At 36.3% G+C, this 72,089-nt stretch overlaps 1 protein-coding gene across 16 annotated transcripts; it reads right to left on the bottom strand.

Annotated features, from left to right (window-relative positions):
- Window positions 1–24,329: 24,329 nt before the first annotated feature.
- On the bottom strand, window positions 24,330–29,087 carry LOC108470641 (uncharacterized). Of its 16 annotated transcripts, none has more exons than XM_017772012.2 (9): window positions 28,713–29,087; window positions 28,459–28,558; window positions 28,330–28,394; window positions 27,716–27,797; window positions 27,539–27,597; window positions 27,267–27,428; window positions 26,608–26,729; window positions 24,715–24,771; window positions 24,330–24,580 (listed from the first exon to the last, which is right to left on the bottom strand). In XM_017772012.2, exons 2-6 carry the CDS (start codon window positions 28,503–28,505, stop codon window positions 27,289–27,291), a joined length of 393 nt encoding a protein of 130 aa, XP_017627501.1. In that variant the 5' UTR covers window positions 28,506–28,558; window positions 28,713–29,087; the 3' UTR covers window positions 24,330–24,580; window positions 24,715–24,771; window positions 26,608–26,729; window positions 27,267–27,288. The 16 variants fall into 16 exon arrangements, 4 of the variants coding, with proteins under 4 accessions (XP_017627501.1, XP_017627499.1, XP_017627500.1 ...); XM_017772010.2 differs by having other exon boundaries at window positions 27,233–27,428; XM_017772011.2 differs by having other exon boundaries at window positions 27,193–27,428.
- Between the last annotated feature and the right edge of the window lie 43,002 nt (window positions 29,088–72,089).

Here is a 72,089-nt window from a genome sequence, read left to right on the forward strand (position 1 = left end):
TCTCGTCTAGAAAAGCCCGAAGTGTCTCTAGATCGGCCTAAATCATCTCTAAATTTCTTCGATGACTGTTGAAAGGGCTTTCCCGAAGATCTCTTACGAAACTCCTTTGCTCCCATATCGCTTTTCTTTTCTCCTTCTTGAGCTCTTGGCTTTGCAAGCTCGCTCGACAAGTACCACAAATTCTCTGATTTCTAAAATGCCAACATACAGCTTTATATCATCGTTCAGTCCATCTTCGAAACGTTTACACATCACAGCTTCTGAAGAAATGCATTCTCGCGTGTACCGGCTAAGCCTTACAAACTTTCGTTCATAGTTAGTAACCGACATGGAACCTTGTTTAAGTTCAAGAAATTCCTTCTGTTTTTGATCGATGAATCTCTGGCTGATATACTTTTTTCGAAACTCGGTTTGGAAAAACTCCCAAGTTACTTGCTCTCTAGGCACAACAGAAACCAACGTATTCCACCAATAGTAGGCGGAATCACGTAGCAAGGAGATAGTACACTTTAGGCATTCATCGGGTGTGCAAGATAGTTCATCAAGTACCCGAATAGTGTTGTCCAACCAAAATTCAGTTTGCTCGGCATCGTCGCTGTCTGTAGCTTTAAATTCAGTAGCCCCGTGTTTTCGGATTCTATCAACTGGGGGCTTATTTAACCTTATCTCGTCGATTCGGAGGTATCGCAGTCTGAGGGTTGTATTAGTCGGGAATGGGGTTGTGGAACAGCCGTATTAGTTCGAATGTATTGGTTAAACCAATCATTCATCACGCTATAAAAAGCCTGTCTAGCTTCATCATTATGATTACTAGCAATAGGTTGAGAGTCCACCGCTATTTGTCCCTTGTCTTGAGGAACAGCGCTACACTCTCAAGATCATCAGCTACCGCTCGGTTGGGATCGGGATCCATTACTATAAATAAACACATTTTTAACTGTAAAAAATCTCCACACTATCAAATAAACACATAATGGCATGTATAGCTAGACCCGGACGTATTACGGTAGTCCTAGAATCGACTAAACCGTAGCTCTGATACCAATAAAATTGCAACACCCCGTACCCGAGACCGTTGCCGGAGTCGAACACGAGGTGTTAACGGACTTAATTCATTTACTTACACAGTTCATTTTAAAATTTCCATACAAGCTGGCTAACTGCATCATTGTCACCTTAAAAATCATATCTCGAGTTCCAAAACTCAAAAACTGATTCCGTAAATTTTCCCTGAAACTAAACACATACATCCATCTAAAAAAATTTTTCTAGAATTTTTGGTCATGCCAATTAGTACAGTTTATTAGTTAAAGTATCCCCTGTTTTAGGGTTCGACTACTCTAACCTTCATTCATTACAACTTAGATATCTCTCTGTACAGGGCTTCAATACTTATGCCATTTGTTTCTAATGAAACTAGACTCAAAAAGGAATCTATACATGTAAAGCATGACTTCTAATTGTCTCTGGTTAATTTATGTTAAATTTTAAAATCAGAACAGGGGATCCAGAAAATGCTCTGGCCCTATTTCACGAAAACTTAAACATCTCATAAAATACAGCTCATATGGTTGTTTCGTTTCTTTCATATGAAAATAGACTCATCAAGATTCGATTACATAATTTATTCACTATTTAATTCCATTACTACTATTTTTAGTGATTTTTCCAACCTACGTCACTGCTGCTGTCAGCATCTATTTTAAGGTAAATTTTTACCTATTTCATAATTTTCCATGAATCAAATAGCAAATTGACATACATTATTATCAAGGGTAATCCCGATTAGCCATAATGTGCGTAGCACCAATAGGACCATGATTGGCCATTCCAATGGCTAGTCATTACCAAACATTTCCACACCACTTAATAACCATATCACAAGACCATAATGTTATACTTCAAAATATACGAGCCATTTTCGCATGGCTATACGAATACACATTACCAAAGGGTACTAAATTACTTACCTGGTTGTCTTACAGTAAGTAGCGCATGTGATTAAAATTATTCCAGCATGTATTATATGATTTCTCTAAGAACACTTACGGGTTTTCACCCTCAAATATTATGCTGGTGCAACATCCTTCGGAATAAAGTCCGACTCTTAGTACCGGCTCAAAAGCCCTTCGAGACCAAGCTCGGATTAGACCACTGGCTCGAAGGCCCTTCAGAACTAAGTCTGGTTCTGACACTGGCTCTAAAAAGCCCTTCAAAACTAAGCTCGGCTATTAGCACTGGCTCCAAAGCCCTTCCAGACCAAGCTCAGATTTAGACCCCGATTAGCATTCACAAATATATGCATATAAATATATCATATCACATCTGGATATCATTCCTAATACTCGAATACAATTACAGCATGTTTACTAACCACACATCGTTCGATTCATTAATTCCACACAAATAACATAACCCCTTTTTGTTAATCCACAAGATTTCTATAACCATTCGGCTACAAGTAAATACCTTACTTATTTATTTTATCATGTAATTCGAGTAGAATCGTCAAGTCACGAGTTAATTATTATGCTCATAGACAAATAATTGCCTTATTAAATCGTAAGCTAAATTTCATTACTCAAAGACTTACCTCGGATGTTGTCGAACGATTTCAACGGCTATTCGATCACTTTTTCCTTTCCCTTATCCAACTTTGATCCCACTTGATCTTGAGCTATATAAGTATAAATAGAGATGTTTAATATTTTGATCAATAGTGTTTACCTATCATTCACGTTCGGTAATCAAATACCCATCTCATTTTAATATATTATCATTACCACGATTAGTCTTAAACCTACCGATTTCATAACTAATATATGTTCATGCACAAATGTTACTTCCACCAAATGTTCTTGTAATTAAAGTAATAACTTATCAATCGGCTATCAAAACCAAATGTCATTAGGTTACTAGATATACATGCACCCATATACTTAAGCTCAAAAATCATAATATAACATCATGTAATTATCTTATTTATGTGGCCGAATATACTTGGTCATACATACCCATAATCAAAAATAAATACCAAAATTTTCATATCCTTTATGCCCTAAGCCGAATACACTTGTCATGTTCACCTACATTTTTCAACAAATTCCTTCTTAATTAAACGCATATTTGGCTAGAAACATGGAAATTTTTTTTGAAATTTTTAATTTAGCACCTAATCGATTATAACACATTTAAGCATTCCTTTCATTTTATTAGCTCAAACCACATACATTACTCAAGTACAACATCTTCATATTCGGCATTAGCATCAAATATAATAGCCAATTCTTCCCACTTTGAATCCATGCATCCATTTAATCATAGTTTGTTCAAGCACTCATACAACAAGATTCATCCAACTTAATAAGAAACAAAAACCTTATTCCTCCATAGCTACAATGGCCGAAAGATCTAGACATCTCAATACCGAAATTTCTAACATGGGTTGCCTAAAGAATTTGGTAGGGAGTTCAAATTTATCTAACATTTCAAGTAACTTAACACATCCATGTAGCTAACATGCTAGTAGTATCAAGGCATCAACTAAAATTTTGAAGCCTCTTAGCCGAATCCTAACTCTCCAACAACCCCAATTTCATCCATGAGATAGATAGAATTAGGCTAATCATCCAAAGGATGTATAAACCTCCAAAAGCAACACTGAACATACCTTAATCTAAAGAACCACCTTGGCCAAACTTCCCTTCTTCTTCTTCCTCTAGTTATGGCAATGAAGGAGCAACCTAGCTAACTTTTTTTTTTGTTCTCCTCCTACTAACCACTATTATTTTATTATCCATGTTCTTTATTTTATTATTTCCCACACAAAAATGTTAACATAACATATTTATAATATGTTTTAACCCATAGCATGGCCGGCCACCATCTAGATTTTTGGCTAATTTGACATGCAAACCCATCATTTATACAACATGCATTAATAGGTCTTTATAGATTAACCTACCACATTTCAAAAGTGTCACACATAAGTCCTATTACTAAATTCACATGCAATCGACTAAATCGAAGCTTAAAACTTTCACACATTCATATTCACATATTTTAGACAATAAATATCATATTCAAATACTTTGGTGACTCGGTTTAGCGGTCTCGAAATCGCTTTTCGACTAGGGTCACTTTAGGGCTGTCACAGAAGTACTTCATAAGGAATCATTCTGTTAACTCTTGCCATGTGGTAATGGAATTTGGTGGCAATGAGTTCAAACAGGCTCGAGCTCCATCCTTAAGTGAATATGGGAATAACTTTAATCTTAATGCATCTTATGGTACGTTAGCTAATTTGAAAGAATCATCCACCTCCATAAATAATCTTAAGTGAAGGTGAGGATCTTCGGTAGGCATTCCACTGAATTGGCCCACTGTCTGAAGCATCTGAAACATGACTAGCTTTAGACCAAATTGTTGTGCCTCGATTTTGAGTCTTCGAATACTCGGATTAAGATCATGAAACACTGGCACGACATACTATCTTAGAGCTCTATTCCTATCATGTAACACCCCAAACTCGGCCCAGACATTATGGCCGAATCTGATGTGCCACATTGAAGTTAAAAACCCATGTTTCATTTTAGTACTTTAAAAACCGACTTTTGTTAAGCTAACAAAGTGAATGGGAGCTGGGCACCAGGTAGGAATCCGTAACAGAGGAGGTGAGCCATGAAGGCTGCTTAAGTACCAAGCTCTTCTAATGGATCCAATCCTAGACATGCCCACAACCATTGCCACACTTGGTTTAATCGAGTTGTAATTTATTTAAGTTGAAATATTTGATAAATCGGATAATCGTGGCGTGGTGTTATTTTGAAAACAATTATCATTTTGAAAACACGTCCTAAGTCTAGCCCATTTATTAACAAACAGATTAAAGTTATTAAAAATAAAATAATCCCAGAAAAATAATTAAAATGGCCTTATTACAACCCAAAACCAAAAATAATATTAATAAGATAAAACTTATAAAGAAATAAATCGGCTACTTATTGCAATTAAAAGAAAGTAAATGATGAGTGTGGCCATCTCCGAGTCCTCACACTCTAAACCATCTAAGCTTAGGGATTACATACACGAGTTAGAAAGCGGGTGAGTTTACGAAAACTCGATGTGTAATCCCAATAACAAACAAAGCAGTGAAAACACAAGATGTCGGTACAACGGGTCAAAGCCCTATTTAGTCTTGACATATACTGGGCCGAAGCCTTTCGTTTAATGGTTATTGGGCCGAAGCCTTTCGTTTAACGGCTACTGGGCCGAAGCCTTTTCATAAATCATATCACTGGGCCAAAGCCTTTTCATAAATCATTTCACTGGGCTGAAGCCTTTACTGTAAACGGTATGGCCTATAGGCCCATTTCAATATCACATGTAATGTCAATGGATGTATGCAAGCCCATTTCAATATCACATGAAATACCAATGAATGTATGCAAGCCCATTTGGGGAGACTACTCAACCCACCATCCGCTACTCTCCACCCGTACCAACCAACACACCATGTGGGGAATAACTCAACCCACCCAACCAACACACCACTGGCAGCATAGCTGCTTTATCATATATCTAGAGGCCTAGCCTCTTTAATAACTGGGGCAAAGCCCTTTTCGATAAACTAGTGCATAAGCCCTTTTGCACTTCCTCCATCCATATAAAAACCCAACCCAATGCAACATGTCATGTATGCAGAATGTCATGCCCATATTTGAATTAAACAATCACAGTCAAGTCATTCATATCACCAACATATATTCACAATCAAATCCGTCAACCACACAGTCCAAGTCAGTCACTTGCCCACAAGGGCACAATAGTCATTTTTCACATTATAAGGGTATTGTCGTAATTTACCAAATATCAGGGTTTTCCATGTTCATTACAATTATCAATATTTTCGAGTGTTTAAACAATGATCTTTAACCCAATTTATCAAATTCGGGCTTTTGGGCCCAAAACCCCTAATGGGCCCTACGAATGCTGATTTAGCCTACTTAACCCAAATTTTACAACAATAATAACCGTGTTAATGTACAACTTTTCCAAATTCCATTTTCTATCAATTCTACCCAAATGGGTCTGAAAGCCCATTGGGCCCAATTTCAGACCATTAAGGCACAACTTACCATCGTGCACAAAATTGAGTTCTTACCTGTTCCATCGATCCAAACACTGATCTTATCGTATTTATCGCATCTATACCCAAACGCAACATTACAAGTTCCCAAAATACTGGTATTTTAGCATTTAACTTCTCAAAGAAATATTAATCTAAGCTATTACGAGGGTTAGTACACACCTGTTACGGGTTGAAGTTGAAACGTTTCCAAAATCAATCGCCTACTATAACCACCACCTATCACTCAAACTTAACTAATCCAATATCAATATATGTAAATCCTAAGCACATCAGTAATACGAAACTTAAGGGCATATTCGTCATTTTACCATACAGGGGTATTACGGTCACTTTACCCTACAGGGGCTTTACGGTCACTTTACCTTACAGGGGCTTTACGGTCTTTTTACCTAATAGGGGTATTTTAGTCATTTCATCCTACAAGGGTGTTTTGGTAAATCTACAAACCAAGGGTATTTCAGTAATTTTGTAAACTAATGGTATTTCTATAATTTTTAGAAAGTCAAGGGTATTTCTGTAACTTTGTAAATCAGGGGTGTTTTGGTAATTTTACAAATTAAGGGTATTTCGATAATTTCACAAACCAAGGGTATTTTGGTAATTTTACAAACTAGGGGTATTTTGGTAATTTTACAAACCAAGGGTATTTTAGTAATTTTGTAAATCGAGGGTAAAACAGTAATTCTGTAAATCAAGGGTAAAATAGTAATTCTATAAATTGAGGGTAAAATGATAATTCTGTAAATCGAGGGTAAAACGATAATTCTGTAAATCGAGGGTAAAACGGTAATTATGTAAATCGGGGTTAAAACGGTAATTATGTAAATCGGGGGTAAAATGGTAATTCTATAAATCGGGGGTACTTTGGTAATTTTACAAGTCGAAGGTATTTCAGTAATTTTACAAATCGAGGTATTTCAAGATTTTTACAAACTAAGCGTATTTGGTAATTTTAGTAAACTAAAGTATTCTAAACAGGGATAACAATACGAATGGGCCTAAAGCCTATTCTCGCCCAAATGGGCCCATACGCTCGTGTGGCCCTTTTAGCCCAAATCTAGCCACGATATGAGATTCACCTAGCCTAGTCTAATATTTACTACACAATCAAACAACTTATCCAATTGGGCTGTAGGCCCATTGGGCCCACATAGCCCCTTTCTACCAAGTAGCCATCCTACTGACCGAGTAGTGAGAAATACACACGATAGGAGACTGGAGTTAATCCACGCCCGAGCACCCTTAGCCGACGCCCAACCCAAACGAGCACGCCATACAGCGAAAGGGATCAGCCAAGAAAGGTACATTTACTCTCACCATGGTTCCCTCTATTTAAAGCCAGCTTTGTATCCACTCTTATCTTAGCTTCCCGATGTGGGATCCCTCCAACATCAAATTTTAAATTCAGCACCAACTCTTGCCGCCCCCTGTTAGCAAAATAAATGCTCCTTGCTTGCCATGGGATTCAAACCCATGCCTCCCCTCAGATGCTCCACACGCTTCTTGCCACTAAGCCACAAGGCTTTTTGTGTCATATTTTATCCCCAATTAATTATAAGGCCTAAAGGCCAAAGTCCAGGTTCCCTAAAAAAAACAAAATAAATTGCAAGAGCCAAGACTTGAACCCAGGCTCCCATACAACCTTAATGATGCCACAACCACTAGACTACATGCTTCCTTGTGTCATTTATTTACCACAATAATTTAAAAGAACCTCATCCAAGCATCCAGGTTTTTTCGCTTAATACCAAAATTTTTGCTAAAGCCCAAGTTTGAACCCAAGATTTCTCCAACACTTCTCAAAGCCATTAACCACTAAAGCAAACATTTAATTGTTTGATTTCATTGCACAATTAAATACCTATATACGACCTCCTTACGGACCCCCACTCAAGGCCCAAATTAGGGGTGTTACATATCATCAACAATAAGGATAAGATTTTGAGCATGATTTGCTCCATTTCCTTGATTTCCAAAGTTCATCTCTTCAGTCCTTCTCTATTTTCTTATCTTCTTCTTTGTTGAAAAATCCTTTCAGTCTCAGGGTTTACGGGGAGTAAGTTGATAATTCTATCAGTACTCATAAACACCTGAAAGAATCATAGAAAAATAATGGAATTAAAATTAAACCAAAAAATAAACCAAAATGCAAAATTAAAAAATTCACAAATAATGACTTTTAAAGTAGTCCTTGACAACGACACCAAAAACTTGGAACGATGAAAAATGTGCAAATGCACACAATCACAACAATAATAAAGTTACAAGTAAATATTGAGTGTGTGTCACATGGTCGTGTGATAGCTCGTGTCCCAAGCCATGTGAACCCAAAATTAACCTAAAAATCAAACCGTTTCATACCTAATCATTGAAATCATTTAGGCATAGATTCAAGGGGTTCAAACACCATTCAAACATACATAAACATGCCATTTCAATCATCTTAATTTTCCTAACCAATATGCCATTCAAGACACGACAATTGCATCCAAGCATTATTTACCTAAACATGTCAAAAATTTCCATATTTCCAAGCACAATAGCATAGTTTAAGTAATTACCAAACATACCAAAAGTGACTATTATAAAGACATTTCAACCATACCAAAATAGCTTTATATGCATGCACATAAAAGACCAAAATGACATAGCTTGTAACTGCTCGTTTTTCAGTGGTGTTGGAAATAATGGCGTTGGAAACAGTGGTTTCGGGGCCACAAATCCGATTAGTAAGCTTGTAAATATTATTATTTAAGGTTTACAAGTCAAATATGGTTTTAAAAAGGTTTTGGATATGGTAATTTATGTTATATGAACGTTTAATTAGGTTTAAGTGGTATGACCCTAAAGTCAAGTGGTTTTAGAAAATAAGGTATCGAGATCTCGTTTCTATAAACCAAGCCATAAATATTTATAAAAAATTTATGGAGTATTATTAAGGTTGTATTAAGATTTTGTTAACAAATTTTATGTTTAGATGGTTAATTAAGCAAAAAGGACTAAATTGTAAAAAATGTCAAAGTTGAATTCTACTAACTAAAGGTGTTTAATAGCTATGAAAAAGTAAATTCATAGACTAATATGGTAAGTAAAGCATATTATAAATGAGTGGATGGTTGGTGATTATTATTATTTAGTTTATATTATATATATTAATATTAATAAATTTTATAATAAGTAATAAATAAAATAAAAGAAAGGTAAAAACATATATTGTTATTTTCTTCTTTTTGAACGATAGAAACTCCATTTTTGGAGTATGGGAGCTTTGGCCAAACAATATTTGATGCATGTGGGAGATTTTAAGGTTCGTTTCTAATAATTTTTATGTTTTTGAGATTGTTGCAATTACGTCAAGCTAGTCCGTGCCTTCGTTTTTTAAACTGTTAAAGATTTTGAATGTTTCCATGGGCATGTGTCTCAACTATGAGTGAAACACAGCCTTGCGACACGGTCGTGTTTCCCTTGTAGGTTTTAAAGGCATTCAAGTCAAGTAGTTACACGGCTTAGCATATGGCTTGGCACACGGGCGTGTGGCTTAGCCGTGTTGACCAACTCAGAGAGTTAGACGGGCATGAACACTAGGACATGGCTGTGCTTCCCTTTTCAATTATTACATGGCTTAAGACATGAGCGTGTGTCTCATCCATGTGAGTCATACGGCCATGTGACCCTTACAATTCAATTTTTCTAACATTTTCACAAATGTTTCAAATGTTTTTGATTTAGTCTCGAATTGTTTCTAAAGTGTTTCTAAGGCTTCGAGGACTTTTTTAAGGGACGATATGCATGTATTGAAAGGTTTATATCATGTTTATGTTTATATGTGAAATGTATGTTTTAAAGTTACGTTCTCATGGTAATGCTCTGTAACCCTATTCTGGAGATGTATATGGGCTAGGGGTGTTATATTAAGTGGTATCAATGTAACACCCCAAACCCGGCCTGGAAGTTTGGCTCGAACTTAGCGTGTCACTTTGAAGTGTTTTTCAAAAACCATGTTTCCATTAAAACCCTTCTTAATAATTAAAACTTATACCCTTTTAAAACCTTGTTAGAAAACCTCAATGAATAACATTCTTAACAACTTTGTAAAAATCTTGGTAGTTCGGAAACTTACTTTAAAAACAATTGCGGTTACGTGATGTTTTGAATAACGATGAGTTGCTTTGGAAAATCGTGTTCTAATACTAGCAATTATAAGAACAATAAATAAAATTCCAAATTTGAAATCCAGAAAATTACAACGGCTTTACTACAACCCACATAAAATAATTTAAAGGTAATAATCAAAGCGTAACATAACAAAGGTGTGTGGCTTCCTCCAAGCCCCTAGCAACCCCGATCCATCTAAGGTGGAAATTACCTAAAAGGTTAATAAGCGGGGTGAGTTTATGAAAACTCGATGTGAGATCCCTACTATAAAAAGGATCGGTCATCTAAAAGAATTAAAAGTCCTGCCCCACCTTACTTACAATTTCAGTACCAATCGGGTCTTAGCCCATTACAACAGACAGTACCAGATGGACCATAGCCCATTACAGAATAAGTAAAATTATCAGAATTGGAACCAAAATGAGAATCAGAATCAGAATCAATAATGTAATCGAACCGAATCAATATTAGTAATGTAATCGAATCGAATCGAATTAGGTGACGTAATCGTAATCGAATCGATAATAGAATCAAAATCAGAATCAGTATTACGTGACAGAATCAAAATCAGAATGTGAATACAATCCCAACCCAATCCAGCCGTATACACCCCAGTACCAACCTTTCACCATGTGGGGAGACAACTCGACCCACCCATCCGCTACACTCCACAGAATTTGTAGCATGGCTGCTAGAACAGATATCGTGACAGTCACTAGATACAGATATTGTGGTAAAGCCACCAGAATCAGATAATGTGGCAAACCCACCTAACAGAATACGTGGCACAAAGCCATAGATAACTGTAATAACTTCGGCACATAGCCATCAGTGACGGTAATATAACTGGCGACCACCTTCGGTAAATATGATCGACACAGGAGTCGTCAACAAATATGTTAGGCACATAGCTACAGGTAAATACGTTTGGCACGAAGCCATAGTCAAGATGGCACAAAGCCATATTTAGGTGGGCACAGAGCCATTAATAACGGGTCTATAATTGGCACGAAGCGCACAACAACGGCACACAGCCTTCGGTAGCGTGATCGGCACTTAGCCATTGATCGGTTAACAGATATTGTGACTGAGTCACCAACATGATATTGTGGCGAGCCACCGTATCAGATATTTGTGGCATAGCCACCGTAACGCTTCCTCTGCATACAAAATCCCAACCCATGCAACATGTCATGTATGCAGAATGTCATGCCCATATTTGAATCAAACAATCACAGTTAAGTCATTCATATCGCCAACATATATTCACAATCAAATCCGTCAAACACACAGTCCAAGTCAGTCACTTGCCCACAAGGGCAAAACAGTCATTTAACACTCTAGAGGCAAAATGGTAATTTTACCCCACAAGGGTATCTCGGTAATTCTACCCTACAGGGGTATTTCGGTATTTCTACCCTACAAGGCTATTTCGATAATTCTACCCTACAGGGGTATTTTGGTAATTCTATCCTATAAGGGTATTTCAGTTATTCTACCCTATAGGGGTATTTCGAAAATTCTACCCTATAGGGGTATTTCAGTAATTTCACAATCAAGGGTAAAACGGTAATTCTATAAATCGAGGGTAAAACGATAATTTTGTAAACTGAGGGTAAACCAGTAATTCTGTAAATCAAGGGTAAAACGGTAATTTTACAAATTGAGGGTAAAACGATAATTTTGTAAACTGAGGGTAAACCAGTAATTCTGTAAATCAAGGGTAAAACGGAAATTTTACAAATCAAGGGTAAAATGGTAATTCTGTAAATTGAGGGTAAAATAGTAATTCTGTAAACTGAGGGTAAAACGGTAATTCTATAAATCGAGGGTAAAACAGTAATTCTGTAAACTAAGGGTAAAACGGTAATTTTGTAAATCGAGGGTGAAACGGTAATTCTGTAAACTGAGGGTAAAACGATAATTCTGTAAACTGAGGGTAAAACGGTAATTTTGTAAATCGAGGGTAAAATGGTAATTACAGAACCGAGGGTAAAATGGTAATTCGTAAATCGAGGGTAAAACAAGAATTACGTAAACCGAGGGTAAAACAATAATTACGTAAATCGAGGGTAAAGCGGTAATTACGAACCGAGGGTAAAGCAGTAATTCAGAACCGAGGGTAAAAGCGGTAATTACGTAAATCGGAGTACTTTGGTAATTTTACAAGTCGAGGCATTTCGGTAATTGGTAAACTAAAGTATTCTAAACATGGATAACAATACGAATGGGCCTAAAGCCTATTCTCGGCCCAAATGGGCCCACACGCTCGTGTGGCCCTTTTAGCCCAAACCTAGCCACAGATATTCGATTCACCTAGCCTAGTCCAATATTTACTACACAATCAAACAACTTATCCAATTGGGCCCGTAGGCCCATTGGGCCCACATGGCCCTTTTCGGCCCATCGCGGCCCGAAGTAGCCATCTAACAACAAGAGTAGTGATAATTACACACCTGATTGGAGACTGGAGTTAATCCACGCTCCGAGCACTCTTAGCCGACGCCCAACCCAAACGAGCACGCCATAAAGCGAAAGGGATCAGCCAAGAAAGGTACCTTTACTCTCCTCATGGTTCTCTCTATTTAAAGCCAGCTTCCCATCCACTCTTATGTTAGATTCTCGATGTGGGATCCCTCCAACATTAGAGTTTAAATTCAACACCAACTCTTGCCGCCCCCTGTTAGCAAAATAAATGCTCTTTGCTTGCTATGGGATTCGAACCCATGCGTCCCCTCAAATGCTCCACACGCCACTTGCCACTAAGCCATAAGGTTTTTTCGTGTCACAATTTCTCCAACAATATTCTTAAGGCCTACCTACTACACCTAGGGTTTGATTCACCTTAAACCAAATTTTTTGCTAGAGTCCAGGTTTAAACCCAGGACTTCTCCAACACTTCTCAACACACTTAACCACTAAAACAAGCCTTCATTAACGAAATTTGCATGCACAACAGAATATTATAAGCTGCCTTCAACCGCTCCCATGCTCAAGGCCCAAAACTTCTAGGCCTAAATTCAGGGTGTTACAATCAAAGCTACAATTTAGTCAGTTCTCGTATTGAATGCAACATGTATGAAGTCTAGAAATATACGTCATTATATAACCTGTGATAGTGTGATGCGTCCTGACTCTGATGAAATTTGTTTCACTTATAGACAAAGATGTTTTCCAACTGAGCTAATTTTGATAATGCTAAAAGTGATACTCAAGTATCTAATTAAAAAGTTGCTATTGATGGGTAGTGTAATAGCCCCTTTTTGGGTCAAATTAGAATAGTGGTTTTGAGACCACAAATTTGAAGTAGAAATATTCATTTTATTACTATTTTAAGGTCTACAGCATGATAGAATAATTGTGTGAAAATTTCGTTAAGAAGTGCTCAATTTGACTAGAAGGGCCAAATTGCAATAGGTGTAAAACTTGAATTCTATAAGTTAAAGGTGTTTAATTGCTATGAGATTTTAATTAGAGGTCCTTAGATGGTAATTAGACCATTATACTTTAGGGTGGACAAAAATGGACATGGTTAGGTGAAATTTTAAAGTTATGCATTAAGGGTATTTTAGTAATTTAGTAAATAAAGACAAAATTTACTAACATAAAAGTGTCCATCTTATTCAATTTCATCCCCCATAGCCGAAATTTTCAAGGGAAACATAGCTAGAGTTTGGCCAACTTTCAACCTCGATTGTAAGTCTATTTTTGTCTCATTTTTAATGATTTCTATATTTTTGAGATCGTGGTAATTTGATCTAGCTATTTCAAGGACAAATTTGAGAGAAATTTAAAGTCTAAAATTTTACCCATGTTGAATATACATGCATTTTGATGTTTGATGATAGAAAATGCATGTTTGTTGTTAAATAATCAACATTTGTAAAGTGATTTTTGATGAAAATGTCAACTAGGGACTTATTTGTAAATTGTTGTAAAGTGTCTGGTCAAGTGTGAATAAATGAGAAATGTGGGCTGCTATGACTATGGGTAAGGTTCAGCTAGGCTTGGGTTGGGAAGAAATTAAAAGAAATTCATTTTACGAGCTTAGGGACTAAATTATAAAATGTTGAAATATTAAGGGTAAAAATGTAATTTTTGCCATAATGTGATTTTGGACTGAATTGAATAGCTTGATGATTAATTGAGTTAAATGTGGTATTATAGATCAAGAAAAACAAAGTTCGGATCTAGGTCGAGGGAAAAATAAAATAATTAACGAATAGATCATGTTCACCATTTTTGTAACTGAGGTAAGTTCGTATATGAATAAGCTTTATTATAACTTTATTTAAAATGCTTTAATTTTTGTATGAATTGTGTAAACGACTCTACGGACACATTCGATGACGTTTTGGCAAGTGAGAAATCCCAATTGAACTTTAGGAATAGATTAGGATACAAGTGACATGTCACTAGGGTATTAGGTTATGTGATACGGGTGCTAGTCTTGTATGTCTTACCGGTGGCTGAGGATACCGGCATATGTTGCGGTTACTTGAAGCTTGTGTGAGCAGCACCGTGTAGCTACGTCTTGACTGACAGCTTATATGAGCATGCTCGTTGATGGGTCGAGAGCGAGCATATATGTGTTATGAGATAGAGGTAGCAATAACTACATATGTGACTCTTTGTGTGCAAGATTTCCCAAGTATTTGATGTTATTATTTCGATTGGTTTATTAGGTATGTCAACGATGAGAATAAGTATGAAATTATTACGAGAAGGTACAGGTATGTACACAAAGTTAATGATTATTAAATTCACGAAATGATGATTTCAAGGTAAGTTTGTGATGGAATGAATTATAGTCATGAGATTATGGTAAATTACATTATCTTATATTACATTACTTGAATGTTAAATGTATGGTAAGATTTGCTTATTTCTTCATACGAGCTTACAAGCTATATAGCTTACTCCATTTTTTTTCCATGTTTTATAGTGTTACCAAGCTAGCTCGGGTTGGAAGTCGTCGGAGATCGCATCATACTATCAAACTATCATTTTGGGTTTCGATGATTTTAAACATTTTGAGTATATGGCATGTATAGGGACTTGGTCATTTTGTTATATGTGTCATTATGATTTTGGCCAAATGTATTGGCTTGTAATTGTCAAAGGCTTGATTTGGTATTTAGCCATGTAATTTGGCTCATTTGATTAAATTAATTGTAAGCTTCTACAGACATATGCATGTATGTACCAATGCCTCTTGGTGATATGGTTTATATTGGTTTGCTAAATGTTGATTGTGGCTTAATGACTTGTTGTGAAATGGATGAGTTTGGGTCATTGGTATGCTAGTGGATCTTGATAAGTTAATGCAACTTGAAAGTAGACTTAGTGGTGTTATTGAATGTGAAGTTGGTATATTTGATTTGCCATAATGAAATGTCATGAGCACGATAGATGATGGTATTGCATTGACATGTATTGGCCATGATCATGGATGTTTTGGTTGCCTAAGTATACCATGATTTAGGCCATTGAATTGGTGAATGAGGGTGGCAAATGGCTTGGTAAATAGCCTTTACTTTGTTCACACCGGTAGACACACGGCCTAACCCATGGGCATGTGTTTTGGCCGTGTGTCCCCTGCACCTTAATTTTTGCGAAATAAAATGCTTAGAATTGAGCACACGGGCAGAGACACGGGCGTGTGTCTCAGTCGTATGAGGGACATGACCCTAGACATGGGCGTGTATCCTGGCCGTGTGAAGTCTGCACCTATTTTATGAAAATTAATTAACTACACGACCTAGCACACAGGTGTGTGGCTTGGCCGTGTGACTTTAATTTGTTCATGCCTTAAAAAACAGAGAGTTACACAGGTTAGGGACACGAAGGTGTGTGACCACATTGGCGTGTCCCAAACCACACGGACTTGTGACCCCTGTTTATGCAAAAAAATTTCTAAGTTTTGTAAAAATTTCCAAGGTTCTTGGTTTATTCCAGAACCACTTCCAAAGCATGATTTGGGCCTCGTAGGTTCGTATTAGGGACTTTATGACTGAATGCAAATGGTTTTAAATCTGGTTGAAATTTATGACTTGGAAATGTATGTTTGTTTGCGATGTAAGTCTAGAAATGCCTCGTAACACTGTTTCAGCTTTGAATACAGGTGAAGGGTGTTACATTTAGTGGTATCAAAGCTACAATTTAGTCGATTCTCAAACTAACATAGCGTGTGTGTGAGTCTAGCTATACATGCCATATATATAATTTGTGATAGTGTGATGACTCCTAACAATTTAAATTGTATTTTCGTATAGTAAATGGATCCCGACAGAGATGTAGCTGATGATGTTGAAAGTAATACGTTGGTTTCCGCCCAAGGGACAGTACCATCTGAAAGTAGACCAGTAACAGTTAGCTAGGGAAGAGAGGCTAGAGAAGCCTTCTTCCAAAGGATGAATGAGTGGTTTACCGAGTTTGTTCGAACAAATCCGGTTACTCATCATCCTCCACCCCTACTTAAACCCTAACCATTTCTCGTAGCTCCTCATGGTGTGGAATTGTTAAGATTGAATAAGCCTCCAGTTGATAAAATTAGAAAACAAGGGGCTAAAGAATTTAGAGCTAATGTTGGCAACGATCCCGAGAGAGAAGAGTTTTGGCTTGAGAACTCTACCAGGGTATTTGATGAGCTTTCTTGCGCATTGGATGAGTGCTTGAAATGTGCTATATCACTTCTAAGGGACTCGGTATATCAGTGGAGGAATACTTTTGTGTCTGTGGTATCGAGAGAAAGAGTTACCTGGGAATTCTTTCAAGATGAGTTTAGAAAGAAATATATCAGTCAACAGTTCATTGATCAAAAATGCAAAGAGTTTCTAGAGCTTAAACAGGGCCATATGTCTGTGACTAAATATGAACGAGAGTTTGTTAGGCTTAGTAAGTATGCTTGGGAATGTGTTTCCACCGACGCTATCATGTGCAAAAGATTCGAAAGTGGGTTGAACGAGGATATCAGATTGCTAGTAGGGATTCTAGAGTTGAAAGAATTTGTTGTGCTCATCGACCGAGCTTACAAAGCTGAAGAGTTGAGCAAAGAAAAGAGAAAAGCTGAGTTTGAGGCTAAAGATTTGAGAAAAAGACAAATTAATAAGTCATTTCAATCTTCATCAAAGAAATCAAGGGATTTGTATACTTGTTTGAATGTTTTAGCTGGGTATCCCAACAGAGATTGCAAAAAGCAATATTCGGGTTTGAAGGCCCAAATTACGTCAATAGCGAACGTTGGTAATTCTAGGCTTGCTTTAAATGTGGCTTACTTTAAATGTGGCTCCCAAGATCACTTCATCCGAGATTGCCCTGAAATGGCTGAGAAAGATATGTTTCAGAATGCAAGACTAAGTAACACTGTCACTAGAGGGAGGCCACCAAGAAACACAGGAAATGGAACCAGCAGCAGAGGTGTAATGAAAGATTTAACTGCGAGATCAGAGGTCAGAGCACCTGCTAGAACCTACATTATTCACGCTTGTAACATACCAAATTAGGGCCTAGTTAGAATAGTGGTGTCGAGACCATAAATCTGAGATAGAAATAACTATTTTATGATTTTTTATGAGGTCTATAATATGAATGCACGCTTATGTGAAAGTTTCATAAAGAAATTCTATGCATAAAATGTCTAATTGAACTTTAGGGACCAAATTGAATAAGATGCAAAACTTGCATTCTAGAAGTTTTAAGCATGAAATTGCTTTAGATTATGAATTATAGGGTCCTAATTAGCAATTTGACCAATTTCTATAATTTTGGACAAAAATGGACATGCATAGGAAAAATTTGAAAGAAAAACCCTAAGGGTATTTTGGTCATTTGGTAATTAAAAGAATAAAAAGGGAAAACCAAAGAAAAAATGTGTCCATTTTCTTCAAGTGCTAGCCGAATTTCCCAATAGCCATAGCTAGGTTCTGTTTAACATTTCTTCAAGTGCTCCCTAGCCTTGTTTTTAATGTTCTTTGTATTTTTGAAGTTTTTGAAGCATGTTCTACCCATTTCTAGCTATATTTTGAGCTAGGGTTCATGTATGAAATTTGGTCCATGTGTAACATGCATGTATTTTGATGATTAATGGATGAATATAAATGCTTGATGCATGATAAACATCTTTTACTAGGTGATTTTTAGTGAAAACACCTAAAAGGGGGACTTGTTTGTAAAAGTGTAAAAGTGGGTAGTAAAAATGTGAAATAAAGGAAAATATGGGCTAATATAAGCATAGTAAAGGTTCAACTAGGCTTGGGCAACCAAGATAATGCATGCATTTAATTTTACGAGCCTAAGGACTAAATCATAAATAAGTGGAAAGATAGGGGTAAAAAGGTAATTTTACCAAAGCATGAATTATGGATCGATTTGAGTAATGTGATTAATAAAAAAGTTAAATTTGGCATTCTAGATTAAGAAAAACGTGAATTGGGCCTTGATCGAGGGAAGAATAAAGTATACGATGATTAGGATCGATTACCATCATTTTTGTACCGCTGTAAGTACATGTAAATAATGTGACAATGTGGTATGTTATGTTGTGTTAACATTACGTGATAATTATTTTATTCCTTATTATGTATGTTATACCTTATGGTAACTTTGAAAGTATGAATGATATTGGTCGTTATCCATGACATCACAAGCAAGTACGACAATGTATGCCTTGTGCAAGTGACGAAAATCCTGTTTGAACCTTAGGAATAGTCTAGGATACAAGTGACATGTTACTAGGAATTTAGAAATTTGAACTCATTGAGTTGGTCCGGGTTCGTGATATGTATGAGGCATCCAAGCTCGTTGAGTTGGCCCGAGTTCATTATAGATGCAAGCATCTAGGCTTGTTGAGTTGGTTTGAGTTCATTATGGATGTGATACATGTAATTGGGTTCCGAGAAATGGTCTTGTGTGTCCTACCGGTGGCTAGGTAATCTTTGAGTTGGTCGGATACCTGACAGCTTGTGTGAGCAGCCCATGTAGCTACACCTTGACTGATAGCTTTTATGAGCAAGCCCGTGAGTAGCTCCATTGCGAACGTTACATGTTATGAGGTAGCTTTGGCTACGTATGTATATGTGGCACTTATGTGCAAGTTTTCCGCATATCCAATAGTATTATGAGTGTTCAACGGGTAATGCAATGGATATGATAAAAGTCTCAAGGAGGGCATGTTAAAGAGGTATGGTTATATGATATACTACGATGAGTACAGGTATGTATGATAAACTTATGAATAAAGCCTTGATAAAGAATGATTTGTGATGAGAAAGTATATGTGTACATATGATAAGTAAGTGAAAAGGTTTATATGATGAATAATCTTTATATATATGGTATTATGTCTTTGCATGTTAATTGCTTACTATCATTGCATATTATTTGCAATGTATGGCATGTATAGGGGACTTGGTTATTTTGTGATAAGTGTCATGCTATTCGGCCAAATTGTAAAGGTCTATGATGTTGATGATTCATTTTGTAATAGCCATGTGATATGGCTCATAATTGATTATTGGGTTGTAATGTCTAATTGTTCATGCATGCATGTGTTAATGCCTTGATGATATGATATGTTGTTGCTTGGTGAATGTATGATAAAGTATGGACTAGATGCTAAAAGATAAGGGATGAATAAATGGCTTAAGATGACTATAGTCATGAATGTATAATTTGAAGTTATGGTAACAAATTTGATTATGCATGAAATTGGTGTGGAATGCTTCTAACTGGTGTAACTAAATGAATATGAAATAGGATGACATTATAAAAATGTGAGAGTGCCATGATGTTTAATCCTCAAGTGTCTAAATAGGTCACATTGCATGCTATGAAATATGTTTGAGTAAATGAATGATTTAGGGTGACAATTGGCTTCGAAAATAGCCATAAAATGGTCCACACGGGTAGACACACGGGCATGTGTCTAAACCATGTGTGACACACGGTCTGCCCCATGGGCGTGTTGAACTGCCATGTGTCCCCTGCACCCTATTTTTGTAAGTCAATATGTTCAGTAGTAAACACACGGGCTAAGACACGATGTGTGTCTTGGCCCTGTGAGAGACATGGCCTACCCTCATGGGTGTGTACTTTAGTCGTGTGAAATCTGCACCATTTTTCTATGAAAAATCATATAATTTTTATTGACCACACGGTCTGGCCACACGGGCGTGTGATACAATCGTGTGATCCTAAATTGGTGCTGACGTCATAGTCAGAAAGTTACACAGTTGAAGGACACAGGCGTGTTAAGAGCACATGAGTGTGTGGCTTTGTATTAGGGAAAGTTTCCCAAAATTTTCTAAAGTCCTAGATTTAGTCCTGAATCTTCTCCGATGGTTGTTTTGGGCCTCGTAGGCTCGTATTAAGGACAAATTGTGTATGTATGAATGAAGTTGTTTTGAAGAAAAATTTTTTAGTCTGTTTTTGCATGAACGACTGTGTGTGTGTTCGATAATGCCTCGTATCGTATCCCGACCTCGGGTACGGGTAAGGGGTGTTACAGCGCTTGAAAAGATGCGTCATCCCTTGATGTTATCATTGATACATTTTCTCTCTATGATACTAATGTAATTGCAGTGGTTGATCCTGGATCGACTCATTCTTATATTTGCATGAATTTGGTATCTAGTAAGAATTCACCTGTTGAGATTACTGAGTATGTGATTAAAGTGTCGAAACCCTTAGGCAAATATGTTTTAGTTGATAAAGTTTGCAAGAGTTATCCTTTAATGATTCGGGGTCACTGTTTTCCAGCTGACTTAATGCTTTTACCATTTGATGAGTTCGATGTAATTCTTGGAACGGATTGGTTGACTCTACATGATGTCATAGTGAATTGTAGACGAAAGATTATTGAATCGAAATGTCAAGATAATGAAATTCTTCGGATTGAATCAGATGAGTCGGGTGAGTTGCTTACTGTGATTTCGTCGATGTCAACTCATAGGTATGTAAGAAAAGGTTGTGAAGCTTATCTTGCTTATGTACTAAATACAAAAGTGTCTGAATTGCAGATTGAATCTGCGCCGGTAGTTTGTGAATACTCGGATGTGTTTTTGGAAGAGTTGCCTGGGTTGCCACCGATCAAAGAAGTCAAGTTTGATATTGATTTAATACCAGGGACTTCACCGATATCGATAGCTCCGTATAGAATTGCTCTGACCGAGTTGAAAGAATTGAAATCTCAGGTGCAAGAGTTGACAGATAAGGGTTTTGTGAGACTGAGTTTTTCGGCCTAGGGTGCACCAGTGTTATTTGTCAAGAAGAAAGACGGATCCATGAAACTGTGTATTGATTATCACCAACTTAACAAGGTTACGATAAAGAACAAGTATCCTTTACCAAGAATTGATGATCTGTTTGACCAGTTGAAAGGGGCAGTCGTGTTCTCGAAGATAGATTTGAGATCTTGTTATTATTAGCTGAGAGTTAAGGATTCAGATTCAGGACGAGTACAAGCATTATAAATTTCTTGTTGTGCCTTTTGGATTAGCTAATGCTCCTGCAGTTTTTATGGACATGATGAATCGAATCTTTAGACCGTATTTAGATAAATTTGTGGTTGTTTTTGTTGATGACATTTTGATTTATTCACAAGATGAGTCTGAACATGCTGGGCATTTAAGAATTGTATTGCAGACCTTGAGAGACAAACAATTGTTTGCTAAATTCAACAAAAGGAATTTTGGCTCCGAGAAGTCGAATTTTTGGGATACATTGTTTCAGCAGAAGGTATACGGGTTGATCCGAGTAAGATTTCAGCAGTTGTTGATTGGAAACCATCGAGAAATGTATCTGAAGTTAGAAGCTTTTTGGGTTTGGCTGGTTACTATTGGTGTTCTGTTAAAGGATTCTCGATGATTGCCACACCTGTGACCAGATTGTTACAAAAAGACGCGAAATTTGAGTGGTCCGAGAAATGTCAACAGAGTTTCGAGCAGCTAAAAACATTGTTAACTGAGGCACCGGTATTAGTACAACCTGAGTCGGGAAAAGAATTTTTAATTTTCAGTGATGCGTCATTGAATGGTTTAGGTCGTGTGTTGATGCAAGAGGGTAAAGTGATAGCTTATGCCTCGAGACAATTAAAACTGCATGAAAAGAATTATCCAATGCACGACTTGGAATTGGATGCTATTTTGTTCGCTTTAATAATTTGAAGACACCATTTATTCTATAAGAAGTGTCACGTCTTTACTGTTCACAAGAGTTTAAAGTATTTAATGACTCACAAAGATTTGAATTTGCGACAACGAAGATGGCTCAAGTTGTTGAAAGATTATGAATTATAGATCGACTATCACCAAGGGAAAGCGAACATAGTCGCAGAAGCCTTAAGTAGAAAGTCTATGTTTCCTTTGAGAACGATGAATATGCGACTAACCTTTTCTGATGATGGATCGATTTTGGCTTAGTTGAAAGCTAAACCAGTATTTCTTTAACAGATTTTTGAAGCTTAGAAATGTGATAATGAATTACAAGCTAAAAGATTTCTGTGAGAATCGAATAGCGATTCAGACTATAGGATTGGATCCGAGAATTGTCTGATTTTCCGAGGTAGGATTTGTGTACGAGGGATACTGAACTGATTCAGAAAATACTTCACGAAGCACACAGTGGTTGTTTATCTATTCATCTGGGGACTACAAAGATGTATAATGATTTGAAACAATTATATTAGTGGTCGGGCATGAAAGGAGACATTTTAGAGTTTGTATCGAGATGTTTGATTTGTCAACAAGTAAAAACAGGACATCAGGTGCCTTCAGGTTCACTTTAGCCTGCGATGATACCCGAGTGGAAATGGGATAGAGTTATGATGAACTTCGTATTGGGATTAACCCTGACTCTGAATAAGAAAGATGCTGTTTGGGTTGTTGTTGATAGGTTGATGAAATCAGCTCATTTCATTCCAGTACATACCGATTATTCACTTGATAAACTAGCTGAATTGTATATTGCTGAGATTGTTAGATTGCACGTGGTGTCTACTTTTATTATTTTGGATAGAGATCCGAGGTTCACGTCGCAATTTTGGAAGAAATTGCAAGAAGTGTTGGGTACAAAGTTGAATTTTAGTACGGCATTTCATCTACAAATCGACGGTCAATCTGAGAGAGTGATCCAAATTCTCAGAGATATGCTTCACTATTGTGTTTTAGAGTTCCAAGGTAGTTGGGAGAAATATCTTCCGTTGGTTGAATTTTCTTATAAAAATAGTTTTTAATCAAGTATAAAGATGGGACCGTATGAAGCATTGTATGGTCGCAAGTGCCAAACTCCGCTATACTGGATCGAGCTTAGTTAGAAATAGATTCACGGGGTTGATTTGGTCAGAGAAACCAAAGAGAAAGTGAAAGTAATTCATGATTGTTTGAAAATAGCTTCAAATTGATAGAAATCGTACGCAGATTTGAAACTGAAGGATATTGAATTTTAGGTTGGTGATAAAGTGTTTCTGAAAGTGTCACCGTGGAATAAAATTCTTTGATTTAGTCGCAAAAGCAAGTTGAGTCCGTACTTCATTGGGTCGTATGAGATTATTGAAAGAATAGGGTTAGTGGCATGTCGACACTACAGGAAAACAGACTTTTAGCGCGTTTTTTTTTATCAAGCGCCGCTAAAACTATTTGCGGCTTTTTCACAAGCGCCGCAAAAAATGCCGCTATAGCAAACGTCGCAAAAATTTGCGGCGTTTGTGTGAAACCGCCACTAAAAGTCGTGACATTTAGCAGCATTTGTGGGGAAATCGCCGCTATAAAATGGACCTTTAGCGGCGCTTTTCTCACAAACGCCGCTAAAGAAAATGACATTTAAAAAATATATTTTATTTTAATTAAATAATATTTATTTCTATGATAAATATTATATTATGTTTAATTTTTTGAACTTTAAACTATATACTTTTAAGGATAAATAAAAATATTAATTAAATTAAATTTTCTATTAAAATTTAAACTTCAAAACTAAATATAAAAATTAATGAATTTAAATCAACGAAACAAGAACATTGATCAAGTTAAAAAAAAAAAGACAATAAAGAAATTAAGCGTCAAACACTAGCTCCAATAATTGTTCAAAATTTAAGACAGCTACATTCAAATAGAAAATAAATAACAACTAAAGCATCCAATGGAACATAATTTCACTCTTCATCACTAAATGTTTCCTCATAAACATGGCTTCATCCAAAACAAAACCTCATACCATTACAATTTGACTTTTAAGCAAAAGCTGCTGCAACCTTCTTTCTTGGTGCTGCTTTAGTACCTATACATCACCCCCAATAAAAAATAAGAACATTTTGAAAGAAAAAAAAACCCAAAATTTCTTACAAGAACAGAAATACGCAATGGAACTAAAATCAGAAAGCATTGAGCCTAAGGACATTAGCATTTTCCTACCTTCCCTGAAACCTGTCTTGAACCTGTGAGGAACGTGGCGAAGATACCTCTATACACCTGTGATGGAGATGTTAGCCTAATCTAATTGAAACCAACAACTAGAAACACAAATAATCACACAAGTTAAAAAACCCAAAATAAGTACTTAAACACTTCAATTTACAGCATGTAAACACTTCAATTTACAGCATTCAAACACTTCAATTTGCAGCACTTTAACATCTCAATTAACAGCATTTATACACCTCAATTACAGCGATAAAACATCTCAATGTCCAGCAACTAAACACTTCAATTTGCAGTACTTAAGCAGTTCAATTTGCAACATTTAAGCACTTCAATTTACAGCATTGAAACACTTTAATTTACAGCATTCAAACACTTCAGTTTGCAGCACTTTAACACTTCAATTTACAGCATTTAAACACTTCAATTTGCAGCACTTTAACATCTCAATTAACAACATTTATACACCTCAATTACAGCAATAAAACATCTCAATGTCCAGCAACTAAACACTTCAATTTGCAGCACTTTAACACTTCAATTTACAACATTTAAACACTTCAATTTGCTGCACTTTAACATCTCAATTAACAACATTTATACACCTCAATTAACATCTCAATTTCCAGCAACTAAACACTTCATTAGTGATGCACTAGCAGGTTAATTAAAGCCTGAAATTGCTTCATTAAAAAATTATAAAATATACTTCAAACATTTTACTTTAGAAATTGAGGGTAGTAAGCAGTTTATTAAAAATAAAAAAAGTTATATAAGATTTTTATTATAAAATATTTAATAAAAAGTTAAAATTACAAATAATTATAATTAAAATTAAATGAATATAACGAAACTTAACCAAACCAAGATATTGATTCATTGAAGTTATCAAAACCTAAATAGTTTTTGTTTTTAATTTATGACAACATTAAACTGATTATTTTACGACAAGTAAGATACTGGTAATTGATTATGTTGACTAAATGCCATTTGAAACATGAGTATGATGACACAGTAGCAAAAATATGAATATAAACATGCAAACAGATGCATGTAAGCCTGCAAACAAACACATCAAGAACATGCACATGTCCATTAAAAGGTCGTATTTCTTTTTCTTTCTTATAATAAGGAAAAATGTCAAATCTATTTAAAAGGAACAAAATTAATAAGACGACAGTCAGAGATAAAGAGACCAGAAAATTTAAACAAGAGCAAAATCAATTATCAATCTAAATACAAAAGTAGAAGTTATCAATGCTTGCTTGGATCAAAGTCATCTATGAACTATGATTACCATTTGTCCTACAGCCACAGACAACACACACCAAAAAGGAAAAACAACTATGAAATACAATTTATGTCTTTCATGTGGGTGGAGAGACTCTTAATTTGTTTGTTTACGTCTGCAACAACAGAGAGAAAGAGCAGGGAAATTACCAATTGATACAGTCAACCTCTTGTGCCAAAGAGTGACAGATTAATTTGCCTAGGACAATATAGTGAAATCGTTATCAATGCCTTCAATTTCCTAGTGTGTTTTTTCAAATATTTTTTTCTGTTGGTTTGCCAAATCTCGTACTATGATTTGCAGCTGAAATTTGATGTTAAATTATTTGATTCATTTGGTTAGAATATAAAATTAATATGTTTGATTGGCGAAATTTAAGATTAAATAAAAGCACATTTTACTCAATTGTTCTTGTTATAAAATTTCTTTTTTTAACAAGTTTAGTTCCTTTGATATTTTAAAAATTATGATAAATTATTATAATTTTTATTTTTTTTGTATATACTATATGGCATTATAGTGTTCTAGCCTCTAAAACCCTCCACTATATAAACATAATAAGGACGAAAAAGAAAACACAAGAAAAAGATAAAAACCTTTTGTAATGCAATTCAAGCAGCTTCTCTTTCTCTTTCCCGTTGCTTTTTCAACTCAACCTCTGCCTTCATTTTTGCTTCTGCTTCAGCAGCTAAGATTTGAGCTTCAATCTTTTCCTTTTCTGTGAAGGTTCAATCATCATCTATAAGATCTCAAGGCACACTATTGCCTCACAAATACTTAACCAACTTAAAACTACTACTACTAATAGGAACTGGTCCCTGCATGCACCAGAAGGACTAATATTCCTAATCACTCAAAACATATCTAAAATTACCATTAAATATAGATATATATCAAGCCAACCAAACAAATCATTTCATTTCTCTCATTCAAGGATAACCTAAAGATATAAACACATTAGCACATCAAACATGAAAGAAAGCGAAACTGTGGAATTTGGTTTCAAATTTATTATCGTATAGGAAGGCACATATTGCATCATCCTGATAAGATTGAAATGGCAGACACAAGCAAGAAAACAAGCTAAGTTTTTTAATAGTTCATAGATTAAAGCAGTTAAAAATCTATAATGGCAAGTAAAAAGAATTTAAGTGAACAAGTTATTTGATAGAGAGCTTCACTTCATCTTTTTAATTCCATTTGATGAGAGAATTAGAAGACCTTTTCGTTGTTAGTAGCCAAAATAAAACTTTACATGATCCAATAGTGCCTTCTTCTTAGCTTTTAGAATAGTGTCTGCAAAATGACATTTTAGCATTGCAGTACGGAGTAGTGTCTGCAAAATGACGTTTCAGCATTACAGCACGGAGATCCTTCTTTGGTGACATTGGCACAACAAAAGTAGGAGTTGACAATCCTAATCAAATGATAGAAAACAATATAAATCAAAATCAAAGGAACCCTATTCAGTTTCAGAGATTTACCTCACCAAAATATTTCTATGATTTCTATAACCAAATGATATACCATGTCCTAAGAACATCATATTGAATGACCCACCAACAACATTCTCTTCAATCTCAATCCTACAAATTAAGGAAATTAAATAAAGTTAAAGCCAAAAAATTTGAACAAAATTAATGAAAAATATAAAAACCTAATTTGAAACAAAACAATTCAACCTTAAAACAAGTGTATACAAACCTGAAATTTGACCCAGCTCTGTCCTTCAACCTTTCCAACTGTGCCTTAATATACCCTGCTACTTCTCTCAAACCCTGACACCCTTCCAATTGAATAACGAAAACCCATAATCACTAACATAAAGCCCTACTCTACCACAAAAAATAATTTGAATTTTTTCTTTCCATTTCAGCTACCTTCAATCTAAGCAGTGAGAACAAACTAATAAGAATAGTAATGATTTAAAGCTATCCAGTAAAATTGAAAGGAAAAAAAAAAGAAAAAAAGTACAGGACATGATGGAAAGAAAGTTAAAAGAGAAATATCAAATTAAATCCAAATAAAAACACAACAATCACTTCAATATGAATTCAAAGATAGAAAGGGAAAAAACGCAATTCCATAAGGTATGCAACCTGTCCTAAATCTCCCATCAACTTGAGACGACGAGGGTTATCCTCGGAACCTCTGAAGGGAACTAACACCTAAGATCCCATTTTAGCTAAAATAAAAAGAAAAAAATTAGTATACACAAATAAACCTTAAAACAACAACAACAACAGCAAGCTCTCCGTAATGTACACATTAAGGCAAAAAAATGTACAATAATAACTACGAGTTTAAGTTTAAATTACCCAGTTGTTGCACAAGATAACGACCAAGGAATCCAGTAGTGCTGAAAACAGTAGCTATAATGCCACTGCAGGGGAAGGGAAAATCATTTGACATTCAAAGAGAAAACTTTTAAAGAAAAAAAAAAGGACCTGTTGGAAGATCGACCACCGGTGCCCTTGGGAACGAGGTCGCCCATTCCCTTGCGGGAAGCCAGTGTAGATCCGTATCGCGGATGATCACCTCTATAGTCTGAAAAGGAAAATTGATAGTAAATGATTTATAACACTTCGTTAAAAGGTAAAAGAAAAAAAAACCCATCAATTTGTTGCAAATGTTAAACACCATTAAAAAGAAGAAGAAAAGATAAATTGGAGAAAATAAAAAGAGGGAATGGAAATGTTACAGTGATCGGAGAGAAGGTAAATAGACTTGATAGAAGAGATTGAAGCAGTTGGCCTCAAAGATTGGAATAGTTAAAACAATTGAAGACTCAGGGATGGAATGAGGACTCGGCAGAAACGATGGCTGTGGCAGTGGCGTTTACTGTCTGGACGCTGCCACTTACGCTTCTCGAAATCAAAGACGAAATAAGGATTAAGAAAAGTTCTGCAGAGAAAAATCTAGGGTTCCAAATTTGGGCGTTTAAGAATCGGGGTTGAGGTAGAAAAAATGGCAATGGGCATGGAGTTAAAAGTTCTGAATGAGCAAAAGAGTAGCTAAATTTTATTTGGGGGATTTAGGATGAGAAAAAGAGGGCGTAACGATCGGGTAAGGCAAAAGTTGTTTTTTTGGGAGTGGGCGGGATTTTTATTTTTTTTTGTAAAATAATGGCTTTTGGCGACGTTTTTTAAAAAAACGCCACTATAGGTTAATTTTTTGTGGCACTTTTGAGAAAAACGCCACTATTGCTTAATTTTAATTTTTTTCATTTTAATATATTTTTCTATTTTTTCAAAATTTTTGCGTTGAGATTATCATTTTTGGAATTTTTAAATTTTGAATATTGAACTTTTAACTGAAATATGGAATAAAATATTAAATATTAAAATTTTAAGTTCTTTATTTTTATTTTTTAATTTTAATTTTAATTTTAATTTTTTGAAGATTTTTATAATTTTAAATTATCATATAAAATACAAAATGAAACTTTAATGAAATAAAATGAAAATGATGAATTAAAAAATATAAAATGACACAAAGAATACAAACATTATTCTTTTAAGTATGGTCCGCATTAGTTGTTTAGATTTTTATATAAATGGCATTTAATTATATGTATACACCTAAATTTTGATAGAGATACATCTCGAATTATATATGAATTCGGTTTAATGTGTAATTGTAGCGTGAAATTCTAATTGTGGTTTAAATTTATAGTTGAAACTTTAATTTTGATTTAATCATACACATTTTAAAAATAAATACATCAAAATATTTTTATATTGAACAAATATAAATATTGATGTATGCAATATATAAATATAAAATGACGTTATATCAATAATTGTGTTAATAATTCATAAGAATGGATCAAATTAAAGTTTATGTATACAATTGCACACTAAACCTTAAACCCTAAACCTTAAATCATAAACCTTAAAATAGTAACTCATAAACCTTAAACCCTTAACCATATACCCTAAACCGTAAACCCTAAAGCGTAATCATAATTAATTCAATATTTTAAAATTAATACTATCTCTTTTACAATTATATAAGAAAATATTTATCATATAAATATAAAACACTAATTAATCTAATCCTTAAACCCCTAATCACTAAACCCTAAATCCTAAAACATAAACCATTAAACTTGAACCCCTAACTCTTAACCCTTAACCCTTAACCCCCAACCCTTAAACCTTAAACCCCAACCCTTAAACCATAAACCATAAACCATAATCCCTAAACCCATAATCCATAAACCTTAAAATAGTAACTCATAAACCTTAAACCTGTAACACCCCGTACCGGAGTCCGTTACCGGAGTCGAATACAAGGTGCACACAAACTTGACTTAATCATTTTCACAGTCCATTTAAAATTTTCCAGACAAGCTGGTTACTGCATCACTGTCGCCTTAAAAATCATATCTTGAGTTTCAAAGCTCGAAAATCAGTTTCGTAATTTTTCCCTGAAATTAGACTCATATGTCCATCCACAAATTTTTTTCTAGAATTTTTTGTTGGGCCAATTAGTACAGTTTATTAGTTAAAGTCTCCCCTGTTACAGGGATCGACTACACTGACCTTTGCGCATTACGACTTGGATATCTCCCTGTACAGGGCTTCAATACTGATGCCGCTTGTTTCTATAGAAACTAGACTCAAAGAGGAATCTATACATATATGGCATGACTCCTAATTATCTCTGGTTAGTTTACAATGAATTTCCAAAGTCGGAACAGGGGATCCAGAAACCGTTCTGGCCCTGTTTCACGAGAACTTTAATATCTCTTAACATATAACTCATATGACCGTTTCGTTTCGTCCATATGAAAGTAGATTCATCAAGGTTCATTTACATAATTTATTAACTATTTAATTCTATTCCTACTATTTTTAGTGATTTTTCACATCCACATCACTGCTGTTGTCAGCATCTGTTTTCAAGGTAACCTTTACCTACTTCATAATTTCTTTGATTCAACTAGCCCTTTTAGCATACATGGCACAAGGAATGATCATGATTAACCATTCCAATGGCTAATCGTTTCCAAACATTTCCATACCTCTTAATGAACAACATACAAAATGATTATGATACCATGCCAAAGTGTATATAAGCCATTTTCGCATGGCTATCCAAATTTATACAAAATCAAAGGGGTCTATGACCAACAAACGAAAGAGTAGTCCTATACATGCCATTTGCAAGTTCAACCAAAATTTGTACCAAAAGGGGCTTTGATAGTGTGGATGACTTGACTTGATGATCCTGAATCCGATAGCTAACGAGCAAAATCTATAAAGCAGAGAGCCAAAGCAACGGGTAAGCATTTTAATGCTTAGTAAGTCTCAAGTAATGAAATCAGCTTTGACTAAAGTATTACATTCACATAGCTAAATGAATCACTTTATTAATACACATTCTCATAATCATACTTACTTCACACTTCATCAACATATACACACAAGGTATCAACCTATCTAAGAGCCGAAAGTTCGTTAGTCGATTGAACGAATACTATTTCAACGGATCGACTTTTCCGATGCACATGTAAACATACCTTATCGTATGGGTTTTTCGAGCGTATTAATTGAATTTATTACAGCACCAAAACGCTCACCTTCAAACCGAGTCTCTTTGGAATTTAGCCGGATATAACCACAAGCACAATTGCCTTCAGGTCTTAACCCGGATTTGGTAACTTGCACAAATGCCTTCGGGTCTTAGCCCGGATATAATCACTAGCATAAATGCCTTCGGGACTTAGCCCGGGTATCATTCAAATGCTCATGTACACATATATCAATAATCACGACACATCCATATTTCATTCTCGTTACTAAGGCTCAAACACAAAACATTTATCAAACCTTTCCAATTTCGGCTCAATAGCCACGCACAAAGAGCATGATTTCAATTGACTTTATAACTTAGTCCCTACGCACATTCGGTATTCGCCATAATATGACAAATCATTTCAATATAGTTCAAGTAGGGTCATTACTCGAAGACTTACCTCGGATGTTGTCGAACGATTTCGACGGCTATTCGATCACTTTTTCCTTTCCCTTATCCAACTGTGGTCCTCTAAGCTCTTGATCTAATTCACACAAATTTAACTTATTAAAATCTCATTATGATAGCTTATGGCCGAATATTACAAGGAGTTTAAATGGTCATATGGCCATCCTTTAGCTCAAATACACAATGGTCATGCACAATTTTTAATCACAACAAGCAATTCAATACAATTCATTCAAACATCAAAGTGAAGCTCAAGGTACTTAGCCCTTATATACATTAGACATTAGAGTCATATGTGTACGAAATCACGAATCGAATTCAACACATTAGTTAGTACTCTCCTTAGCTGAATTTTCCAAGCCAAGAATAGGCATCAATATGCTTGCCTATAACCGAATGCATGCACACCAACCCCCCCTTCATGTGGCCGAATATGCATGTCCATGTTGAGGCCAATTATACACTTAATACCACACAAAAACAGCATACATTTTACTAACTAACGCATTCCATATTGTAACTCAATACGCATCCATCATTTATTTCATAACCGAAACATCATCATATGCAAATATATACCTTGAGATAGTATATATGTCATACCAATACATCATGTGCAACATATATACATGTAGGTGCAAGGGCCGAATCTCAAGTTGATTATAACTATCTCATATATTTTCATCATGGCCGAATGCTCCTTCCACACCATTTACCTTCACAAAGCATGAATTTCATCGTCCAACTTACAAGCTTACAATCTCATGAAGTTTAACCTTATAGTATCTATCAAACTCTCACTCATTAGCTTCTATCATAATCTCCAACAACACCACATAAACATATACTTCATTGGGTCTATGGTAGAACCAAGAAAGGAACTCATAGATATCAAGATGTAAGCAACTACCATTATTTATCTAAGTTTAGCATAAAACACAACCATCACCCTTATTAATCTTTTATAGCCGAAAACCATACTCACCCCACTTAATCAAATTTCAACATGGTTTTCAAAAATCACTTAATATCTCATCAACACAACATCAACACCAAGCAAGAATGATACATCCATGGCCAAGTATCATCTCTATCACATAGCAAGATTTAGACCATGGGCTAGGTAGAGCTCAAGCTAACAACTAACACATGCAAGAATCTCATGGCACAACATCAAACTTACCTTAATAGTGACCTAGGGTAGCCGAATGCTTCACTCCCTTCTTCCCTTTTTCCTTCAATTTTCGGCCAAAAGATGTTCAAGGATGAACACACACATTTTTTTTCTTCTTTGTTTTCTTTCTCATTCACGGCAAAAGGGGGGGCATGGATGAGACCATTTTTTTGCCCATGCTCTTTATTTTATTATTTCTAACATCAAGCATTCAAACCCCTCATTTTTGCATGCATGATCAACTAGTCATCACACATTTTCCTATCCTATATTCAAAGTTTACTACTAGGTCCTTTTTAGTGAAATTCACATTTAAAACCCTAAATCAAAACATCAAAAATGTCACACACGAATTAACACATATTATAGGCATCAAAATGAATATTAGATTATTTTTATGCCTCGGTTTGGTGGTCCCGAAACCACTTCCCGTCTAGGGTTAATTTTGGGCTGTCACAACTCTCCCCCACTTAAGAAATTTTCGTCCTCGAAAATCTTACCGGTAAATAGGTTTGGGTAACGCTCTTTCATAGAGTTCTCGGGTTCCCAAGTAGCTTCTTCCATCCCGTGTTTGAGCCATAACACTTTTACTAACGGAACCCTTTTGTTTCGCAACTCCTTCACTTCACGAGCTAGGATACAAATCGATTCTTCTTCATAACTCATATCGGTTTAAATTTCAACCTCTGATGGACTAATTACGTGCGACGGATCAGATCTATAGCGTCGAAGCATCGAAACATGAAAGACGTCGTGAATCTTTTCAAGTTCAGGGGGCAAAATCAAACGATACGCAACTGGACCGACTCGTTCGGATATCTCATATGGCCCGATGAACCTCGGGCTCAATTTGCCTTTACAGCCAAATCTGAGTATCTTTTTCCAAGGTGAAACTTTAAGAAACACTTTATCTCCCACCTGATACTCAATGTCTTTTCGTTTCAGATCCGCATACGACTTCTGACGATTGGAAGCTATTTTCAGATTTTCACGGATTACTTTTACTTTCTGTTCAGCATCTTTAATCAAATCCACTCTGAAAATTTTGCTCTCACCGAGCTTGGTCCAAAACAATGGTGTACGGCATTTACGCCCGTACAAGGCCTCGTAAGGCGCCATCTTAATACTTGATTGAAAACTATTGTTGTAAGCGAATTCAATCAAGGGTAAATACTGTTCCATGAACCACTAAACTCGAGGATACAACATCTCAACATATCCTCAAGTATCCGAATTATCCGCTCGGATTGACCATCGGTTTGGGGGTAAAAGCGGTCTTTGAAATGCAACTTGGTACCCAAAGCTTCTTGCAATTTCTTCCAAAATCGCGAGGTGAATCTCGAATCTCTATCCGACACAACAGAAATCGGTACCCCGTGTAATCTCACAATCTGAGGAACGTACAATTCAGCTAGTTTATCCAATGAAAAATCCGTGCGCACGGGGATAAAGTGAGCCGACTTAGTCAATCTATCAACGACGACCCAAATTGCATCTTTCTTACTTGCCGACACTGGCAACCCAGATACAAAATCCATTGTCACTCGATCCCATTTCCACTCGGGTATCGTGATCGGCTGAAGTAACCCTAAAGGCACTTGATGTTCCGCTTTCACTTGTTGACATATTAACCATCTCGAAACAAAGTCAGAGATGTCTCGTTTCATACCATGCCACCAAAACTGACGTTTCAAATCGTTGTACATCTTCGTACTCCCCCGGTGGATTGCCATTCGGCTACAATGGGCTTCGTTCAGAATTATCGAAATAAGTTCCGAATTCTTTGGAACACACAGACGACTTCTGAACCTCAAACAATCGTCATCATCAATTTGAAACTTCGATTCCTTGTTCGGAACACACTCAGCCCATTTTGCAACCAACTCATCGTCAACTTTCTGAGCTTCACGAATTTAATGAGTCAATAATGGTTTGGCCTTTAATTCGGCTATTAACACATTGTCAGGTAGAACAGACAAGTGTACATTCATCGCTCTTAAGGAAAACAGTGATTTACGACTTAAGGCATCCACAACCACATTAGCCTTTCCCGGGTGATAATTAATGACAAGCTCATAATATTTTAACAACTCGAGCCAACGTCTTTGTCGCAGATTTAAGTCTCTTTGAGTCATCAAATATTTGAGACTTTTGTGATCCGAATACACATGGCAATTCTCACCAAATAAGTAATGTCGCCATATCTTTAAGGCAAATACGATGGCAGCCAATTCGAGATCATGGGTCGGATAATTTTTCTCATGTGGCTTTAATTGTCTCGACGATAGGCCACAACTCGACCTTCTTGCATCAATGCGCAACCTAACCCAAGTAGGAGGCGTCACTATAGATGACAAACTCTTTGCCGATTAAAATTTGCACTAATCTTGGAGCTCCCATCAAATGAGTTTTCAATTGATCGAAACTTTTCGACACTTTTCCGTCCATTCAAACTTGACCTCTTTACAAGCGGTTTCGTCATGGGTGTGGCTATCATCGAGAATCCTTTTACAAACCGTCGGTAGTAAAGCAAGTCCCAAAAGCTCCAAACCTCGGTAATATTTCTTGGAGGCTTCCAGTTAAGTATGGCTGAAATTTTGCTCGGTCGACTCGAATACCGTCACGAGATACCACATGACCCAAGCTAACCTCTCTTAACCGAACTCACACTTGCTGAACTTAGCATATAACCGCTTATCCCGTAATATTTGCAACACTAATCTCGGTGCTCGCATGTTCGGTCTCATCTCTTGAATAGACCAAGATGTCGTCAATGAACACAACTACGAACCGATCCAAATATGGTCTGAAGATCCGATTCATCAAATCCATAAATACCGCAAGGGCATTAGTGAGCCCAAACGGCATCACTAAGAACTCGTAGTGACCATATCTCGTTCTGAAGGCAGTTTTGGGTATGTCCGAATCTCAGATTCGCATATGATAATAGCCCGATCTCAAATCTATTTTTGAGAACACTGAAGCTCCTTCGTTGATCGAACAAATCATCGATCTGTGATAGCGGATATTTGTTCTTTATTGTCACTTTATTAAGTCGACAATAGTCGATGCACAACCTCATGGTTCCGTCCTTCTTTTCACAAACAACACCGGTGCACCCAAGGTGAAAAACTCGGCGAGCAAAACCTCTATCCACCAACTCTTGCAACCGAGCTTTCAACTCCTTTAATTCCGTTGGTGCCATACGATACGGAGCTATCGAAATCGGTGTGGTCCTGGTACAAGCTCAATACCAAACTCTATCTCCGAGCGGTGGCAAACCCGGTAATTCTTGGGAAAAACATCCGGTATTCACAAACCACCCAAACTGATTCGGGTTTTATTTCTAACTCCTTATCATCAAGTACATACGCAAGGTATGCTTCGCACCCTTTTCTTACATATTTACGGGCCAACATTGATGATATTACGGTGGCAACCCTTCAAGTCTGTAGACTCAACTCGGATCATCTCGTTATTTGCGCACCTCAAATCAATAGTCTTGCTTTTGCAATTCACAACCGCATCATGCACGGTCAACCAATCCGGACCAAGAATAACATCAAATTCATCGAGCGGCAAAAGCATCAAGTCCGCGGAAAGCAGAACATCGAATTACTAGGGGCATTTCTTACACACTTTGTCGAAAAGCACGTAACGACCCAAGGATTTGACACCGAATTACGAACTCGAGACTCAATAGGTAAAGTCTTCTTGGATGCTAAGGTTTCGCATATATAAGAATGAGTAGAACCGGGGTAAATCAAAGCAATCACATTAGTATCAAAGAGAGTGAAAGTACTGGTAATAACATCCGGCGAGGAAACATCCTCACGCGGCGTATGGCATAAGCCCTAGCAGAGCGCGAGCCTCGGATCTAGTCGTAGCATCTCTAGATCCTCTCGACCACCACTAGCATTGCCCGTATTTCTAGATGGTCTACCTCGGCGGTGGTAGTGCGGTTTCCCACTCGATCTACATTGCATTCGGACAACCTTGGGCAATCTTTAATGAAGTGGTCAACTGATCCGCACTTGTAACAGGAGTGGTCACGGAATCTACAACTTCCAGAATGCCATTTGCCACAATACTGGCACTCCGTTCTCTCTCGACGATCATTTCCACCACTGGCGATCGAAGTGACTCGTGTGGTCACAGGGGGTCGATCGCGATCTCGTCTAGAAAAGCCGAAGTGTCTCTAGACCGGCCTAAGCCATCTCTAAATTTCTTTGATGAGTGTGGGAAGGGCTTTCCAAGACCTCTTCTGAAACTCCCTTGCTCCCACTTCACTTTTCTTTTCTCCATCTTGAGCTCCTCGGCTTTGCCTTCGCTCGACAAGAGCCACAAACTCTCAATTTCCAAAATGCCAACATACGACTTTATATCATCATTAGGTCCATCTTGAGCGTTTACACATCACGACTTACGAAGAAATGCATTCTCGCTGCGTCTGGCTAAGCCTCACAAATTTTCGTTCATAGTCGATGTAGACATGGAACCTTGTTTAAGTTCAAGAAATTCCTTCCATTTTGATCCATAAATCTCGATCGATATACTTTTTCCGAAACTTAGTTTGGAAAAAGTCCCAAGTTACTGCTCTCGGGGCTGTGAAGTCGAGTACACCACCAATAGTAGGCGAATCACGTAGCAAGGAGATAGTACACTTTAGGCATTCACCGGGTGTACAAGATAGCTCATCGAGTGCCGGATAGTATTGTCCAACAAAATTCAGCTTGCTCGGCATCGTCGCTATCGTAGCTTTAAATTCAGTAGCCCCATGTTTTGGATTACATCAGCTGGGGCTTATTTGACCTTATTTGGTCGATTCTGGGAGGCATTGTAGGTCTTGGGGTTGTGTTTGTTGGGAATGGAGGTTGTGGAGCAGTAGTATTAGTTCGAATGTATTGGTTGAACCAATCATTCATCACGCTATAAAAAGCTTGCCTAGCCTCATCATTCGGATTGCTAGCAATAGGTTGAGAGTCCGCCGTATTGTCCCTTGTCTTGGGAGAGCAGCGCCACACTCTCCACATCATCAGCTATCGCTCGGTTGGGATCGGGATCCATTACTATAAATAAACACAATTTCACATGTCAAAAATCACCACACTATCAATTAATCACATAAAATGGCATGTATAGCTAGACCCAAACGCATTACGGTAGTCCTAGAATCGACTAAACCGTAGCTCTGATACCAATAAATTGTAACACCCCGTACCTGAGTCCGTTACCGGAGTCGAATACAAGGTGCACACAAACTTGACTTAATCATTTTCACAGTCCATATAAAATTTTCCAGACAAGCTGGTTACTGCGTCACTGTCGCCTTAAAAATCATATCTTGAGTTTCAATGCTTGAAAATTAGTTTCGTAATTTTTCCCTGAAATTAGACTCATATTTCCATCCACAAATTTTTTTCTAGAATTTTTGGTCGGGCCAATTAGTACAGTTTATTAGTTAAAGTCTCCCCTTTTACAGGGATCGACTACACTGACCTTTGCGCATTATGACTTGGATATATCCCTGTACAGGGCTTCAATACTGATGCCGCTTGTTTCTATAGAAATTAGACTCAAAGAGGAATCTATACATATATGGCATGACTCCTAATTATCTCTGGTTAGTTTAAAATGAATTTCCAAAGTCGGAACAGGGGATCCAGAAACCGTTCTCGCCCTATTTCACGAGAACTTTAATATCTCTTAACATATAACTCATATGACCATTTCGTTTCTTCCATATGAAAGTAGATTCATCAAGGTTAATTTACATAATTTATTAACTATTTAATTCCATTCCTACTATTTTTAGTGATTTTTCACATCCACATCACTACTGCTGTCAGCATCTGTTTTCAAGGTAACCTTTACCTACTTCATAATTTCTTTGATTCAACTAGCCCTTTTAGCATACATGGCACAAGGAATGATCATGATTAACCATTCCAATGGCTAATCATTTCCAAACATTCCATACCTCTTAATGAACAACATACAAAATGATTATGATACCATGCCAAAGTGTATATAAGCCATTTTCGCATGGCTATCAAATTTATACAAAATCAAAGGGTCTATGACCAACAAGCGAAAGAGTAGTCCTATACATGCCATTTCAAAGTTCAACCAAAATTTGTACCAAAAGGGGCTTTGATAGTGTGGATGACTTCGACTTCGATGATCCCGAATCCGATAGCTAACGAGCAAAATCTATAAAGCAGAGAGCCAAAGCAGCGGGTAAGCATTTTAATGCTTAGTAAGTCTCAAGTAATGAAATCAGCTTTGACTAAAGTATTACATTCACATAGCTAAATGAATCACTTTATTAATACACATTCTCATAATCATACTTACTTCACAATTCATCAACATATACACACAAGGTATCAACCTATCTAAGAGCTGAAAGTTCGTTAGTCGATTGAACGAATACTATTTCAACGGATCGACTTTTCCGATGCACATGTAAACATACCTTATCGTATGGGTTTTTCGGCGTATTAATTGAATTTATTACAGCACCAAACGCTCACCTTCAAACCGAGTCTCTTGAATTTAGCTGGATATAACCACAAGCACAATTGCCTTGGTCTTAACCCGGTTGGTAACTTGCACAAATGCCTTGGTCTTAGCCGGATATAACAACTCGCATGAATGCCTTTGGGTCTTAGCCGGATATAATCACTAGCATAAATGCCTTGGGACTTAGCCGGGTATCATTCAAATGCTCATGTACACATATATCAATAATCACGACACATCCATATCTCATTCTCGTTACTAAAGCTCAAACACAAAACATTTATCAAACCTTTCCAATTTCGGCTCAATAGCCACGCACAAAGAGCATGATTTCAATTGACTTTATAACTTAGTCCCTCGCACATTCTTTATTCGCCATAATTTGACAAATCATTTCAATATAGTTCAAGTAGGGTCATTACTCGAAGACTTACCTCGGATGTTGTCGAACGATTTCGACGGCTATTCGACCACTTTTTCCTTTCCCTTATCCAACTGTGGTCCTCTAAGCTCTTGATCTAATTCACACAAATTTAACTTATTAAAATCTCATTATGATAGCTTATGGCCGAATATGACAAGGAGTTTAAATGGTCATTCGGCCATCCTTTAGCTCAAATACACAATGGTCATGCACAATTTTTAATCACAACAAGCAATTCAATACAATTCATTCAAACATCAAAGTGAAGCTCAAGGTACTTAGCCCTTATATACATTAGACATTAGAGTCATATGTATGCGAAATCACGAATCGAATTCAACACATTAGTTAGTACTATCCTTAGCGAATTTTCCAAGCCAAGAATAGGTATCAATATGCTTGCCTATAACCGAATGCATGCACACCAACCCCCCTTCATGTGGCGAATATGCATGTCCATGTTGAGGCCAATTATACATAATACCACACAAAAACAGCATACATTTTACTAACTAACGATTCCATATTGTAACTCAATACGCATCCATCATTTATTTCATAACCGAAACATCATCATATGCAAATATATACCTTGAGATAGTATATATGTCATACCAATACATCATGTGCAACATATATACATGTAGGTGCAAGGTAGAATCTCAAGTTGATTATAACTATCTCATATATTTTCATCATGGCGAATGCTCCTTCCACACCATTTACCTTCACAAAGCATGAATTTCATCATCCAACTTACAAGCTTACAATCTCATGAAGTTTAACCTTATAGTATCTATCAAACTCTCACTCATTAGCTTCTATCATAATCTCCAACAACACAACATAAACATATACTTTGTGGGTCTATGGTAGAACCAAGAAAGGAACTCATAGATATCAAGATGTAAGCAACTACCATTATTTATCTAAGTTTAGCATAAAACACAACCATCACCCTTATTAATCTTTTATAGCCGAAAACCATACTCACCCCACTTAATCAAATTTCAACATGGTTTTCAAAAATCACTTAATATCTCATCAACACAACATCAACACCAAGCAAGAATGATACATCCATGGCCAAGTATCATCTCTATCACATAGCAAGATTTAGACCATGGGCTAGGTAGAGCTCAAGCTAACAACTAACACATGCAAGAATCTCATGGCACAACATCAAACTTACCTTAATAGTGACCTAGGGTAGCCGAATGCTTCACTCCCTTCTTCCCTTTTTCCTTCAATTTTCGGCCAAAAGATGTTCAAGGATGAACACACACATTTTTTTTCTTCTTTGTTTTCTTTCTCATTCACGGCAAAAGGGGGGGCATGGATGAGACCATTTTTTTGCCCATGCTCTTTATTTTATTATTTCTACATCAAGCATTCACCCAACATGTTTTATGACATGTTTTGCCCATAATTCTTTGTCATGGCCAGCCACTAGGCTTTAGTTTAGGGAAATTTGACATGCAAACCCCTCATTTTTGCATGCATGATCAACTAGTCATCACACATTTTCCTATCCTATTTTCAAAGTTTACTACTAGGTCCTTTTTAGTGAAATTCACATTTAAAACCCTAAATCAAAAACATCAAAAATGTCACACACGAATTAACACATATTATAGGCATCAAAATGAATATTAGATTATTTTTATGCCTCGGTTTGGTGGTCCCAAAACCACTTCCCGACTAGGGTCAATTTTGGGCTGTCACAAAACCCTTAACCATACACCCTAAACCATAAACCCTAAACTATAATGATAATTAATTCAATATTTTAAAATTAATACTATCTCTTTTACAATTACATAAGAAAATATTTAACATATAAATTAAAAACAATCAGTCATATACCAAAAATCTTTAAAATTATTTTAAATAATAGTATTTTATTTTTTTCATTTTAACAAATATTTTTACTTTCAAATTTTTCTCGTGTATTATTTTTTCGAAGAATTTAAATATTCAATTAAAATAAATTGCATTTTAATATAAATAAACCAGTTAAATTATAAATAGACGGATGAAATGTTTTTTGTGGCATTTTTCAAAAAGCGCCGCTAATACTCTATATATAACACGACAGCGTTTTGCAAAACTTTTTGCTGCGTTTTTTGAAAAACGCCGCTAATACTCGATCTATAGCGGCGTTTTCCAAAAAGTGCCACTAAAGCTGCGGTTGTGAGCATAATTTTTTGCGGCATTTTTTAAAAAAGAGCCGCTAAAGGTGACCTATAGCAGCGTTTTTTAAAAAGCACCGCTAATGCTCGATCTTTAGCGGCATTTTCAAAAAGCCCCACTAATGCTCGATCTTTAGCGGTATTTTTCATTAAAACGCCGCTAAAAACACCGCTAAAAACCTGTTTTGGTGTAGTACGACTAGCCTTACCATCGGAGTTAGAAGGATCCACAATGTATTTCATGTGTCTATGTTGCGATGAAATCAATCAAATCCATCGCATGTAATCTCACCATTAGAGATTGAGATTCGACCCGATATGACATATGGTGAAGAACCGATCAAAGTGTTAGCTCGAGAGGTCAAACAGTTGAGAAATAAAATTATAGCTCTAGTGAAAGTTTTATGGCAACGACATGGAGTTGAGGAGGCTACTTGGGAACCCGAGGAAGGTATGACAAAATAGTACCCTAACCTCTTTTCTAGTAAGATTTTCGGGGATGAAAATCCCTCAGGGGGAGAGTTATAACAACCCGTTTTTGGGTCAAAAAGGAACAGTGGTTTTGAGACCACAAATCTGAAGTAGAAATATTCATTTTATTACTATTTTAAGGTCTACAGCATGATAGAATAATTGTGTAAAAATTTCGTTAAGAAATTTTATCAATTGAGTGCTCAATTTGACTAGAAGGGCTAAATTACAATAGGTGCAAAACTTGAATTCTATAAGTTAAAGGTGTCTGATTGCTATGAGATTTTAATTAGAGGTCCTTAGATGGTCGTTAGACCAATATACTTAGGGTGGACAAAAATGGACATGGTTAGGTGAAATTTTAAAGTTCTGTATTGAGGGTATTTTAGTAATTTGGTATATACAGACAAAATTTACTAACATAAAAGTGTCCATCCACTTCAATTTCATCCCCCATCGCTGAAATTTTCAAGGGAACCATAGTTAGGGTTTGGCCAATTTTCAAGCTAGATTGTAAGTCCGTTCTTGTCACGTTTTTAATGATTTCTATATTTTTGAAATCGTGGTAACATGATCTAGCTATTTTAAGGACTAATTTGAGAGAAATTTAGAGTCTAAAATTTTACCTATGTTGAATATGCATGTATTTTGATGTTTGATGATAGAAAATGCATGTTTGTTGTTAAATAAACAACATTTGTAAAGTGATTTTTGATGAAAATGTTAACTAGGGACTTATTTGTAAAATGTTGTAAAGTGTGTGGTAAAGTGTGAATAAATGAGAAATGTGGTATTTAATGAGTAAGGGTAAGGTTAGGCTAGGCTTGGGTTGGGAAGAAATTGAAAGAAATTCATTTTATGAGCCTAGGGACTAAATTATAAAATGTTGAAATATTAAGGGCAAAAATGTAATTTTTGTTGTAATGTGATTTTGGATTGAATTGAATAGCTTGATGATTAAATGAGTTAAATGTGGTATTATAGATCAAGAAAAATGAAGTTCAAATCTAGATCAGGGGAAAAACAAAGTAATTGACGAATAGATCCTTTTCGTCGTTTTTTGTAACCTAGGTAGGTTCGTATGTCAATAAGCTTTATTATAGATTTATTTAAAATGCTTTAATTTTTGTATGAATTGTGTAAACGACTCTATAGACACGTTTGATGACATTTTGGCAAGTGAGATCTCCCAATCGAACCTTAGGAATAGATTAGGATACAAGTGACATGTCGCTAAGGTATTATGTTATGTGATCCGGTTGCTGGTCCTGTACGTCCTACCGGTGGCTAAATATACTGGCATATGTTACGGTTACTTGACAGTTTGTGAGAGCAGCACCGTGTAGCTATGTCTTGACTGACAGCTTGTGTGAGCAGGCCCGTTGATGGCTCGAGAGCGAGCATATATGTGTTATGAGATATAGGTAGCAATGGCTATATATGTGGCACCTTGTGTGCAAGATTTCCCAAGTATTCAATATTATTATTCCGAGTGGTTCATCGAGTATGTCAACGATGAGAATAAGTATAAAATTATTACGAGATGGTACAGGTATGTACACAAAGCTTATGATTATTAAATTCGTGAAATGATGATTTCAAGGTAAGTTTGTGATGGAATGAATTATGGTCATGAGATTATGGTAAATTACATTATCTTTTATTACATTACTTGAATGTTAAATGTATGGTAAGATTTGCTTATTTCTTTATACGAGCTTACTAAGCTATATAGCTTACTCTGTTTTATTTTTTCATGTTTTATAGTGTTACCAAGCTAGCTCGGGTGGGAGGTCGTCAGATATCGCATCACACTATCAAACTGTCATTTTTGGTATCGATGATTTAAACGTTTTGAGTATATGCCATGTATAGGGACTTGGTCATTTTGTTTTATGTGTCATTATGATTTTGGCCAAATGTATTGGCTTGTAATTGTCAAAGGCTTGATTTGGTGTTTAGCCATGTAATTTGGCCCATTTTGGTTAAATTAATTGTAAGCTTCTACATATATATGCATGTATGTACAAATGTCTCTTGGTGATGTGGTTTATATTGGTTTGCTAAATGTTGATTGTGGCTTAATGACTTGTTGTGAAATGGATGAGTTTTGGTCATTGGTATGCTAGTCGATCTTGATAAGTGAATGCAAGTTGAAAGTAGACTTAGGGGTGTTATTGAATGTGCAGTTGGTATATTTGATTTGCCATAATGAAATGTCATGAGCACAATAGATGATGGTATTGCATTGACATGTGTTGCCCATGATCGTGGATGTTTTGGTTACCTAAGTATACCATGATTTAGGCCATTAAATTGATGTATGTGTATGTGTGAATGAGGGTGGCAAATGGCTTGTTAAATAGCCTTTACTTTGTCCACATGAGTAGACACACGGGCGTGTGACACACGGCCTAACCTATGGGCATGTGTTTTGGCCATCTGTCCCCTGCACCTTAATTTTCGAGAAACATAATGCTTAGAATTGAGCACACGAGTAGAGACACGAGTGTGTGCCTCAGCCATGTGAGGGACACGGGCTCAAACATAGGCGTGTATTCTGGCCATGTGAAGTCTGCAGCTATTTTATGAATATTAATTAACCACATAGGCCGTGTGACTTCAATTTGTTCATGCCTTACAAAACAGGGAGTTACACGGGTTAGGGACACAGGGGTGTGTGACCACACGAGCGTGTCCCAAACCACATGGGCGTGTGACTCCTGTTTATGCAAAAAAATCCAAGGTTCTCGGTTTATTCCCAAACCACTTCCAAAGCATGATTTGAGCCTCGTAGGTTCGTATTAGGGACTTTATGACTGAATGCAAATGGTTTTAAATTTGGTTAAAATTTATGACTCCAAATTGTATGATTGTTTTTGATGTAAGTCCAGAACTACCTCGTAACCCTGTTCCAATGTTGAATACGGGTGAGAGGTGTTACAGGTAAACACTCATGAAGGTAAGGGTACAGGTTCATAAAGTTATGTTGATAATCAAAGTGATGCTTGATGTGAATATATGCGTACTAGATTTAGAGGCTTTACGACCTCCACCCGCTCACCCTTAAAGTCTTATACAATGGAATTTAAACAAGATTTATGTTGTTTAAGTTTGCAAAAAAGGGAACTGAAGAGCTCAGCAGTTAATTGAGTAATAATGTGATCAGAGCCAAAAATTTGTTAATAACTAAAGAAGAAGTTATTCGTTGGTAATCGATTTTGTCAGCGATGGTATCTAAAGAACGGGTTAACTGGGATTTCTTCTAAATTGGTTTCTTTAGTGGAATGGGATAATATTGGATCATCGATGACATTAGTAGTCAGTGGGATAGTGTTTGAACTGAAAATATATCTGAATGTAGCTATTATGGCCGAGTATCTTACAACAATCTCCTCTGGGTATTTTATATGTTCTTTTATCTTCAGAGACAAACAGTAGACAGAGTTATTGTTAGTCTGGTTGATTAATGATCAACATTGCTCTATTTTTCTTGGGCATTCTATTTCATTATGTTTGGTAAAAGATATAATGATAAGACTCATATGATGCTATTAATCTACTTCTATAGGTTGTTGCTTTGCTTTATATATATATGTGCAATTTATGTTGTCTCTGTCACAACTGGTTCTAGTGTGTATGAGCGATGTTCTTTTTCTGGATTTTCGTTAGGGTATCATCGATCTCTTTATCAATTCATATGGTTATATTCTCGAAAATTCAGTATATTTTTACATCTTAGACTTTATTATCTCAGATTTCTTATTGTTCTTATTATATCAAATATAGTTCATCTATAAAAGATATATATTGGCTTGAGATAATTATATCTGTTACGGTAATAATTCTTAGCTAGATCATGGGAGCATGCTGATACAAATCTCAACTTTATAGATGACATGTTGCTGCACTTATTGTTACTGGAATTAGATTGAGTTTTCTTATTTGCTTTGGGGTGCATTACTGGTACTTGAGACATTGTTTTAGAAATATGGTTGTACCATCTATCTTATTAGAGCACAGGGCTCAGTTTGAAGAAGATTTTCAGAGGAAGGAGAAAAATAATTCTTCTATTTCATCTGATAGTTATGGATTCAGTATGTTTGAAAGCTTTGATGTTAATAATTGAAATAGTTTCATTATATATCCCATTTCTAGCTTTCATGAAAAGGGTAGGTAACGAAAAAAGTATAGATGGTGGAAGATCGAGCTTAACCTTGAATATTGGTTCTTATTACTTAGGTAATCTAGAATTATGTCAACGATTCATAACGAGTGTCATATTTTTAGTGAGTTAATACAGTTTGTGGTTATCTTTAATTATTATTCTAAGGAAACTATGATTGATTATATGTCTGGGTTATCTTGACAGCAAGAAGAAAGAATTATCCTGAAATGTTATTATCCTATTATTAAGATTGACTCATTTGTTTTAGTCAGAACAGATTAATCATTTGAAAAGTTAGTTGAGTAGTATGTATTTGAGTTCATTGTACGAATTCATAGGCAAATAGATGGATAATCAAGATGGAAAATTCATATTCTAGAAGACATGATACATTGATATATCAATAAGATCAGTTATAATCATAAAATGTTATTATAGGATAAAGTCATCTCGATAGTTGCAGCTATCACACTTGTATTTAAATGATATTGTTTGAAGCTTTTCATGAAATGGAATGTTTATCAATTGAGGGTTATAGGTGCATATGTATTGGAAACATCAGTTAGAGTCTGTTATGAAAATTACAAACTTTAGCTAAATGCTATGAATTGTCTAATGTGCCTAAAATCTGATAATCTAGGTTTTCAGTTATGTTTGGACATATAATTGCTGGGAATTTCTCGGTAGTTATGCTACTAATGATAAAGTTATGACAGGAGAGCATCATAGATGTTTAGTTAAGTCAAGGTATAGTATCTAGTTCTAATATGAGTTCTGATTGGAGACGAGTTATGAACTATTTTGTTTATGGACTACCATTGAAAAGGTGAGAGAAAGACTCAACTTGATGGCTTTTATCAGGTGAGAAATTTCGAGGACGAAATTTTCGTAAGGGGGGATAGTTGTAACAGCCCGTTTTTCAGTGGTGTCAAAAATAGTAGTTTCTGGGCCACAAATCTGACGAGTAAGCTCATAAATATTATTATTTAATATTTTTTAGTCAAATATGGTTTTAGAAAGGTTTTGGATATGGTAATTTATGTTATATGAACGATTAATTAGGTTCAAGTGGTATGATCCTAAAGTTAAGTGGTTTTAGAAAATGAGGTATCAAGACCTCGTTCTATAAACCGAGCCGTAAATATTTTTATAAATATTTACGAAGTATTATTAAGGTTGTATTAAAGTTTCATTAAGAAATTTTAATGTTTGGATGTTTAATTAAGCAAAAAGAACTAAATTGTAAAAAATGTGAAAGTTGAATTCTACTAACTAAATGTGTTTAATAGCTATGAAAAAGTAAATTCCTGGACTAATATGGTAAATATACCATATTATAAATGAGTGGACAGTTGGTGATTATTTGTTTTAGTTTATATGATATATTTTAATATTAGTAAATTTTATAATAAGTAATAAATAAAATAAAAGAAAGGTAAAAACATATATTGTTATGTTCTTCTTCTTGGATGAGAGAAACTCCATTTTTGGAGCATGGGAGGTTCGGCCAAACAATCTTTGATGCATGTGAAAGATTTTGAGGTTTGTTTTTAATAATTTTTATGTTTTTGATATTGTTACAATTATGTCTAGCTAGCTCGTACCTTCGTTTTTGAAACTGTGAAAGATTTTGAATGTTTCCATTGATGAATCCTTGTAATTTTAGATGTTAAATGATGAATTTGAGGTATTATTTGTTATTTATAAGTATTTTGTTAAGTTTTTTTTGATGAATTTAATGATTAGGGATTAAATTGTTGAAATAATAAAAATACAAGGACTTGGTGTGAAATTGTTACAAAAGTGGGCTATAATGGACATAGAGACTAAATTGAATAAAAATAAAAAGTTGAGGGTAATTTGTAAAAATGTAAAAAATGAATAAATTGCACAAAATAATTAGTTTTGCTGTCTAAATTAATGAATTTGATTAAATTGTTAATTTAGATCAAGAACAAGTGGAAAATCAAGGAGAAAAGAAAATTACAAAATAGCCTCTGTTCTTAGTCATTTCTGCAATTTAGCCAGGAAAGTTCGTATGAAATATAATCACTTCCATGTTGATTAAATTGAATGTTTAATGTGTTGTTCTAATGTAAATGAATCAATATATATATATGATTATGTCCACATTTTGACGAATTGACGATTATGGAGACGTGTTTGAACCTTAAGAATTCGTAGGATACAAATGACATGTCATTAGGGTTTTCATGTTTCTAGTGCTGGTCTTGAATGCCCTACCGATAGCTAAGGTCTTGCATTTCTGGCGGATACTCCATAGCTCATGTGAGCAGTATCGTGTAGCTTACATTTCAACTTACAGCTCGTGTGAGCGGCTCATTTCACAACTCGTGTGAGTAATGATGTAAAAGAAATGAAATGTTACGGTTGTATGTTTAGTACACTTAGCGTAAGCTTTCCCGCATATCCGATGGTATTCTAAATGGGTTGTAACACCCTTAATGTAACACCCCAAACCCGTGACCGTCACCGGATTTGACCATGTGGTGTTACCGGGCTTACTTCCCTTATTTCTCTCTTGGAAATATTTAATTGCTGTTCCAGGCAGGCTAGCTAACTGCGTCACTGTCGCCTTAAAAATCATATCTCGAGTTTCAAAACTCGGAAACTGATTCCGTAAATTTTCCCTGAATTTAGACTCATATATCTATCCATCGGTTTATTTCTAGAATTTTTGGTCAGGCCAATTGGTACAGTTTATTAGTTAAAGTCACCCATGTTACAGGGGTCGACTACACTGACCTCCACGCGTTACAACTTGAATATCTCTCTGTACAGGGATTTAATACTGGTGACGTTTGTTTCTAATGAAACTAGACTCAAAATGGAATCTACACATATAAGGCATGACTTCTAATTCTTTCTGGATAATTTATAGTAAATTTTCAAATTCGCGACAGGGGACCCAGAAACCGTTCTGGCCCTGTCTCACGAGAACTTTAATATCTCTCAGTATACTGCTCATATGGTCGTTTCGTTTCGTCCATATAAAAATAGATTCATCAAGGTTAAATTTCATAATTTATTCACTATTTAATTCTACTTCTACTATTTTTAGTGATTTTTCAATCTCATCTCACTGCTGCTGTCTGCAACAGTTACTGCAGTAGACTATGCCAATTTCATGAATCTTTCCTTGGCCTTACTAATCATCCATCATACATGACACAAATTATGGCCACCTTATCAAAATTAAAGTTTCTAAGACTCGTGGCTATAGGTTCTCGCATCCCACTCAACGACCACATAGGCCATTTTCACATGGCTTAAAGTTTACAACCCACAGTTCACAAAACATAATAGCCTATACATGCCAAATGTTCTTCAACTACGAAGACAATACCAAAAGATTTCCAGCCGGTGTGATGACTTCAACGACGGTTCCGAGCACATAAACAATATGAGTCCAAGAGACCTAAAATGGGTGACAAGAAAACACCGAATGAGTTTATAACTCAGTAAGTCATAAGCATTCAACAACCATCCATTAATAAAGTTACCACAACATGAAACAATAAACGAGGCTAGGTACTCATCCATATCAAAACTATACCATAATTCCTCGGACCTTTCGGTTCAATCTCATACCAAGTCATACATCCACATTTCATATTCTATACAATGAGATATTTGAGGCATTTTTACACACCAACTCATTCACACCACAATCATACAATTGCAATCATCACATAGATTTAAAGCTTACCAAGCTCAACCCCGAGCATGATCATATTTCCTATTCGTCATGAGCTCAAGGTACTTACCCGATCCGCTGTCCATACTCAACTCGATGGAGACACACCCTCCATATAATTGTTCGATCGGAGATATATATATATATATATATATATATATATATAGTACGCACACACAGTGCTTAATACTCGATTTCGCACACTCAGTGCCATGCGATTTAAGCCCGCACACATAGTGCCATACCCTTCGAGCTCGCACACTTAGTGCCATATATTTCCAGCATGCACACTTAGTGCCATATATTTCCAGCATGCACACTTAGTGCCAATCTCGTCACCGTACACACGTATTGCCCAAGACACTTAGTGCCGAAAGCAAACTTTCTACACATTTCACTATTTCTTTTACATTCAACAAATGTCATCATTCCATACACATACATTTTCATTTATATATGTATATCATCCCATTAAACACAATTGCATAGATTTTACAATCATTTAAGCAATATCAAATGTGTGCTTGATGACTTACCTCGGATGTTGTCGCACGTTTTCAACGGCTATTCAATTACTTTGTCTTTCCCCTTGTCCAACTTTGATCCTTTGAGTTCTTGAGCTAGTTCACACAAATTTAACTTATTAAAACCTCATTATGCTAGCTTATGGCCGAATATGACAAGGAGTTTAAATGGTCATATGGCCACCCTTTAGCTTGAATACACAATGGTCATGCACATTTTATATTACATCAAGCAATTCAATACAATTCATTCAAGCATCAAGGAAAAGCTAAGGCCATCAATAGGCTACCTAAGGCCGAATATACACATCAACATATGTATTCGTTCATGTGGCTGAACATACACATCCATGTTAAGGCCGATTTCCACACTTGATACATTCTACAAGTAAGGTCGCTTGTATCGACTAAACACCAATTTGATTCAAGTTCACAACTAGGCTAATATGCACATATACACTAGTAAATCAAACACTAACATTTGTACTTCACCTTACTAGCACTTCTCATTCAAATGACATGAACAACGAACATAGTTTCCTTTTATTTCCTACCATGGCTGAATGCCATACAACACCATACCATGCATCATTACAAGCTTTACTTTTAGCATGCAAATAACATCCACAAATCCACCTTAGCTGAACCTTAACTCATCTTCATGCCTCACCACCACAACATCAAACATCAAACATCAATGATACCAAGAAGACAACACCCATGGCGAATATCATCCCCATTTCATGGTAAAGGTTTAGACCATGGGTTAGGTGGAACTCAAACTATCAACTAAAACATGCATGAATCTCATGGATAACTTCAACATACCTTAGTCTAGCAAACTCCCATGGCTGATTTTCTCAAGCTTTCCCCTTCTTCCCTTTCTTCTATTCGCCAAGAAAACCAAAGGATGAACAACCACTTTTTTTTCTTTCTTTCTTTGTTTTGTTTCTCTCATGTATGCAAAGGGGGAAGCATCCACACTCATTTTTTTCATTTCTTTACCCATGCTCTTATTTTATTATTTCTAACATCCACCACTAGCAAAACATGTTTAAGACATGTTTTCTTTTGCCCATCTTCATTACCATGGCCGGCCACTTCCTTTTCTTTGGGTAAATTGACATGCAAAACCATTCTTTTGCATGCATATACTATTAGACCATTGAAAGATTAGCCTATCACCTTTCAACAATGTTTCATATAAGTCCATTTTAATAAATTCACATAGAAATGATCAAATTAATGCATGCAACTTTCACACATGCATTTACTAACATCATAAACATAGAATATAACTTTTAATTACTTATAAGACTCGGTTTAGTGGTCCCGACACCACTTTCCGACTAGGGTCAAATTAGGGATGTCACAACTCTCCCCCACTTAAGAAATTTTCGTCCCCAAAAATCTTACCGGTAAATAGGCTCGGGTATCGCTCTTTCATAGAGTCCTCAAGCTCCCAAGTGGCTTCTTCAATTCCGTGTTTATGCCACAACACCTTCACTAACGGGATTTTCTTATTGCGCAACTCTTTCACTTTACGCATCATAATGCGAACTGGTTCCTCTTCATAGCTCAAATTAGGCTGAATCTCAATCTCGGACGGAGCGATCACGTGCGATGGATCAGACCTATATCGTCGAAGCATCGAGACATGGAAAACGTTGTGGATCCTTTCAAGCTCAGGGGGTAAAATTAATCGATATGCGACTGGCCCAACTCGTTCGGATACTTCATATGGCCCGATGAACCTCGGACTCAATTTGCCCTTACGACCAAATCTAAGCACCTTCTTCCAAGGTGAAACTTTGAGAAAGACCTTGTCTCCAACCTGATATTCAATATCTTTTCTTTTCAAATCCGCATACGACTTTTGGCGATCCGGCGACTTTCAAACTATCACGAATTACTCGAACTTTTTGCTCGGCATCCTTAACCAAATCAACCCCGAAGATTTTTCCTTCACTAAGTTCAGTCCAGAATAATGGGGTACGGCATTTACGACCGTATAAAGCCTCGTAAGGCTCCATCTTAATACTTGATTGAAAGCTATTGTTGTAAGCGAATTCAACCAAAGGTAAATACCGTTCCCATGAACCACTAAACTCAAGGATGCAACATCTCAACATATCCTCGAGTATTTGAATTATCCGTTTGGATTGACCATCGGTTTGGGGGTGAAAAGCAATGCTAAAATGCAGCTTGGTACCCAAAGCCTCTTGCAATTTCTTCCAAAATCGCGATGTAAATCTTGGGTCTCTATCCGACACGATAGAAATAGGCACCCCATGCAATCGAATAATTTGGGAGACGTATAATTCGCCAATTTATCAGCGAAAAATCCGTGCGAACAGGAATAAAATGAGCGAGACTTGGTCGATCTATCAACAATGACCCGGATCGCATCCTTCTTACTCACGACAATGGCGGTCGGATACAAAGTCCATGGTGACTCGATCCCATTTCCACTCGGGTATCGTGATTGGCTGAAGTAATCCCGATGGTACTTGATGTTCCGCTTTCACTTGTTGACATATCAGACACCTTGAAACAAATTCAGAAATGTCTCGTTTCATACCGGGCCACCAAAATTGGCGTTTCAGGTCATTGTACATTTTAGTACTACCCGGGTGGATTGACATTCGACTATTGTGAGCCTCGTTCAAAATCATTAAAACGAGTTCCAAATTCCTTGGAATACATAATCGACCCTTGAACGTCAAGCAATCATGGTCGTCAATCTGAAATTCCGATTCCTAATTCGAAACACATTCGGCTCGCTTAGCGACCAATTTGGCGTCGACCTTCTGAGATTCAAGTACTTGATGAATCAATAACGGTTTGGTCTCTAATTCGACTACTAGCACCTCATCGGGTGAAAGCGGATAGATGGCGTCCATCGCTCTCAAAGTAAGCGATTGCCTTGCGACTTAAAGCATCAGCCACCACGTTGGCCTTTCCCGGGTGATAATCAATGATGAGTTCATAGTCTTTCAACAACTCAAGCCAACATCTTTGTCGCAGGTTTAAATCTCTCTGAGTCATCAAATATTTTAGACTCTTGTGGTCCGAATAAATGTGACACCTTTCTCCAAACAAGTAATGCCGCCATATCTTCAAGGCAAACACTATGGCTACTAGTTCAAGGTCATGGGTCGGATAGTTTCTCTCATGCGGCTTTAGTTGTCTCGACGCATAGGCCACAACTCGCCCTTCTTGCATCAATACGCAACCCAACCCAAGTAGGGATGCGTCACTATAAATGACAAACTCTTTGCCCGATTCGGGTTGCACTAGAATTGGGGCTTTAGTCAAACAAGTTTTCAGTTGATCGAAACTTTTCTAACATTTCTCTGTCCATTCGAACTTAACATCCTTTTGGAGTAGCTTCGTCATTGGCGTGGCTATCGTCGAGAAACCTTTTACAAATCGTCGGTAATAACCGCAAGCCCCAAAAGCTCCTAACCGGTAACATTCCTTGGAGGTTTCCAATCGACTATGGCGAAATTTTGTTCGGGTCCACCCCGACACCGATCACGGACACCACGTGCCCCAAAAAGCTAACCTCTCTCAACCAAAATTCACATTTACTGAACTTTGCGTATAACTGCTTATCTCGTAAGATTTGCAACACTAGCCTCAGGTGTTCAGCATGTTCGGTTTCATCTCTCGAATAGACCAAGATGTCATCGATAAATACAACTACAAACCGGTCTAAGTATGGCTGAAAATCCTATTCATTAAATCCATAAATCTGCGTAGGGCATTAGTGAGCCCAAACGGCATCACCAAGAATTCGTAGTGACCGTACCTCGTTCTAAAAGTGGTTTTGGGTATGTCCAATTCTCGGACCCTCAACTGATAGTACCCCGACCTCAAATCTATCTTTGAAAACACTGAGGCTCCCTTTAATTGATCAAACAAATCGTCAATTCGTGGCAACGGATATTTATTCTTTATCGTCACTTTATTAAGTTGACGATAGTCGATGCACAACCTCATGGTTCCGTCCTTCTTTTTCACAAACAATACTGGTGCGCCCCATGGAGAAAAACTCGATCGAGTGAAACCTCTATCTGTCAATTCTTGCAATTGAACCTTTAATTCCTTTAATTCCGTTAATGCCATACGATACGGGGCTATTGAAATCGGCGTAGTACCGGTACAACCGATGCGAATTCCACTTCTCGAACCGATGGCAATCCGGTAACTCCTTAGGAAAAACATCGAATACTCACAAACCACTGTACCGATTCGAGTTTCCTTTCCGTCTCTTTACTTTCAAGCACATACGCAAGGTATGTTTCACACCCTTTTCATATGTCTCCGGCGGTCATAGAAGATATTATCATTGGCGCTCCTTTTAAATCGAGAGACTCGACTCGGACTACCTCATTATTTGCACTCCTCAAATCAATGGTTTTCCTTTGCGATCCACCTTTGCATCATGTACGGTCGACCAATCCATACCAAGAATAACATCGAATTCATCAAATGGTAGAAGCATCGGATCGGTAGGAAAAAGAATTCTCGAATTATTAGGGGCATCTCTTGCACACTTTATCAACGAATGCGTATTGACCCAAAGGGTTTGACACTCGAATTACGAACTCGAGAGACTCAACGGTAGAGTCTTTCGGATGCTAAGGTTTCACATACATATGAATGAGTAGAGCCGGGGTCAATCAATGCAATCACACTAGTATCAAAGAGAGTAAAAGTACCAATGATAACGTCAGGGGAGGATGCCTCCTCTCGTGCGCGGATGGCATATGCTCTAGCAGGAGCACGGGTCTCGGATCGAACAGCCGTATCAATGGCTCCTCTCTGATTACCACCCCTACCTCCTGAAATCCTCGGGGGTCTACCTTTAGCCGTTGCCCCACTAGATCTTGCACTTTGCATCTTATTCTTCTCATCTAGCTCCGTGCAATCTCTAATGAAGTGGTCCTTCGAACCACATCCGTAACAGGTCCTATTAACAGACTTACCCCAACATTCACCTAGGTGTCACCTTCCACATTGGGGGCATTCAGGTCTCTCTTGACGATTATTGCCCACACTAGCTACCGAAGTAGCTCGGGAGTCCGTCAATGGTCGGGCTCTGATGGAAATTCTCGCAGTCGCCCTCGACTTATTAGTGTCCTCCCTGAACTTCTTTACTGTCGAGAACGGAGCTTTACTCGCCGATCTTTTACGATAATCTCTTGCTTCAAATTCAGCCTTCTTCTTTTCCTTTTCGAGTTCTTCCGCCTTGCAGGCTCGTTCGACTAGTGTTACGAACTCCTTTATCTCCAAAATACCCACTAGCAGCTTTAAGTCTTCATTCAATCCTTCTTCAAATCTTTTGCACATAGCAACCTCGTCAGCCACACACTCCCGAGCATACCGACTGAGTCTTACGAACTCATGTTCGTATTCAGATACGGTCATCCGGCCTTGCTTGAGTTCCAAGAATTCCTTACGCTTCTGATTGATGAACCGTTGGCTAATGTATTTCTTTCGAAATTCGAATTGAAAGAAATCCCAAGTAACTCGTTCATTTGGGACTATGGAAATTAAAGTCCTCCACCAATAGTAAGTGAGTCTCATGACAAGGATATAGCACACTTAAGACATTCATCGGTGTGCATGACAGTTCATCTAACACTCGAATGGTGTTATCGAGCGAATCGGCTCTTTCGGCATCATCGATGACTATGGCCTTGAACTCCTTGGCCCGCGCTTCCTAATCAAGTCTGGTGGTTTGCTTAGCCTCACGGGATCGATGAATCGGAGGCATTGCAGACTCTTGGGCGGAGTATTTAAATTCGGGAATGGTTGGACAGTAGGGTTGGTTCGGGCATATTCGCGACCCACTCATTCATCATGGTGAAGAAGGCTTGTTTCGCCTTCATTTTGATTATTCGCGGATGGCCGAGGCTCAACAGGCGGTGTCCCTTGCGCGAGCAGCCGCTACACTTTCAACGTCATCGCCAAGGGTCTCTATCCGGGTTCCATTGCTAATCAAAACAAAAATTTCAACCATCAAAAGTCATCACATTATTAAGCACTAACAATTTGGCATGTATAGCTACACACACGCGCTATGGTAGTCCTAGAACCGACTAAACCATAGCTCGATACCAATAAATGTAACACCTCAAACCCGTGACCGTCCTTTGGATTTGACCATGTGGTGTTACTGGGCTTACTTCCTTATTTCTCTCTTGAAATATTTAATTGCTGTTCAGGCGGGCTAGCTAACTGCGTCACTGTCCCTTAAAATCATATCTCGAGTTTCAAAACTCGGAAACTGATTCCGTAAATTTTCCTGAATTTAGACTCATATATCTATCCATGGATTTATTTCTAGAATTTTTGGTCAGGCCAATTGGTACAGTTTATTAGTTAAAGTCACCCATGTTACAGGGGTCGACTACACTGACCTCCGCGCGTTACAACTTGAATATCTCTCTGTACAGGGATTTAATACTGGTGCGGTTTGTTTCTAATGAAACTAGACTCAACATGGAATCTAAAAATATAAGGAATGACTTCTAATTCTTTCTGGATAATTTATAGTAAATTTTCAAAGTCGCGACAGGGGACCCAGAAACCGTTCTGTCCCTATCTCACGAGAACTTTAATATCTCTCAGTATACTGCTCATATGGTCGTTTTGTTTCATCCATATAAAAATAGATTCATCAAGGTTCAATTTCGTAATTTATTCACTATTTAATTCTACTTCTACTATTTTTAGTGATTTTTCACTGCTGCTGTCCGCAACAGTTACTGCAGTAGACTATGCCAATTTCATGAATCTTTCCTTGGCCTTACTAATCATCCATCATACATGACACAAATTATGGCCACCTTATCAAAATTAAAGTTTCTAAGACTCGTGGCTATAGGTTCTCGCATCCCACTCAACGACCACATAGGCCGTTTTCACATGGCTTAAAGTGTACAACCCACAGTTCACAAAACATAATAGCCTATACATGCCAAATGTTCTTCAACTACGAAGACAATACCAAAAGATTTCCAGCCGGTGTGATGACTTCAACGACGGTTCCGAAACACATAAACAATATGAGTCCAAGAGACCTAAAATGGGTGACAAGAAAACACCGAATGAGTTTATAACTCAGTAAGTCATAAGCATTCAACAACCATCCATTAATAAAGTTACCACAACATGAAACAATAAACGAGGCTAGGTACTCATCCATATCAAAACTATACCATAATTCCTCGGACCTTTCGGTTCAATCTCATACCAAGTCATACATCCACATTTCATATTCTATACCAAGAAAACCAAAGGATGAACAACCACTTTTTTTTTTCTTTCTTTCTTTGTTTTGTTTCTCTCATGTACGGCAAAGGGGGGGGGGAAGCATCCACACTCATTTTTTTTTTCATTTCTTTACCCATGCTCTTATTTTATTATTTCTAACATCCACCACTAGCAAAACATGTTTAAGACATGTTTTCTTTTGCCCATCTTCATTAGCATGGCCGGCCACTTCCTTTTCTTTGGGTAAATTGACATGCAAAACCATTCTTTTGCATGCATATACTATTAGACCATTGAAAGATTAGCCTATCACCTTTCAACAATGTTTCATATAAGTCCATTTTAATAAATTCACATAGAAATGATCAAATTAATGCATGCAACTTTCACACATGCATTTACTAACATCATAAACATAGAATATAACTTTTAATTACTTATAAGACTCGGTTTAGTGGTCCCGACACCACTTTCCGACTAGGGTCAAATTAAGGATGTCACACCTAACCCATATTTGTCGCCTGAATAGAGTTTCAGAGCATTACAGAAATTTACTGATCAAACAGACAGGAATTTCAAACATTTCACAACATATAATATTCAAATCAGAAACCAATCAAATTCATACATATTGTCTCTTATTTTAGCCCTTGAGGTAAAAAATATGAGTTAGAAATAAGTCGGGACTAATTTAGAAATTAAGAAAAATTTTTAAAACCGTACGTTGAGTAAAACTTAGTGGTATTTCTATAATCCGAATTTTTAAAGACAAGATAATATAATATACACATAATAATTATATGTACAATTGAATATTTAAAACCACACTTATTCATACAATGGCATTAGCCATTCAATACTCAAATCATAACTTCATCATTTTATAGCATACTCAATTCTCATAATTTGCTATATAATATCTTTTCACAATTTGATCCACATATCAATGAAACAATAACATTATCCAATTCATGAATACATAGTTCATGTATATCATTTTCATGTTTCAATTCACTATCCCATTTTCAATTCACATACAATATCATCCAATATTAATCATAGTACAGTTTTATTGAATTACCCCTATGGACCTTCTTAGAGGTTGATTATCTGTACCGAGACCCTAGAGGGTAAAATGACCAAAATACCCCTGAGGGGTAAAACTTACTATTCTACCCCTAATGGGTAGAAATGACTATTATACCTTAGAAGTAGATTAATTGATGAGTGTATGATATATGCATGACCGTATCTGAGTATGAAACCTTGCATACTCGAAATATTATGACATGACATACTGCATTGGGGTTGGGATTTTGATTTGGAGGAAGTACTATTCTGGTGGCTTGGCCACGTATTCTGATATTAGTGGCTACGCCATGTTTACCATTATTAGCAGCTTTGCTGTGTTACTATTAGCAGCTACACTACGATATTGGTGTGTTGGCTGGGTGGGTCGATTTATTCCCCACATGGTGAGTTGGTCGGGTGGTGAGCAGGATGGGTTGGGTTGGGTTGCATATCTGTATTGTGATTATACTGTTTTGGGCATAGGCCTACACTGTTACTACATAGGGCTTAGGCCTAGACTGTACTGTTACTGCATAGGGCTGAGGCCTAGACTGTACTGTTATTGAATAGGGCTCAGGCCTAGACCGTTACTGTATGCACTGTTACTGTTGACTGATAGGGTATTACACACAGAGTTTTCGTAAACTCACCTTTCTATTAACTGTGTAGGTAATCCCTAGCCTTAGTTGATTTGGAGCCGCGAGGGACTCAGTAGTGGCCACTCGTCCGCAGATTGGTTGTTAATAACTCAATTTATTTAAGCTTTCATATTTGGGTTTTAATTATGTAATAAGGCCATTTGGGGGGGTTTTTAACTTTTAATGGGCTTTTGATTTCATATTCTAAACTGCTAGGGTAGGAACATCAAATTTTCAAAATAATAAAGTTTTAAATAAAAACCTGCATTTCTAACCTTAAGGTTTTCAACTAAAGAAACTTCCATGGTTTTTAATCGGATGGGTTTAACTTACAAATGGTTTCCACCATCAAGTACAAGGTTTCACAAAACACTCAGATGTGACACACCAAATTCGGCTGTAGCGTCTAGGCCAGGTTTGGGGTGTTACAGTTCACTATTGCAACATAGGGAGTAGAACGGAGACATCATAAAACTACCTTCAATGTCGCGACACAGACTAGTGGTGTCGTGGCTTACCCCTAAAGATATCCCATAAGGAGTATACTGATTGCTATGTCACTACATTAGTCTTGGTGTGTCATGACATCAACTCTAGAGTGGAAATTAATTATGAAATAGGGGCATTTTGGTATACACAATCAAACTTAAAGCTCAAGAATGTCAGCTAACCTAAGATTAAGGATGACGGCCACTTAGAATCTATAAATAAGCTCCTTTGGCACATGTTATGGACACCATTCACTTACTCTAGAATACTTCCTTTAATTTTCTCTTTTAAGAGCCTGAATTGTGAAGACGATCAACTTCTTTGGATTCGCGTTTAATTTTAATACAATTAAGGTCTTTCGTAAACTCTATATTCTCAATTTATTTGATATGTTTTATCTTTACATCGTATGTTGTCTATGAAAGCCATGAAGAACTAATCCTTCTATGGGGATTAGCAAGTGAAGGTATGATCTATTAACTATTTTGTAAGGTTACTCAACGGATTAGTTGTTTGGGAAAGGAAGAACGTGAAACAAAGCCCAGGCCTGATAGCCCCAAGAAGTCTCAGGGTGAGAATTAACCCAAAATTTGTATGGCCTATCCGTTAACACCTTCATCCCAAGCCAGTTTGAACTGTGAGGTCGGAAGATAAGTAGTCCTTGCTAACTTGTTATGTCAGTCGAAGATCGGATGATCCTGCTAGGGTATTGACTAGTTGTTGACGAGAAATCTGAAACAATAGTTGGTTGGAGTTGCCGAAGCGAGCTAATCACCCATAATAAGATTTGATTTATTTTACTTTTTTATCTCTTAAATTTTATCCTTTTATGTTATTTTGTTATTATTATTACTCCAAAAACCCTAAATTTTTTTTTATGTTTATTCATAATATAGTTTATTTAAAGTAGTAATTAGATCTATTGGCATTTAGGTTAAAATTAATTTAGTACTAGTCTCCCTTGGGTATGATCTTCAGAATACTTACGAAGTGTTTCATTGTAAACAAACTATATTACAACTGCCTTAAATTCCATTTATTTTGTAGCAGTTTTCACACTCTAGATGTTAGTACATCCAAAGGCAGTCAATAAACCTTAATTCATTTCCCTGTGCATCAGGCATTACTGGTACGTCATCTTCCGTGACTATTTCTTGCTGGGCTACTACCCATATTCCCTACTAATTTCCACGACTACTATTCTAGCAGTCTTTTTCCATTCCCATCACGTTTCTCATTCATTGGCAGATTTCTTCACTTAGTATTTCGCCCTATACTTCCACTTTCCTTTTAACCATTTTTCCTTATCTACAAAATTTCTTACGACTACTGTCCTAATTGACTACCCATGTTTATTGCCTCAACAGAATACACTATGTTTGGTGTCCTGGTGGACTCCACAAGCTACCATAGTCAAGATATGGTTTTACACCTCATAATCCTTGTTTTCCTCTCCCAGAAGACTACACCGTGTTTACTGTCCCAGTAGACTACCTCGTTTCCATAACTAAACCATGGTCTTACATGTTAGACCTCTTTTTAAGTGTCGCCCAAAAGGACCCTATAGTTATTGTGGTATCGTCTCGAAGGACCTTACAACTGTCACGGTGTTGCCCCATAGAGCCTGCTAATGGCCCTCGCAGTGTTGTTTTATGGAACCTTATAATTGTCGATATTTATTTTTCTTGTATCTACCTTAATTCTCGAACACCAAAGTGCCCCCCACAAGGCCTGGAGCTTCACACATCATGATTTACTCCTGGCAAACCCAAATGGCAAAATCTTAATGAAATTCAACTTTCTCCTATTCCTCCACCCATTCTTTCATCTTACCATTCCTAACCTTAATGCTTGAACACCTCAGTGTCCCTTTCGCAAGTTCATGAGCTTTACACATCACGGTTTGCAGAAAACAACACCATATGGTGGTATCTAACAGAAATTCCCATTTCCCAAATTCTAACTTCATCTAAACCCTTCAAAAATTCTCGTACGTATTACAAAACACATACAAATAGGCATTTCTCACAATTCATAATCATTTGAACATGGCGTATGCTACTTTACAAGCATAAGGCTACAACCTTCTCTTTCATAACGACATACTAATGGATACCTATAAATCTACTCAACTTTATATATACAAGCATTTTCAAACAACTGAGATTACGCATAATCATGGAACTCATACTAGATTTAACACACTCTTGCCAAACAAACAACATCTCAGAGTTGGAGTGTGAAAACTCACCTAATGTTTCTTTACTTACTCAGGTTAGTCTTTCCTAAACACCAGAGTTTCCATTCTATTGGTAACTAAGCATTACAACCAAGACCATAAATTAAAATTAGCATTTTTCAACTTAAAATTTAGTTTTCCAAAATTATGCAAAATCCTTAAAATAGTTTTGAAATCCCCTAATCTTGTTTACTGAACCTTACATACACTGAGAGACTTAGAACCTTACCAGCTTTATGGTTCTCTACTTTTTCGACTAAAACTTCATGATTACTACTCCATACAGAGTTTTCCATAACTATCTCTTCTTTGAGGCAACCCAAGGTAGATAATGAGAAAGAGAAGAAAATGAAATAGAAGGGGGAAGAATTCTCTCCGAGAAGTCATTTCTCAGCTATTTATAACTCGTCTTGTTCGGCTATCAACTCCATAGAAACCGTCCATTTATAATCATTTTGTCTCCCACCAAGGAAACAATTGGTTCTAATTCAACCAAACCATACTTGGATCTCAACCCTATCCAATTTCAGTTACTAACATTTCCTGATTTTCTAGTAGAGGCTGCCAACTTACGATTTTCTTCCAATTTAACCCTCAATTGTTGACATATTGTAACTCTTTTAAGGTTAGTAAAAGCATATGGAAGTTGATTTGTGATATTTTACAATTTAATTAACTTTTGAACTTTTAGTACATATTTTTTTTGTTCGAGGATCTAAATGAGATAATAATAGATCATCCCACGTAATTTCTTTTCCCAATTGTTTTCCCCCTAATGTTGGGAACATTGTGTCATCAAAATAAAAATCGACATATAGTGTAGTAAACAAATTTCTTGTCATTGGTTCAAGATACTTAATTACAGAAGGGTATTCATACCCAACATATATTCCTAACCTTCTTTGAGGACCCATCTTTTTTTGTTGTGGTAGAGTAATTGGAACATATACCACATAACAAAAAATTCTAGGATGAACAATATTTGGCTCCTGACCAAAAGCCGATTATAATAGGGAGTATTTATGATAACTTCTTGGCTTAATGTGTGCAAGGAGTGCAACATGTAAACTCACTAGCATTATCAAGATGAATTGTTTTAATTGCATAGTTTGGAAATTGTGCCCTTAATTTAATTACTTGCATAAGTAATCTCACGAAAGCCAGATTAGAAGTTGACAATAAGCACACACTTGACCATCTTGTAGATACATCTATCAAAACCATAAAACATTCAAATGGTCTAAATGTTGGATGAAGGGGCTCGCATATATCACCTTGAATATATTCTAGAAATACAAGAGATTTTATCCCAATCTTAGCTGGTGATGCTCGCGTAAGAATTTTCCTTAATAACAGCGCCAAATGAGAATTCCTTAAATTGAAGAATCTTTTGGTCTTCAATGGATAACTATGTGAATTCTCAATTATTTTTTGCATTGTAGATGAATCGGGATGGCCTAACTGTTCACGCCAAATAGTAAATACATTTCGATTTATAAACTTCTAGTTTATTGCAACATGTGTTACAATTGTACTGATAATTGTATAATACAAGTCAGATGACAAGTGTAACACCCCATGTAACAACCCATTTTCAGTGAAATCGGAACAGTGGTTTTGGGACCACAAATCTGAGTCAGAAAAAAATTTATTTTAATATTATATTATGATAGGAATGTTATATGAAAATTCTGATAAGAAAATTTTTCCGATTATGCGTTTAATTACGGAAAGGAACAAATTGCATAAAATGCAAAAGTTGAGTTCTAGTTGTTGAAAGGATCAATTAGTTATGGAATTCAAAATAAGAGGTCCTTATATGGTAATTAGACCATTAAAGAAAAGTTAGTAGATATTTTTGGTGATTCATCCATGAAAAATTAGAAAAATGTAAGGACTAAATTGGAAACTAAAATAATTAAAAGATGTTAAATGAATTAAAAAGAAATAATATCATTTTATATCATCTTCTTCCCTAAAATATACATGGAAACCCCAGGAAAGAGAAAGCAAGCTTTCTTGGCTTAATTGGGTAAGTATTCTTGTCCCGTTTTTAGTAATTTTATATTTTTGAGATGGGATAGCTTAATCTATCTATTTTGGAGATTAATTTGAAAAGATATAAAAGTATAGAAATTTCTCCATGGATGAATATGCTGAAATTTTGAAATTTATGGCAGAAAATGAAAGGTTTTTAATAGATAAACAACTTTTACATAGATAATTTTCATGAAGTTGTGATTTAGGGACCAAATTGAAAAATTGTAAATCCCATAGAAAAATTATAATTTTTAAGAAATTCATGAGCTTTTATTACTACATGAAAATTTCGGCTAGGCTTGGAATAAGGATTAAATTGCATGAATTTATTTTCCGAGCCTAAAGACGAAATTGGAAATTATGAAAACTATATGAGCAAAATGGTAATTTTGCCCTAGAGTGTAAATTGAATCCAATTGAATATGAATTGTATTAAATTGATGATTCAAATCATTTATATATATCCAGAAAGACCAAATAAGAAATTGGATCAAGCAAAACAAAAAGTGTAGGATTAGTATGCTTTCTTATACAAACGAATATTAAGGAAAGTTTGTGTAACTAAATTGTGTATATTTATATGCTTGAATTGAATGTTGTGCATGTGAATTGTATAAATGTCATATACATGAAATTGATTACATATTTGATAAAGCTCGATAAATATTAAATCTAGTTTGAATAATGGAATTCGAAGGATACAGGATTTCCCGAATTCGTTATAGTCCTGCATATGTTGCGGATATACCAGAGCTCCTACGAGCATACCATTATAAGCCCTCTCGAGCTTCCTATTATATGGTTCCTGCGAGCATCCTGATCGGTAGTGATTTTGCATGTGTTACACATTACCGCATCTCTTGGTGAGTGTCCTGTTAAATGATTCTATTGATTGTGATCCAGCATATAATGCGAACACAAACGTTGCTCTACGTGAGCGTCCTGATATAATCTCTTATGGGCTTCCTAATATGGCTCACTTGAACTTTTTATTATATGGCTATCTAGAGCTCCCTAATAATAACTCTTCGGAGTTACCTGTAAAGCTCTATAAGCTCTCTAATTAAAAATCTTATGAGTTTCCTATTTAGCCCGGATAAATATCCTATTACATGGCTCATATGAGCATCCTGATATATGGCTCGAGAGTGTGCTCCTCATAATGTGCCCTAATGGGTACCCCTGATTATGAGTTGACTATTTACAGTTTTGTACACCTTGTGTGTACTACCTGAGAATCCATCGATATTTCAATAATTCAACGGATAAAACTCTTGACATGTGAAATTATGAGATTAAAAGAATTATGTCACTAATTCTTCTGAAAGTTTATAGCATGATGAGCTCATCCACGCTTACTTGATGTACATGTGAATTATGTGACTAACTTGCTTATTTGAGTGTATGTAATTAGGCAATTTTACTAAATTGTTGGGAAGCATGTTATTGTATGCTTATGTTAAATGAATATGATTGGCATGTTTAATTCTTGTTATACGAACTTACTAAGTAGTAAATGCTTACTAGATTTTCTTTTTCTCTATTTTATAGTGCTCGAAAGCTCGCAAAGGTTGGAGTTCGGTCGGAGCATCATCACACTATCTACTAGCTCATTTTGGTATAAATAATGAACTCATTTTTGTATAATGGCATGTATAGGCTAACTTTGTCAATGTTGGTATGTAAATGGTTATTTGTAATCTAGCCATTGGAATAGCTACTAATGGATTGATTTGGTATATTTATAAGGTTATGTCGGGGTAATTACATATGTGTTTAGTATGGTTTGATTGAATTATGTTAAACATATATGTCTATAAAAGGTAAGATAATAAACATGATTGCATACGATGATATATCATGTTAGGCGTTAGAATTGGCTTGGTTATAGTGTTTGAATTGGCTGGTATATGTTTGTGTGACAGCCCTAATTTGACCCTAGTCGGAAAAAGGTTTCGGGACCACAAAACCAAGTCTTAAAAATAATTAACTGTTAAATTCTATGCCTATTATATGTGTAAATGCATTTGTGAAAGTCTCATGCTTTGATTTTTGTCATTTGTATGTGAAAATTTTAAATAGGACTTAAGTGAGACAATTGTGAAATGTGATGGGTAAATTTTAAGGTGGTCTATTTATGCATGTTGTTAAAAAGGTGGACTTGCATGTCTAATTAGCCATTTAGAGATAGTGGCCGGCCATGATAATGATTAACACATATTATATGCATTTTTTTAAATTGTTTATTAACATTTTAATATACAAAATGAATTAATGAATAAAGCAATAAGTGAAAATTTGGGTGAAGAAAACAAAGCTTCATCCTTGTTCTTCTTGGCCGAATTGAAAGGAAGAGAAGGGGGAAGACTTTCAGTCATTTGAAACATAAGAAAGGTTAGTGAATGGTGTTAGATTTTTTGAAATTTAAGCTTGTTTTAGGTTAATCATCTTGTTTCTTACTTAGCCTATGCCAAAAAAAATTTTGAATCTTGATGGATGGATTGCACATTCGGTTATGGTTGATGAGGAAATAATTTGATTATAGCCTTTAAGTTTTGATGAAGAATTTGTTGTTGCAAGAAGTTGAGCTTATTAATAGTATGAATTGTTAATGCTCATATGTGTAATAGCCGAACATGTAGTTGCTTAATGTCTTGAACAAATGCCGTTTAGGTGTTTTAAATTGATTAAATTAGATGTTTGATCATCTAAGGGTTCGGCATTGTGCATTATTGTTAAGAGTTTGATTTTTGAATCATAAGATTTTGATGACTTGTGTTAAATGACATTCGGCCAAGGTCTAAACGTGTTTGCTAATTCGATTTAAGTGCATAGGTGCTAAATACTTCGTATTTGAAATTTTGATGAATAAGTAGAAATTAAGTAAGATGATGTTGGGTAAATTCTTAGCTTAGTTGTGTTAAGTATTCAGCAATACTTATAATAATGGATATGAGAGTGTGAAAGACTAGAAGTTATTTTAAGTGAGTTATGATCTTAATATGAACAAGATAGAATCGGCTATAAATGCGATTGAGTGATTCGGTCATTGTTTGGCGTAGGTGAAACTAATATGATAATTGCTACATTGGTCATGAAATAGAAATTTAAATGGAAGCAAAATTTGTTTAGCTAGGGCCAAATGGGATTTATACGATATCAAGGCATGCATCATATATATATGTGTGTGTATACGTGTTTGTGCATAACATGAGTAATCGACTAAATTATGATAATCACACATAGGTATATATATATATATGTATGTTAATGCCTTATGTATACACCTTGTGTCATTGAGACATTCAAATATATATATGTGTGTAAATTAGATATATAGTTAAATTCATGTATAAGGTAGCATAAAATTGAGTCATGGCACATTTTATAAAATATAAATATGTATTAAAGTTATATATATATGATTGTTAAATGTGACTTACCAAGTACACAAATTTGAAAACGAAATGGTGATAGACTTAAGTGGACAATTGATTCAAATGAATTGGTTTTAAAATGTATATGGATGCCGTATGTCTGTGTTTGATTGAGGAGTAAATTTGTTTGATTTAACTCAAGAGCTTAGAGGATCAAAGTTGGATTGGGGAAAGGAGAAAGTAATCGAATAGCCGTTGAAATCGTTCGACAACATCCGAGGTAAGTCTTTGAGTAATGGAACTTAGCTTATGATTTGATAAATTATGATATATATAAGTATAATAAATAAATCGTGATCTAATGGTTCTATTTGAATTACGTAGTGAAATAAATGATTTGTGCATATGACTTGTAGCCGAATAATTATAGAAATCATGTAGAATAGCGAAATGAAGTTGTGTTAATTGTATGTGACTATTGAGCCGAAAGTGGAAGGGTTGATAAGCAAGTTGTGCTTGTGTTCTAGTAATGTAATTGAAATGCTAATGTGTTATGTTATATTTATGTGCATGATAATTGAGGATTATATCCAGGTTAAGTTCCGAAGGCATTCGTGCTGGTTGTTATATCCGGGTTAAGTCCCGAAGGCATTCGTGCTGGTTGTTATATCTGGGCTAAGTTCCGAAGGCATTCGTGCTGGTTGTTAAATCCGGGTTAAATCCCGAAGGCATTCGTGCTGGTCGTTATATCCGGGCTAAGTTCCGAAGGCATTCGTGCTGGTTGTTATATCCGGGCCAAGTTTCGAAGGCACTCGTACTGGTGTTATATCCGGGCTAAGTCCCGAAGGCATTTGTGTTTGGAAATGTGCGATCCTGCTGTAATAATTCCAATTAATGTGCTCATAACCCTAAGATGATCAGGTATGTATCGTATATACATTGGAAAATTTGATTCTGTATAAATTATGATCATTCAATTGAATAGTGCTCTCCCGGCCATTACTTAGGGTTGTATGAAGTCTATAGCTTATTTGGGATACATGAAATTTGATTTAAGTGAAATTTAGTTAAGTTTGACTCCGAGCGTGTGAGTATATTGGTTGAAGTGTGAAGTAACATGATTATGGGATTTTGCGTATATGTATTTATTTAGCCTTATGAATGTTATGCTTTAGTTTTAAATGATTTCATTACTTAAAACTTATTAAGCATAGAAATGCTTACTTTGTCGTTTAAATTCTCTGTTTTATAGATCTTGTTCGTTAGCTATCAGTCTTGGGATTCTCAAAGTCGAAGTCGTCCACACTATCTAAACCCATTCGATACCCTTGTAGCTGAACTTTGATAATGGCATGTATAGGTTTGGCTTTTGATGTTAAATAAGTATATTTTTGGTGATGTATATATGTATAGCCATGCGAAAATGGCTTGTTAAGTTACTATATGTGTTTCACTTGGTTAACATAAATGTTTGGTTGATATTCCATTTATGTTATAAATGTTTTAACGTGAATTGAACTTAAGAATGAATCAATGTATCCATTAACTTGAGATGACTCTTTTGAATATAGTCAAATGAAATTTTGTGCTTGTTTGGTAATACTCCTTAACCCAAATCGGCGATCGGACTCGGGTTTGGGGTGTTACAGTTTGCAAGTATTGGTATAGGTTGTTGGAAAATTTGGGTGAGAAATAAAGCTAGGAAATGGCTTTATTTTGTCCACACAGGTGTGTGTCTTAACTGTGGGTGACACACGGCCTAGCACATAGGCATATGGATTCGCTGTGTGTCCCCTGCATCTTAAATTCGAGAAACAGAATGCTCATAATTTGGCACACGGGTAGAGACACGGACATGTGTCTCAACCATGTGTGATACACGGCCTAGAACACGGGTTCTTGTCTTGGACGTGAGAAAGCTGCACTTAATTTTTAAAAATTAAATTTACCACATAGCTTAGTACACGGGAATGTGGCAGGCCGTGTGGCACAAGTCAGAGAGTTACATAGGCTGAGATACGACCGTGTGCCTCACATTGAATGCCAACACAGCCTGAGACTTGGGTATGTCACTTGGCCGTGTGAGCCACACTGCTTACCCACACGGGCCTGTGACCCCTATATATAAGAAAAATTTTAGAATTTACAAAAAAATTCTGAGTTCCCGATTTAGTCCCAACTTGATTCAAATGTTTAAATTGGGTCTCGAAGGTCCATTCAAGGGACAATATGATTAGTTTTGAATGTGAATAGTAAATGACATGAATTATATGAAATTATTTTATAAACTCTGATAATGCTCCGTAACCCTATTTTGGCGATGGATACGGGTGATGGGTGTTACATTTATTGGTATCAAAGCTACAGTTTAGTTGATTCTTGGACTAACGTAGCAATAATGAGTTTAGCTATACATACCATTATATAATTTTTTGATTGTGTGATATCTTCTGACTATTTTTAAATATGTTTTTCATATAGCAATGTTATCCAACCAAGCTAGAGTTGAATCCGAGGAAGCTGAGAGCAGTACTCAAGCTTCCGTTCAATGGGCTACATCTAGTAGTTGTAGAAGGTTCGTATCTAAAGGCTGAACTGAGGAGGCAAAAGAAGCATTCTTTCAAACGATGAATGAGTGGTTCTCTGAACATTTGAGAACAAATCCTGCTATACAACAGCCTCCCCCACCTACTCATCAACTCCTGAGGTGCTAGAAGGTGTTGAACCTGGTAGAATCAGTAAGCCTCCGGTAGATAAAATCTGTAAGTGTAGGGTAGAGGAATTTAGGGCTATTGTCGATGATGGTCTAGAGAGAGCTGAATTTTGGTTGGAAGATACCATCAGGGTTTTAGGTGAATTATCATGTACACCAGCTGAGTGCCTAAAATGTGTTATATCATTGCTGAAAGATAAAGCTTATCGTTGGTAGAATACCTTGATTTCAGTTGTACAAAGAGAAAATGTTAAATGGGAATTCTTCCAAATTGAATTTAGATATTAAGCTGTTAATTGGAATTTTTAAATTGAGGGAATTTGTAGTACTAGCTAATCGAGCACATAAAGCCGAAGAATTAAGTAAAGAAAAGAAACAAGCAGAGAAAGAAGCCCGAATTTCTAGTAAAAGATTTATAGCCAAGTCACAATCATCTGCCTCAAAGAAATCAAAGAAGTACCATGATCATTTTACCACATCTATGGGATATTCTAGAAGAGAGCGGGGCTCTCAACGCTCTAACCCGAGATCCTCATCTCCATCTATAACCAGTGTTGGAAGTATTGATAATCTCAAATCGAAATGTAAATATTACAACAAATTTCATTTTAGGGAGTGTCGTTTGAGAAGTAGAGCCTATTATCGATGTGGTTCTCTTGATCATTTCCTTAAAGATTGCCCAGAAAGGATTGAAAAAGATACTGATCAAACTTTGAAGCCGAGTCATCCCGCCTCGAGAGGTAGACCATCCCGTCACCCTGGCAATGTCAGTGGTAACCGAGGTACTACAAAAGACTCAACAGTTAAATCTAAAGCACGAGCACTGTAACACCCTCTAACCATGTCCCGTTGCCGAAACAAGATTATAGAGCATTACTGATCACTACAGTACATTTACACATAAAACAAGAACAAATGCAGTGCTATACATCTAAACATAGCTTTAATAGGCCCATAATAGTTATTAAGTATAATTAAATCAAACCGGGGCTCAATCAAAACCATAGAAAATTTTTCGTGAAACTTTAAAATTTCTT

This window comes from Gossypium arboreum, chromosome 11, assembly GCF_025698485.1.
Source record: "Gossypium arboreum isolate Shixiya-1 chromosome 11, ASM2569848v2, whole genome shotgun sequence".
Taxonomy (NCBI): domain Eukaryota; kingdom Viridiplantae; phylum Streptophyta; class Magnoliopsida; order Malvales; family Malvaceae; genus Gossypium; species Gossypium arboreum.

What these genes read in the sequence shown, in the direction of transcription:
- LOC108470641 (XM_017772012.2), bottom strand. Translation starts at nt 28,505, where the DNA reads ATGGGCGACCTCGTTCCCAAGGGCACCGGTGGTCGATCTTCCAACAG. An exon ending in GGTGGTCGATCTTCCAACAG is followed by an intron (nt 28,395 to 28,458) that starts GTCCTTTTTTTT and finishes CTTCCCCTGCAG; the next exon opens with TGGCATTATAGCTACTGTTT. An exon ending in TTATCTTGTGCAACAACTGG is followed by an intron (nt 27,798 to 28,329) that starts GTAATTTAAACT and finishes TTCAATTGGAAG; the next exon opens with GGTGTCAGGGTTTGAGAGAA.